This window comes from Coregonus clupeaformis, chromosome 3 (genome assembly GCF_020615455.1).
Source record: "Coregonus clupeaformis isolate EN_2021a chromosome 3, ASM2061545v1, whole genome shotgun sequence".
In the NCBI taxonomy this organism is placed as follows: domain Eukaryota; kingdom Metazoa; phylum Chordata; class Actinopteri; order Salmoniformes; family Salmonidae; genus Coregonus; species Coregonus clupeaformis.
In genome coordinates, this window is record NC_059194.1 from 18,811,707 (window position 1) to 18,883,795 (window position 72,089).

Below are 72,089 nucleotides of genomic sequence, written 5' to 3' on the forward strand. Positions count from 1 at the left end.
GGATAGTACGAGGGCATGTTTAGCAGCATGAGTGAAGGAGGCTTTGTTGAAAAATAGGAAGCCGATTCTAGATTTAACTTTGGATTGGAGATGCTTAATGTGAGTCTGGAAGGAGAGTTTACGTTCTAACCAGACACCTAGGTATTTGCAGTTGTCCACATATTCTAAGTCAGACCCGCCGAGAGTAGTGATTCTAGTTGGGCGGGTGGGTGCAAGCAGCGTTCGATTGAAGAGCATGCATTTAGTTTTACTAGCGTTTAAGAGCAGTTGGAGGCCACAGAAGGAGTGTTGTATGGCATTGAAGCTCGTTTGGAGGTTTGTTAACACAGTGTCCAATGAAGGGCCAGATGTATACAAAATGGTGTCGTCTGCATAGAGGTGGATCCGAGAGTCACCAGCAGCAAGAGCGACATCATTGATATACACAGAGAATAGAGTCGGCCCGAGATATGAACCCTGTGGCACCCCCATAGAGACTGCCAGAGGTCCAGACAACAGGCCCTCCGATTTGACACATTGAACTCTATTTGAGAAGTAGTTGGTGAACCAGGCGAGGCAGTCATTTGAGAAACCAAGGCTATTTAGTCTGCCAATAAGAATGCAGTGATTGACAGAGTCAAAAGCCTTGGCCAGGTCGATAAAGACGGCTGCACAGTACTGTCTTTTATCGATCGCGGTTATTATATCGTTTAGGACCATGAGCGTGGCTGTGGTGCACCCATGCAGAGGTAGGGGTAACCAGGTGGAAAGCATGGGCAGCCGTAGCAAAATGCTTATTGAAATTCTGACAGTGGTGACAGTGTTTCCTAGCCTCAGTGCAGTGGGTAACTGGGAGGAGGTGCTCTTATTCTCCATGGACTTTACAGTGTCCCAAAACTTCCTAAGCCAGGATTCAGACACTGCTAGAGCATCAGGGTTGGCAGAGTGTGCTAACGCAGTGAATAACTAAAACTTGGGGAGGAGGCTTCTGATGTTGACATGCAAGAATCCAAGGCTTTTATGGTTACAGAAGTCAACAAATGATAGCGCCTGGGGAGTAGGAGTGATACTGGGGGCTACAGGGCCTGGGTTAACCTCTACATCACCAGAGGAACAGAGGAGGAATAGAATAAGGATACGTCTAAAGGCTTTAAGAACTGGTCTTCTAGTGCGTTGGGTACAGAGAATAAAAGGGGCAGATTTCCGGGTGTTGTAGAATAGATTCAGGGCATTATGTACAGACAAGGATATGGAAGGATATGAGTACAGTGGAGGTACACCTAAGCATTGGGTAACGTTGAAAGAGGTAGCATCACTGGAGGTACCGATTGAGCCGGTCTCCGCGTGTATGGGGGGTGGGACAAAGGAGTTCTCTGAGGCTGGTTGAGCGGGACTGGAGGTTCTATAGTGAAATAGTACAATAAGAACTAGCCAAAACAGCAATATGCTAGGCATATTGACATGGGAGAGAGGCATAACGCAATCACAGGTGTTATTCGTGAGGGCTAAGACAACAACTGGTAATGGCGACAAAAGTTTGGGCTGAGGCTAAACAGATAAACAGGATAGGGTACCGTGTAAAGGAACAGTCCAGCAGGCATCAGCTGTGTAGCTGAGTGATCATAAGGTCCAGTGAACAGCAATAGCTAAGTCCGGGAGCAGTTTGTATGCTGAGGCACGGCTGTTGATTCTGCTTGCTAGCGGGCCGGGGCTAGCAGATGGGTCTTTGTGGTCGTCGCAACGGGAAGCATGTTGAAACCACATCAGACGATTACGTCGGCAGACCAGTCGTGATGGATCGGCGGGGCTCCGTGTCGACACTAGGAGGTCCCATCCGGTTGACAGAGAGGTAGATAGCTGGGCGATGGGCCTGGCTCGAGGCTAGCTCAAGGCTAACTGGTGCATCGGGACAGTGGTGAATTAGCCAATAACAGCCTTTTGGTTGCAGCTAGCAAATCCGATATGCTCTGGGTCGATAGCACGCTGTGCAGACCGATAATTGTCCAGACTAGAGCTGGCTGGTAGGTAGTGCAGGCCACAGACAGTGGTGAAGACCGCTAATGGTGGCTAATAGCAAGTAGCTAGTTAGCTGGCTAGCTTGCTAGTTTCAGCCGTAGGTTCTTGATAAAAATAAAGAAATAATAGAATCCGTTCCACATTGGGTGAGGCGGGTTGCAGGAAAGTATATTTGGTTAAAGGATGGGAAGTGAGATAGCGAAATATATACGAAAAAAAGACAAAAAAACAAAAGGACACAACACAATTCATGACCACACTGCTACGCCATCTTGATATATTAATGAGGAGCTTGTACAGTTATTATTTACTTGTAGTTATTATTGCGTTGAAGTTATCACTTCAGTTTGATATGCTGTTATTTTTTTGCACAATGCTTATTGATTAAGAGCTCGATCCGCACTCCATTCCTTGGCTAAGAGATTTCAACCAGTGCTGGATTTAGGGTTTACTGGGGTTTATTCTTTTCTAAACCTCATATTCATTTAGAGCCAATTGGCTTTCAATTATTTAAATTTTGTCAACAAGGCTTGCTTGTAGAAGGTGCACGGTGCTCTGTTCGCCTGCAACCCATGTAACAAAAATCCAATGGCTGTTTGCCAAGCCTCTGACCTTTCCATGGGTTTGTTTTATTTCCAGTTGTATACTCCAGTCCCCAGGATCCCCCCTACTACCTATTTCCAGTGGTATACTCCAGTCCTCAGGATTCCCCCTACTACCTGTTTCCAGTTGTATACTCCAGTCCCCAGAATTCCCCCTACTATCTTTTTCCAGTGGTATACTTCAGTCCCCAGGATTCCCCCTACTACCTATTTCCAGTGGTATACTCCAGTCCTCAGGATTCCCCCTACTACCTATTTCCAGTGGTATACTCCAGTCCCCAGGATTCCCCCTACTATCTATTTCCAGTGGTATACTTCATCCCCAGGATTCCCCCTACTACCTATTTCCAGTGGTATACTCCAGTCCTCAGGATTCCCCCTACTACCTGTTTTCAGTTGTATACTCCAGTCCCCAGGATTCCCCCTACTATCTATTTCCAGTGGTATACTTCAGTCCCCAGGATTCCCCCTACTACCTATTTCCAGTGGTATACTCCAGTCCTCAGGATTCCCCCTACTACCTATTTCCAGTGGTATACTCCAGTCCCCAGGATTCCCCTACTACCTATTTCCAGTGGTATACTCCAGTCCTCAGGATTCCCCCTACTACACCTCGGAGATTGGCAAGGCCCAGGGCCTCAAGGCACTGACAGGAGTCTTGATTTATAGGGAGTTGGGGGGACATTGGTGTCAGCGCTGGGATTCTGCCATAAACTGCCAATGGAGGTGGACAGCGGCCTGTGAGACCTGATGCTCTGTTTGTGATCGAGGCGTCCAAGCTAGCATTAGCAGGTTGTCAATCAGCTGCCTATAGCCTCGTAAATCAAGTTCTCCAATGACCTAAAAGGTGCTGCATAGTTGCTTGGCATGTGATCATCAATGAAGGAAGGAATGAGATCAGCATGATGCTTTAAGAGATATGATTAAGGGCGTTTAATTTTGGGCTGTGTTTGGATGTGATACAACGTGCTATATAGCACTGTACATTTGTTTTTCCATTCCATTTCGAGGGTCTCCCAAATAATCTATAAATGGCATCCTAAATGTGGATGACAAAGAACAAACACTAATGATAGATATGGTGTAGTGGTGTGATGGCTATTTAAACAAATGAAAAATGAAAGTGACCGGCACAATGAGAGGAGAGGTCATGGGGAGTAGACCTCTGGTGGCTTCTCACTACCAGCTGTTATAAAATAAAAATGTGTCAGATAATCCTCCCAAAGCCCCAGCAGTCAAACTGAAGCATTCTGGGTCTCGGCTGCGCTCATAAATGAAATACCACCTGCAACCAAAGCCACGCCGGAGAAAAAGTTATATTTAGGTAAGAACATGAAAGCGCATGATCCCTTGACAAAATAAAAGCTCCATGCGCTAATCTCGCCTGCAGAAGTCAATATTGTTGAAGTCTTGTGATGGCAATGTACGATGGGGGGCTGTGACAAGCGCGCCGGCTAAGACGAGCCGCTGTCAGTCTTATTTTTCTAACAGCGGAGATCCGCCCGTGTCAGGTTTTGACAAGCAATCTTGACAGGGGTACCATTTCAGCCTGTTTGTCTCACCATCTCACTTGTATTTTATGAATGATGGAGATAGGCCTACGGAAGTATTTCAGAGGCAGGCTATGTCCATGTTGAGACCACAAGGCTTGTGTCGAACGCCGTCCATTTCAATTGACAGGATTCATTGCTGAATTATGACATGGGTGAACTCCCCTTTATTGACTATGCTGCACGTTCAATTCCAACAACAATGGCTGTTACGTTATGGATAGTGGGCAGATCTCATTCACATTGGCTGTGGCCTTGGGAAACCAAAGCAATTGACTCTTTCTGAAATGGCCCTCTCTGGAATATTGTAATGCGCTAGTATTACCGACGGCTCTAAAGATATGTCACAAGTGAGCCTACCGGGACACGGCATCTCCTCTATTTTCATCTGCTGCTTACGGTCAAGTACAGTCAACTCACTTAGCACTTCATCTTCCTGCAGTCCACACGGTGCCGGGCTCCCAAACATATGGCTGTGTGTGTGTGAGTGTGTGTGTGTGTCTGTGTGTGAATCTACCACACTACATCACCGGCCGCCTCCCCTGCTGACCGAAGCGAAGGAGAGAAAAAAAAAACTGCACACACTCACACACTCCTCCATGCTCTGCAGTTCCTCAAATATGACCTCCGTGATGACTTTGACCAGATTCCTCCATACTTTAAACAAGACTCCCATTACGCCTCTTGAGTACAGTAACAGGTTTGCTTGGGGGATGAGGCGGATGTGTGTGTGCGTGCGTGCATGCGTGTGTATGTGATAAAGTAGTGTGCCTACCCCACTGTATAAATCACTTGACCCAGTCCGACTGTTGACCATGGATTTATGCCAGTGCGAGAGGTTCCCGATGACAATGTATCTGCCCTCACTGTAATGGATGGTACACAGAGCACACTGTCATCCAGCAAATATGCTCTCTGAATGGGTCTGGAGTGGTGGGGTGGTGGAGCTGGGTTCATCAGCGACGCTACATAGGCAGCAGGGTAATGGATGGTGCTCTCCCCAGGGTGGAGCCGACAGCTTCTGGGCCTCTCCCCACCGCCTTTTTAAAACCCACCCGATGCTTGAATTCGATCTGGCGTCAGCATTGCCACAGTGGGTAGAGAATCAGGCAGTAGACTGTAGACGCCCACTGTGTTAGAGTATGAGTTGAAGTAGCTTTGAAAAATACACTTAAACAAAAATATAAACGCAACATGTAAAGTGTTAGTCCCATGTTTCATGAGCTGAAATAAAAGATCCCCAAAATGTCCCATTCGCACAAAAAGCTTATTTCGCTCAAATTCTGTGCACACATTTATTTACATCCCTGTTAGTGAGCATTTCACCTTTGCCAAGATAATCCATCCACCTGACTGGTGTGGCATATCAATAAGCTGATTAAACAGCATGATCATTACAGGTGCACCTTGTGCTGGGGACAATAAAAGGCCACTCAGTGTTGTTGTAGTGAAAATGAAATGTCGACAGGTGTTTCATGTGTATGGAGAGGGACTATTGGCATACAACATTTCAACACATATACGCTTTTGAAGTAACTAATGATAAACCAATCTAACTTCTGAAGACTAATAAAGGCTGATTTAAGGTAAACAGTCTACATAGCCAAATATGATTGAATATTATTGAAATACGCTATATTTCATCAACAATAGCTACTACTTCTTTGACAACATCCAGCCATTATCTTTTCTTTACTAATGCGTGAGATGATTGCATTATAAAGACATTAAACAAGGGAAAACAACAGAGCTAAGTTACAAAAGGGATCCAATAGAACCTGATACACTGTAAGGGGTTCCAACAGAATATACCCTGCTCAAAAAAATTAAGGGACCACTTAAACAACACAATGTAACTCCAAGTCAATCACACTTCTGTGAAATCAAACTGTCCACTTAGGAAGCAACACTGATTGACAATAAATTTCACATGCTGTTGTGCAAATGGAATAGACAACAGGTGGAAATTATAGGCAATTAGCAAGACACCCCCAATAAAGAAGTGGTTCTGCAGGTGGTGACCACAGACCACTTCTCAGTTCCTATGCTTCCTGGCTGATGTTTTGGTCACTTTTGAATGCTGGCGGGGCTTTCACTCTAGTGGTAGCATGAGACGGAGTCTACAACCCACACAAGTGGCTCAGGTAGTGCAGCTCATCCAGGATGGCACATCAATGCGAGCTGTGGCAAGAAGGTTTGCTGTGTCTGTCAGCGTTGTGTCCAGAGCATGGAAGCGCTACCAGGAGACAGGCCAGTACATCAGGAGACGTGGAGGAGGCCGTAGGAGGGCAACAACCCAGCAGCCGGACCGCTACCTCCGCCTTGTGCAAGGAGGAGCAGGAGGAACACTGCCAGAGCCCTGCAAAATGACCTCCAGCAGGCCACAAATGTGCATGTGTCTGTTCAAACGGTCAGAAACAGAATCCATGAGGGTGGTATGAGGGCCCGACGTCCACAGGTGGGGGTTGTGCTTACAGCCCAACACCGTGCAGGACGTTTGGCATTTGCCAGAGAACACCAAGATTGGCAAATTCGCCACTGGCGCCCTGTGCTCTTCACAGATGAAAGCAGGTTCACACTGAGCACATGTGACAGACGTGACAGAGTCTGGAGACGCCATGGAGAACGTTCTGCTGCCTGCAACATCCTCCAGCATGACCGGTTTGGCGGTGGGTCAGTCATGGTGTGGGGTGGCATTTCTTTGGGGGCCGCACAGCCCTCCATTTGCTCGCCAGAGGTAGCCTGACTGCCATTAGGTACCGAGATGAGATCCTCAGACCCCTTGTGAGACCATATGCTGGTGCGGTTGGCCCTGGGTTCCTCCTAATGCAAGACAATGCTAGACCTCATGTGGCTGGAGTGTGTCAGCAGTTCCTGCAAGAGGAAGGCATTGATGCTATGGACTGGCCCGCCCATTCCCCAGACCTGAATCCAATTGAGCACATCTGGGACATCATGTCTCGCTCCATCCACCAACGCCACGTTGCACCACAGACTGTCCAGGAGTTGGCGGATGCTTTAGTCCAGGTCTGGGAGGAGATCCCTCAGGAGACCATCCGCCACCTCATCAGGAGCATGCCCAGGCGTTGTAGGGAGGTCATACAGGCACGTGGAGGCCACACACACTACTGAGCCTCATTTTGACTTGTTTTAAGGACATTACATCAAAGTTGGATCAGCCTGTAGTGTGGTTTTCCACTTTAATTTTGAGAGTGACTCCAAATCCAGACGTCCATGGGTTGATAAATTTGATTTCCATTGATAATTTGTGTGTGATTTTGTTGTCAGCACATTCAACTATGTAAAGAAAAAAGTATTTAATAAGATTATTTCATTCATTCAGATCTAGGATGTGTTGTTTAAGTGTTCCCTTTATTTTTTTGAGCAGTGTATATATATATATATATATATATATATATATATATATATATATATATATATATATATATATATATATTTCAGCCAGACTCAGAGTATCACAAAGCATAACATCTTCCAGACTACCTGGGATGCATCCCAAATTTGCACACTATTCCCTACATAGTGCACTACTTTTGACCATAACCCTATATGCCCTGGTTGAAATTAGGGCACTACATAGGGAATAGGGGACTATTTGAGATGCAAGCTGGGACTATTAGAGGGGGAGATAGCTGAGGCCTTCACAAACCGTGGTGATGAAGTGTCCTATTTCCAAGTTGTCTCCCAAATCTGGGGCCCCCACTCTCCACTTCACTTACTAGACAGCCCAGAAACACAGCAGACAAGGCATTTTATCTGTGTGTGTGTTCATGTGTGTGTGTTCTTGTGTGTGTTTTTTTTTTTTGAGTTGAGAGGGAGACTATCTTCTGTGTGTATATGGGTAATATCATTATTACTTAAATGTCTCTATTAATGTAATGTCAAAGCATAACTGATTTAATTGCATACTTTTGACTTTGACTCCTCTGTAGCTCAATTGGTAGAGCATGGCGCTTGTAACGGCAGGGTAGTGGGTTTGATCCCCGGGACCACCCATACATAAACATTTATGCACACATGACTGTAAGTCGCTTTGGATAAAAGCGTCTGCGAAATGGCATATTATTATTATTACATCAGTGATAAAATAAAGCTCCCACTGAATAGGCTCCAATATTAGACAGATTTACAGTTGAATGGTTAGTTTTAAAATCGTTATTAGTACAAACCTTCCTGAGCTTTTGCATTTTAGTGTCACTTGTTGACTAATCACATTTAGTTTGTGCTTCTTGTTGCATCTAAACAAGTCAAATCTCTGTCTCAAAGTTTCATCATTAGCTCAGAGAAAACATGTGGACGTGAGCTAGCTGCTAGCTGTAACAGGAGTGACTGGGGAGCAAGACAAAGTGGTCCAAATTCTTTATTCTTAAACTAACAACAGGAATTCACCGCACCAATGAATCTCTGAGGGAATGACATGACAGACCCAGATGGTTTTTTAAATGGGAGCGTAGATAATGCAGATGGTGCACTGTCTCTGTACACCCAACATAAAAGACATGCTCTTTTTCTCCTCTTTTAGAGGAAAGTGTTTATCTCACAATGCAGGCAGGAAAGGGGCATTAATCACCACTGTGCCTTGGGAGCCCAGCCAATCATAACAGGTATAGTAGATGGTCATTTACACAGGGGTTCCTGGTGTGTATCTGTCTGGGTAGTGGATAATGGACTCCATGCTGTGGAGATGGGGAGGGATGTTAGTTTTACCACTGGAGTGATAGGTTGGGGTTTGTAGGTGTGTTATACCTTCAAGAACAAATTGCACCTTGCCTTGACAATCACAATATTCCTTTTTTTTACTTTAATTCTATTCAATGGACATGTGTTTCTTCTGAAATGCCCAATTAGTAAATGTTTGAATGTATACCAAGTTGCATTATTGTTTTGTTAAATGGAATGCTTTAAAAACACGTTCAAAGGTGCTCTATTATGTAGGATGATTTAGTTAAAGGTGGTCTATTCTGTAGGATGTGTGTATTTAGTTATTTAGTGAAGGAGTTATGGACTATTCATTATCGGTAGACAGACACAGAGCAGACAATTCATATATTCACATGGAAAATGTTGGTGTCTGGGACCTTTGTCTACTGGACCCTCATCAAGCTGACTGCTTACTCTCGACATGTACCATTCTTAAGGGAAAGGCAACATCATTTTGTGGTACGCTGGCACCATGGGGCCAACCAGGGCTGTTGGGTAGCTACCGAGCCTTGGCACCATGGGGCCAACCAGGGCTGTTGGGTAGCTACCGAGGCTTGGCACCATGGGGCCAACCAGGGCTGTTGGGTAGCTAGCAAGCCTTGAGCGATGAGCTGTGTATATGTGTGTGTGTGCACCCAGTCAGGCTTGGCGGCAGCAGCCAGGACCTCATGTGTGACTGAGTGGGTGCTACAAAAGCCTAGAAGTGACGGGTCATGGTAAAGGTTAACAAAATCAAGGCAGGGAATTTACGAGCGCCGTGCTCCAGCGTCGCCAGCACTGATGGTGTGTGTAGAGGACGGTTGGAGAGGGGGGATTATAAATACAGAGACTGTGTGTTTGTGTGTGTGTGTGTGTGTGTGTGTGTGTGTGTGTGTGTGTGTGTGTGTGTGTGTGTGTGTGTGTGTGTGTGTGTGTGTGTGTGTGTGTTTGTGTGGAATCGATCAGTCTGTGTTTAGGTCTCCTGTCTCTTGAGGTCAACCAGCTGACCATCTGTATTGAGACATGGTGTCTACCCCCTAAATGCCCTGCTCCAGATATCATGCCATCTGACAATGCCTTGTTAGTTGTCTGTTGTCAGCATTGGTCCAGACAGACATAGCACACACTGAACAGTATGGGAAATGAACTTTTCTTAGGAAAACAGCACAATTTCACTTTACTTCAATCATTTCATTTCGTCCACTATCTGTATCATTTTGTGGCACCTTTAAAAGGGCAGTCAGCGTTTGCTACATCCATTTAGGTATTTATAAATTAATGATATGTACCCATTGATTATTGAAGAATATAGCTCATAAATGCCTTATGAGCTTAGTTCAACTGTCGTACCCCATCAGAACCCAAAATATAAGCTTGTTTTACTCCAATGTTTGTAAACAAAGTAAATATAAACAAACATTGTATAGCCTCAACATGGTCAAAACTATCATTTTGATATCATGGATGGTCAGTCCTTGCATCCATAGCTCTGTCGATGAATTTGAGAGTGGTTACATTTCTCCAGCCCATCTTATGGTTTCTACTGCTGATTGCCGTTTCAAGTGCGAATAAATCCTGTTGTGTATTATCGATTATCTATGACGTGGCTAGCACTGTGGCGGTCATGACATTTTGTCAGACGGTTATTGTCATGCAAAAGACTGCCGGTCTCACGGTAATTGACCGTTAATTAACATAAATGGGTTTACCATCTCCAGGCCTCCACACATACAAGCCACTGATGAGCACCTTTGGATCATCTACATTAAAAAAGTATAATAAATCAATTAAATATACACCATCACCATAAATCTATTATTTATTTTAGTCAGGTCTAAAAAAGAAACATTATGCTATGAAGAAAATGTATTTCAGAAGAACAGAATATGAGTTGGCCTACTGTATGCCTATGTTATCTGGCTATGTTCCATGCCATCGGCTGTAGGCTTGTTCATTTAACTGACAAGATATGCTTTTAAGTCCCGTGACATTATTTTAAAGGATTTTATAGTGAGAAGAATATAATTGAACTTAGCTGAATAAAATAGAAAGGATATTTTTCCTATTATGGAGCGAGTGCACATATGAAGTGGCTATCTTGAGTGTAAAATGTATCATTTGAAACAGGTCCTATACGCTAGATTTAGAGTTATTTGGTCACTTTTGTTGTGAATGATACAAACCTTAGAATGTTTTATAAATCAAAATATAAACTCAGCAAAAAAAGAAATGTCCTCTCACTGTCAACTGCGTTTATTTTCAGCAAACATGTAAATATTTGTATGAACATAACAAGATTCAACAACTGAGACATAAACTGAACAAGTTCCACAGACATGTGACTAACAGAAATTGAATAATGTGTCCCTCAACAAAGGGGGGGGGGGTCAAAATAAAAAATAACAGTCAGTATCTGGTGTGGCCACCAGCTGCATTAAGTACTGCAGTGTATCTCCTCCTCATGGACTGCACCAGATTTGCCAGTTCTTGCTGTGAGATGTTACCCCACTCTTCCACCAAGGCACCTGCAAGTTCCCTGACATTTCTGAGGGGAATGGCCCTAGCCCTCACCCTCCGATCCAACAGGTCCCAGATGTGCTCAATGGGATTGAGATCCGGGCTCTTCGCTGGCCATGGCAGAACACTGACATTCCTGTCTTGCAGGAAATCACGCACAGAATGAGTGGTATGACTGGTGGCATTGTCATGCTGGAGGGTCATGTCAGGATGAGCCTGCAGGAAGGGTACCACATGAGGGAGGAGGATGTCTTCCCTGTAACGCACAGCGTTGAGATTGCCTGCAATGACAACAAGCTCAGTCCGATGATGCTGTGACACAACGCCCCAGACCATGACGGACCCTCTACCTCCAAATCGATCCCGCTCCAGAGTACAGGCCTCGGTGTAACACTCATTCCTTTGACGATAAACGCGAATCCGACCATCACCCCTGGTGAGACAAAACCGCGACTCGTCAGTGAAGAGCACTTTTTGCCAGTCCTGTCTGGTCCAGCGACGATGGGTTTGTGCCCATAGGCGACATTGTTGCCTGTGATGTCTGGTGAGGACCTGCCTTACAACAGGCCTACAAGCCCTCAGTCCAGCCTCTCTCAGTCTGAGCACTGATGGAGGGATTGTGCATTCCTGGTGTAACTCGGGCAGTTGTTGTTGCCATCCTGTACCTGTCCCGCAGGTGTGATGTTCGGATGTACCGATCCTGTGCAGATGTTGTTACACGTGATCTGCCACTGCGAGGATGATCAGCTGTTCGTCCTGTCTCCGTGTAGCGCTGTCTTAGATGTCTCACAGTACGGACATTGCAATTTATTGCCCTGGCCACATCTGCAGTCCTCATGCCTCCTTGCAGCATGCCTAAGGCACGTTCACGCAGATGAGCAGGGACCCTGGGCATCTTTCTTTTGGTGTTTTTCAGTAGAAAGTTTTCATAACTGTGACCTTAATTGCCTACCGTCTGTAAGCTGTAAGTGTCTTAACGACCGTTCCACATGTGCATGTTCATTAATTGTTTATGGTTCATTGAACAAGCATGGGAAACAGTGTTTCAACCCTTTACAATTGAGATCTGTGAAGTTATTTGGATTTTTACAAATTATCTTTGAAAGACGGTCCTGAAAAAGGGCTGTTTCTTTTTTTGCTGAGTTTATATGGGTTAGCTGTCATTACATCACAGACATGAACTGCTAGTCCAGCAAGGCCACACAGTGGAAAGTAACCCACACCTGTTTTGTTAGACCTCCCCTGTCATATCATCCGCCCTATCCCATTACAGCTCTGAAGACTTTGAGGAAGTGATCAGAATAAGTCTGCATATAAACCCTGCTCTCTAAGCCCTCTGGCTTTAGCCTGGGTTTGTCCAACACTCTGACGCTCCCGGTGCCATGGTGACGGCCCCACAGGGTCACGGCCACCCCGTCGTGTCACCATGACAAGAGACAAAAGGCAGTGGCGCCATTACTATGCCTTTCCCTCTGATGGCATGTTTTTTAACAGGTTCACACGGAGGTGTTGCTTCCCTTCTTGTGGGGTAACAAACCCTCGCACCCCCTACCGCGTCTGGCCCTGTACATGTTTACTATAGCGCTAATCCACTAGCACTAGCCTCTCACTGAGCAACAAGTCTGCGATTTAGTGACTCGACTTGTTTGGAGGAGGGCTTCCAGCAGCGCCGTGGTAATTGGCTTCCTCTACCACCGCCCGCCCGTCGGGCTTTTCATTGGCCAAGTCGGCTGAGGAGGAGAAAGAGGAAGGAGGAGGAAGGAGGTGCAAAGGATTATAGGATGAGAAACAGCCCGGGAGAGCGAGGCACAAGGGAGAGCCACGACTTCACAGCTGATGGCAAATCCATCAGCTCTCTCTCCCATCTTGATTGCAACAGGCCACACCTCTCAGTGAGCTTCTGAAACAAAGTTTTGCTTTGTTTTCCTGTGACTTAAGAACTCTGCTGGTTCTCTGTGTTAGGCCCAACCCAAAGAAGATTAACTGTACCTAGTGACAAAGGGCTGAAACTAACACCTGCCAAAAACAGCAACATTTAACCCTATTGGGTAACCCTATCAATCAAACAAGCCTGTTTCATTACATACATTTCATTGTGTTTAACATTGTCACTGCACCCAAAGTTATAAATTGTAATGCCGCCGCAGATGATATGAGTTAGTATAGAACTACCCAACACAGCATTCACTGGGACTTGAATGGATTTGGCCGGATAAAAATGAAAGGATAACACATTAAGCCATTGGTTACTACGGTGGGTTAAACTTGGCTGGAGTAGTTATAGCTTCACCATGTACATTTCGAAAGGGAATGTGCATATGATCCATTGAGTACAGTGAATTGACTCGGGGGTGACAGGGGTGCAAGTGTGAATAAAACATTGCGATTTCATGGAAAATAAGGTGTGAGAATCTCTGCGGTGTAATGCAAGCTTAAGACCTAAACATATCCATAATGAAGTGTGTTTTGGAGGTACCGCTTTCAGTTCAGCATTTCTGGACTAGGAGGTGTATAAAGCACAGCTTTAAATCTGCCAAGCAGAGCAGTGCATACCATTGAATACATGAGCAATAGGGAATGCCTGTCTTGCAACAGAAACCTTTCTTTACTTTCACAGAGGCTCTGGCCCCATATACTAATGATAAGAGGGCCGCATTCCTACACGGGCCCCCAAGCCTGAGGCCCCCAGGCCCTACCGGTGACCCCACCTGACACTGTCCAGTCCTTGGGGGGCCTTAGCTCAATTACATGCCCTCCTCTCCCTCCCCCACCTTCCCTCAAACACTCACCCACGCTGGGGGTAGTCAAAGATAAGGGGAAGACAGCACAGGGCCTCTCTGACTGTGGTCAACACAGCTACCACAGAAAACGTTGTTTCGGAGAGATGCCGGAGTAATAGCGAATAGTTTGTGTTGATTTGTTTTTGTGTGAGTAAGGCAAGAGCTGTAAAAATGAAAAAAACAAACATTTGAAAGGTTTCCTTACATGGGTTGGAAATGATAATAATGTCTATCAAGTACTTTAATTTGAAAGTTCTGACATAATATGTGACTGTATGAACTAATATGTATTTTAGGGAGACAGCAAACATCTCCACAGGCCACATGTTGGGACAGAGTACTTCCCATAACTCCGGTACATCCCTCCTAACACAAGTACTGACAGTCACTCAGTCAGTCAGTCAGACAATGTTCGAGATCACCTGTGGTCTGTAAGACTCAGTCGGGGTGCCCTGCGATGCATCAGCATGTGTGGACAGACTGGACAGTAAACTGATAAGCCTACAGATGTCCTGTCTCTCATGTTGTCAAACAGCACAAGACCTCAACCCCTGACTGGCTGCTAACAACAGAGTCAGATCAATGTCAAATTTCGCTTGATATTTGATTGATGTCAATTTAACTTGAAATAAACCAAACGTTGGTTTGAAACCCACATCGCTTGAAATCTGGTTTAAAAAAACAAAACAAAAGGTGGGCAATTGTTGGCTTTTTACCCACCTTTATGTAACATGATCATGTTCTTATTACCTGATTCATGTGAAATAAGCATACAACATTTGCACAGAAACACATAAATATGCACCAAATATACTTCAAGTTACCCCAAGTGTTGATACCCAATGCATTTGGCCATTATGCAACATTTCAGGTTAACAAGGGATAAAATGGGTCTTCTTAGTCACTTCATAAACCCCAGCTTAGTATGGTCTTATATGGTCTTATACATCCTGAATAGGTTTAAATGGACTGAGGCAGTGGGCTAAGAGTGACTTAAGGGAGGCTTACATTACTTTGCGTGATGCTGAAACTGGATGGGAATTGGCTGTCGGGAACCACAACAGCGGGTCCAGGGTTAAGGAGACTGTTTGAGGAAGTTCTGGGATTATATCCATTATTGACATGGAGTAATGGCAATGGACCAGCTGCATAGCTTAAGTTTTGGAGTATGGGAATTGTGGGTAAATACACTGATTAATCATAGCCTGGTCCCATATACTGTATGTTAGTGATGTAAAGCCAATTCCTATGGTCATTATTATTATTAGCAAGACAGCAAAAACATATCGGACGACCAGGCTAGAGTAATGAAGGCTGGTTATTACCAAGCTAGAGTTATGTGTGCTGGTTATTCCCAGGCTAGCATCATGTATCCTGGTTATTACCAGGCCAGAGTCAGGTATGCTGGTTATTACCAGGCTAGAGTCATGTATTCTGGTTATTACCAGGCTAGCGTCATGTATAATGGTTATTACCAGGCTAGAGTCATGTGGGCTGGTTATTACCAGGCTAACGTCACTTATGATGGTTATTACCAGGCTAGAGTCATGTGTGCTCTTTATTACCAGGTTAGCATCATGTATGCTTGTTATTACCAGGCTTGCTTCATGTATGCTGGTTATTGCAAGGCGAGAGTCATGTATTTAATTATTACCAGGTTAAAGTCATATATGCTGGTTATTACCAGAATAGAGTCATGTATGCTGGTTATTACCAGAATAGAGTCATATTTGCTAGTTATTACCAGGCTAGAGTAATGCATACTGGTTATTACCATGCTAGCATCTTGTGTGCTGGTTATTACCAGGCTAAAGTCATGTGTTGGTTATTACCAGGCTAGGGTAATGTGTGTTGGCTATTACCAGGCTTGAGTCATGTATACTGGTTATTAACAAGCTAGAGTGATGTGTACTGGTTATTACTAGGCTAGTGGCATTTATTCTGGTTATTACCAGGCTATAGTCATGTGTGCTGGTTATAACGAGGCTAGAGTCTTTGATGCAGGCTATTACCAGGCTAGAGTCATGTTTGTTGGTTATTAGCAGGCTTGAGTCATGTTTGCTGGTCATTACCAGGCTAGCATCATAATGCTGGTTATTGCCAGGCTAGAGTCATGTGTGCTGGTTATTAGCAGACTAGTGTCATGTATGCTGGTTATTACCAGGCTAGAGTCATGTGTGCTGGTTATTAGCAGACTAGAGTCATGTATGCTGACTATTACCAGGCTAGTGTAATGTATGCTGGTTATTACCAGGCTATAGTCATGTGTGCTGGTTATAACGAGGCTAGAGTCATTGATGCTGGCTATTACCAGGCTAGAGTTTGTTGTTTATTACCAGGCTTGAGTCATGTTTGCTGGTCGTTACCAGGCTAGCATCATAATGCTGGTTATTGCCAGGCTAGAGTAATGTATGATGTTTATTACCAGGCTAGCGTCATGTGTGCTGGTTATTACCAGGCTAGAGTCATGTATGCAGGATATTACCAGGATAGAGTCATGTATGATGGCTATAACCAGGCTTGAGTCCTGTATGCTGGTTATTACCAAGCTAGAGCAATATATGCTGGTTATTACCAGGTTAGATTGATGTATGTTGGTCATTACCAGGCTACTGCCATGTTTGCTGGTTATTACCAGGCTAGAGTCATGTAAGCTGGTTATTACCATGCTTGCATTGTGTGTGCTGGTTATTACCAGGCTAAAGTAATGTGTGTTGGTTACCACCCCATCTTTTTACGCTGCTGCTACTCTGTTAGTTATTTATGCATAGTCACTTTGACTCTACCCACATGTACATATTACTTCAACTACCTCAACTAGCCGGTGCCCCCGCACATTGACTCTGCACCGGTACCCCCCTGTATATATAGCCTCCCTACTGTTATATTATTTTACTTCTGCTCTTTTTTTCTCAACACTTTTTTGTTGTTGTTTTATTTTACTAAATAAATAAATGCACTGTTGGTTAAGGGCTGTAAGTAAGCATTTCACTGTAATGTCTGCACCTGTTGTATTCGGCGCATGTGGCCAATAACATTTGATTTAATTTGATTTGATTTTTATTACGAGGCTAGAGTCATGAGTGCTGGTTATTACCAGGGTAGAGTCATGTATGCTGGTTATTACCAGGGTAGAGTCATTTGTGCTGGTTATTACCAGGCTAGAGTCATGTATGCTGGTTATTACCAGGCTAGAGTTCTTTGTTCTTGTTATTACCAGGCTACTGCCATGTTAGCTGGTTATTACCAGGCTAGAGTCATGTAAGCTGGTTATTACAAGGGTTGCATCATGCTTTCTGGTTATTACCATGCTAGCATCATGTGTGCTGGTTATTACCAGGCTAAAGTCATGTGTTTTGGTTATTACCAGGCTAGGGTAATGTGTGTTGGCTATTACCAGGCTTGAGTCATTAATACTGGTTATTAACAAGCTAGAGTGATGTGTACTAGTTATTACTAGGCTAGTGTCATGTATGCTGGTTATTACCAGGCTAGAGTCATGTGTGCTGGTTGTTACCAGGCTAGAGTCATGTATGCTGGTTATTACCAGGCTAGAGTAACGTGTGCTGGTTATTACCAGTCTAGAGTCATGTATGCTGGTTATTACCAGGCTACAGTTCTGTGTGCTTGTTATTACCAGGCTACTGCCATGTTTGCTGGTTATTACCAGGCTAGGGTAATGTGTGTTGGCTATTACCAGGCTTGAGTCATTAATACTGGTTATTAACAAGCTAGAGTGATGTGTACTGGTTATTACTAGGCTAGTGTCATGTGTGCTGGTTATTACCAGGCTAGAGTCATGTGTGCTGGTTGTTACCAGGCTAGAGTCATGTATGCTGGTTATTACCAGGCTACAGTTCTGTGTGCTTGTTATTACCAGGCTACTGCCATGTTTGCTGGTTATTACCAGGCAAGGGTAATGTGTGTTGGCTTTTACCAGGCTTGCGTCATGTATACTGGTTATTACAAAAGCTAGAGTCATGTATGATGATTATTACCAGGCTAGAGACATGTACTCTGGTTATTACCAGGCTAGCGTCATGTGTGCTGGTTATTACCAGGCCAGAGCCATATGTGCTGGTTATTACCAGGCCAGAGCCATATGTGTTGGTTATTACCAGGGTAGCATCATGTATGCTGGTTATTGCCAGGCTACAGTCATGTGCGTTGGATATTACCAGGCTAGAGTCACGTGTGCTGGTTATTACCAGGCTAGTGTCACGTGTGCTTGTTATTACCAGGCTAGAGTCATGTATGCTGGTTATTACCAGGCTAGCATCATGTATGCTGGTTATTGCCAGGCTACAGTCATGTGCCTTGGATATTACCAGGCTAGAGTCACGTGTGCTGGTTATTACAAGGCTTGCGTAACATACACCGGTTATTACCTGGCTTGAGTGACTTGCGCTGGTTATTACCAGATTAGTGTCATGTTTGTTGGTTAATACCAGGCTTGCATCATATGGTTTTTACCAGGCTAGAGTCATGTGCTCTGGTTATTACCAGACTTGCGTCACGTGTGGTTGTTATTACCAGGCTAGTGTCATGTGCGTTGGTTATTACCAGGCTTGCGTCACGTGTGGTAGTTACTAGAGTCATGTACGCTGGTTATTACCATGCTAGCACCATGTGTTCCATGTGTGCTGCTTATTACCAGCCTAGAGTCATGTGTGCTAGTTATTACTTGGATATAGTAATGTTCACTGGATAATAACAATTTAGAGTCATGTATGTTGGATATCACCTGGCTAGAGTCATGTTTGCTTTTTATTACCAAGCTAGAGTCATTTGTGCTGGTTATTACCAGACTAGAGTCAAGTTTGCGTTTATTACCAGACTTGCGTCTCTCGTGCTGGTTTTTACCAGGCTACAGTCACATGAGCTGGTAACTACCAGGCTTGTATCACGTGTGCTGGTTATTACCAGGCTAGAGTCATGTTTGCTGGTTAATACCAGTTTCGAGTCATGTGTTCTGGTGATTACAAGGCTAGATTGATGTATGCTGGGTATTACCTGGCTAGAGTCATGTACGATGAATATTACCAGGCTAGAGTCATGTATGCTGGTTATTACCAGGCTAGAGTAACGTGTGCTGGTTATTACCATGTATGCTGGTTATTACCAGACTAGAGTCATGTACGCTGGTTCTTACCAGGCTAGCATCATGTATGCTGGTTATTGCCAGGCTACAGTCATGTGCGTTGGATATTACCAGGCTAGAGTCACGTGTGCTGGTTATTACCAGGCTTGCGTCACATACACCGGTTATTACCTGGCTTGAGTGACGTGCGCTGGTTATTACCAGATTAGTGTCATGTTCGTTGGTTATTACCAGGCTAGTGTCATGTATGTTGGTTATTACCAGGCTAGAAGCTTGTGTGCTGGTTATTGCCAGGCTAGAGTCATGTATGCTGGTTATTACCAGGCTGGTGTCATGTATGCTGGTTATTACTAGGCTAGAGTCATGTAGGCTGGTTATTACCAGGCTAGAGTAATGTATGCTGGTTATTCTGAATGCTTGTCATTCCTCAGGAGAATGCCTAGACAGGGGTCAGGGGGTCGCGTCCTTTCCCTGACCCCAGAGTTGTAAATCACATCGCCCGTCGGGGAGTAAAGCGCTGAGGCTCGTGCCAAATAGCCTCGTCACATAAAGGCAATATGGGACCCCAAAAACCTGCCACGGGCAACGGTTGTGTCTGTCATTTGGTTGTTGTTGTCTCGTCCTCCCCTATCTCTAGACTAGCTATCCAGACTCCTTGCTCCGGCCAAACTCTACGCCAGGCCCATCGACGTTAGTTTCTTCTCTGCAATGAGTCTGGATCTGAGTACTTCCCTGATGATTTCTAGAACGGAAAACGATTTTAACCGTTCTGATTGGTCCCAGAAACCAATGGGTTGGGCCAGAGTCACAACATACGTGGGTTAAGCGGCGTTTTGAAAATGTGTAATTGAAACTCTGATTGGTTTGAGATGATCCAATCCCTGATGAATTTGTTTTGTACAACACACCTCAAACAATTTCAACGATGGCAGTCTTAGACTGAATTATGTTGCGTACATAGAGCAGTGGAGGAATTCAGTTTGTTTCATCAGGCAAACCTAATTCATCTTCTCAAGTGTGTATTCACAGACATGGCTAAAGCTAGTGACTGAAATAACCATACAATTACTCAGTCTTCAAAGTTTGTTACACCCAACATGACTCAAGACAGTACCGTGATCAACATGGTCTCATTAGAATATGTCAACATAGTCACATTTTACCATTATAGTTACATAACCTGACATATTAGTATGTCACCTATGCTGACGTATTACTGATGTAGTTATTATGTCACATACTGTAGCAAACGTAGTCTTGGTGGCTTATACATGTTGGCTCAATTCATCAACAAGTGACACAGAGAGAACTGCTAATGATTTAGACATTGCTGTCTACTGACTCCACTCGGTGGGACTGTCTCCCAAATGGCACCCATTCCCTACGTAATGCACTACTTTTGACCAGAGCTTATTTGGAATAGGGTGCCATTTTGGACGGAGCACTGGTCATTTCTAGATCTAAACAGAATGGTTGCAGTGTCTTCCCTCAGAGCTTGGAAAAACATGGCCTCCTCGAGGGATGACTGTACCATGAGGCTGGGAAAAGGGATGACTGTATCATGAGGCTGGGAAAAGGGATGACTGTACCTGGAGAGGCTGGGAAAAGGGATGGCTGTACCAGGAGAGGCTGGGAAAAGGGATGACTGTACCATGAAAGTCTGGGAAAAGGAATGGCTGTACCAGGAGAGGCTGGGAAAAGGGATGACTGTACCTGGAGAGGCTGGGAAAAGGGATGGCTGTACCATGAGGCTGGGAAAAGGGATGACTGTACCATGAGGCTGGGAATAGGGATGACTGTACCATGAGGCTGGGAAAAGGGATGACTGTACCTGGAGAGGCTGGGAAAGGGGATGGCTGTACCAGGAGAGGCTGGGAAAAGGGATGACTGTACCATAAAAGGCTGGGAAAAGGAATGGCTGTACCAGGAGAGACTGGGAAAAGGGATGACTGTACCTGGAGAGGCTGGGAAAAGGGGTGGCTGTACCAGGAGAGGCTGGGTAAAGGGATGGCTGTACCAGGAGAGGCTGGGAAAAGGGATGACTGTACCATGAAAGGCTGGGAAAAGGAATGGCTGTACCATGAGGCTGGGAAAAGGGATGACTGTACCTGGAGAGGCTGGGGAAAGGGATGGCTGTACCATGAAAGGATGGGAAAAGGAATGGCTGTACCAGGAGAGGCTGGGAAAAGGGATGACTGTACCTGGAGAGGCTGGGAAAAGGGGTAGCTGTACCAGGAGAGGCTGGGTAAAGGGATGCCTGTACCATGAAAGGCTGGGAAAAGGGATGGCTGTACCAGGAGAGGCTGGGTAAAGGGATGACTGTCCCATGAGAGGCTGGGAAAAGTCCTATTTATCATCCCTGCTGAATCTGTTATTTCTGTTAATCTGAGCCCTGGAACCAAATCAAATCGGAGCAGGGGCCAAATGGGCTGTCATTAATTCAGGGCCTTGATAAGCAATGGCCGACTTTTTTAGAACATTTCAGTACATTCCTGACAGCCACAGACAGCAACGTACAGACAGACGATACCGCTGGTGGTATCGCATTTTTAGTTCTGTCTGACTAGTTTGGTTAGGGTCCCTAAACTTTTATGGACAGTTATATATTGCGGCCCTGTCAGGCTGGTCGTGATAAGCTATAGAGGCAGCGTGGTGGAACAGGGTGTCAAACAAGCTGTCTTTGACCTTAGATGACCTCTGGCTCAACAATGAGGGATAGCTAAGATTCGAAGAGATGGGTTCTAAAGTTCACGAGATGCTGAATGATGAATATCCCGGCAAGGCAACTATGGTTGCACAGTCCATACAGTAGGCTTATACATGATACTCAGGGTTTATGGTTGAGGCAGTTTATTCCCCCATGGAAATGAATATGCATTCATATTAAAGTAGCTAATAAAGCATGAATGTGAAAATCAGCATATGGTAACTGTATTTGTGACAACTGACAAAATACAATGTGTGTGTGTGTGTGTGTGTGTGTGTGTGTGTGTGTGCATGTGTGCTGATGACCCCTCTTCTCTTTGGTTCCAGCCAAGGGAAGAAAAACAGTACCCAGCAACAGGCCCCAAAATAACATAACATGGTAGACTGCTGTGGGGTCAGGTTAATATACAACATGGTAGACTGATGTGGGGTAACTGATCAAACAATAAGGAGACAACTTCCTAGAAGAACATAGAGTTCCTCAGGGAGGTCACACTCCAGAGAGGACAGAAGGGTTATGTTATTGGACTGCAACACTTTCCATGTCCAGTCTAAAGTGGACTTAGTTCAGTCCCTAGTGGTCTTGCAAACACATCACAACTGACCGCTGGTTAAAGAGTGCTGTCTATCTGGCTTTGATTCAACTGTGAAGAATTATGTTGAACAAAAACGTTTTTTGAAGAACACCTATAAACAATTAAAATAATATGCACTGTAAATAATTGCTGATACATAATATGATTATTTTTACTCAGACTACCATATGTCTTACAAATGCACTGCAGTGACCATGTTTTGGAACCATTGATCTCCACTCACTTGGCTTTCTTTGTGTTGGGTCTTCCCTCTTGTGGTCATTCTGAGTCATTGCAGAAACATGTTTTATTTATTTAATTTTTTCACCTTTATTTAACCAGGTGGGCCAGTTAAGAACAAGTTCTCATTTACAACTGCGACCTGGCCAAGTAGTATCTCATTGAAAGCGCACACGTTCTTCATATTGTATCTACCAGCACCACCAAAGAGCAAGAATGTTTTACAATGACTGTGTATATAACTGCCTTCATAACGCAGAGAATGATAAATAAGCTCTTATGGCCTTTTGAGAGCGACTTAACCCAGGCCTCATTAAGGCCTAAAACATAGACCTGTCACACAGGTGCTCCCTTCACTACCTCCCCAAATCCAAAATGTAGGCCAGACAGAGTGATTTTAGTCCATACCCAGCCGTATATTGTATGCAGCCAAAGGCAGCCTCATCCTCCCACTCCCACCCATTCTGGCAGGCGGCCATTTTGTTCAATAGAGAGTGTTCTATCTGAAGCCAGCTTATCTCCACTGACTTCAAAGTGTGCCAGAGGTAGGAGGTGAGGCCATGGGTGGATCTGATGAACACTGCTTCGTCTTCACTGTGACTTGTTGAAGGACAAGATTTGACTCCCCCCTCTGCCTTTAGTCGGCGCCGCGTTTAGAGCCTGTCGGAACACGGTCTCCCAGCGAGCTTATGGTCCTCTTAATTGATCTCAACACTTTGTTTTGTTTATTTCAATGGGACTCTTAGCCCTTGGGGTGTTTGTTGAGAAAAACTAGAAAATGCCAAATGTCTATTTGTTTTTCCGTCATTTTTCCTTCCTTTCCCCTTTCATCTTTCCTTTTCTTCTTTGGCCCTCAACTATGTGAGCCAGAAAGCCTTGATAAACATCCCAGCCCAGTAGCCTTGTATCAATAAGCAGCGTCTCCCTTCTGTAATGTGTGGTCCAAATGCATTTGGAGTGGTCCTCTTCTCTTCTCCCTTTTGAAGTAGCTACAGCCCTACAAATGTGTTTGCACTGATTTGAGGGGAAACCCCTAGATTATTAAACATACCATTATCAATGGGCTCAAAAATGAAAAAGGATGAAACAGACATACAGGACCAGTCAAAAGTTTGGACACAGCTACTCATTCAAGGGTTTTTCTTTATTTTTACTATTTTCTACATTGTAGAATAATAGTGAAGACATCAAAACTATGAAATAACACATATGGAATCATGTAGTAACCAAAAAAGTGTTGAACAAATCAAAACATATTTTATATTTGAGATTCTTCAAATAGCCACCCTTTGCCTTGATAACAGCTTTTCACACTCTTGGCATACTCTCAACCAGCTTCACCTGGAATGCTTTTCCAACAGTCTTGAAGGAGTTCCCACATATGCTGAGCACTTGTTAGCTGCTTTTCCTTCACTCTGCGGTCCGACTCATCCAAAACCATCTCAATTTGATTGAGGTCGGGGGATTGTGGAGGCCAGGTCATCTGATGCAGCACTCCATCACTTTCCTTGTTGGTAAAGTAGACCTAACACAGCCTGGAGATGTGTTGGGTCATTGCCCTGTTGAAAAACAAATGATAGTCCCACTAAGCCCAAACCAGATGGGATGGTGTATCGCTGCAGAATGCTGTGGTAGCCAGGCTGGTTAAGTGTGCCTTGAATTCTAAATAAATCACAGACTGTGTCGCCAGCAATGTACCCCCACACCCCCACACCATAACACCTCCTCCTCCATGCTTTACGGTGGGAAATACACATGCAGAGATTCCAGTTCCCCCACATCGTGTCTCACAACGACATGGCAGTTGGAACCAAAAATCTCCAATTTGGACACAAGACCAAAGGACACATTTCCACCGGTCTAATGTCCATTGCTTGTGTTGCTTGGCCCAAGCAAGTCTCTTCTTCTTATTGGTGTCCTTTAGTAGTGGTTTATTTGCAGTAATTCGACCATGAACGCCTGATTCACACAGTCTCCTCTGAACAGTTGATGTTGAGATGTGTCTGTTACTTGAACTCTGTGAAGCATTTATATGGACTGCAATTTCTGAGGCTGGTAACTCTAATGAACTTATCCTCTGCAGCAGAGGTAACTCTGGGTCTTCCATTCCTGTGGCGGTCCTCATGAAACCCAGTTTCATCATAGCGCTTGATGTTTTTTGCGACTACACTTGAAAAAACGTTTAAAGTTCTTGAAATGTTCCATATAGACTGACCTTCATGTCTTAAAGTAATGATGGAGTGTCGTTTCTCTTTTTGCATATTTGAGCTGTTCTTGCCTTAATATGGACTTGGTCTTTTACCAAATAGGGCTATTTTGACTACCTCATGAAGCTGGTTGAGAGAATGCCAAGAGTGTGAAAAGCTGTCACCAAGGCAAAGGGTGGCTATTTGAAGAATCTCAAATATAGAATATATTTTTATTTGTTTAACACTTTTTTGGTTAATACATGATTCCATATGTGTTATTTCACAGTTTTGATGTCTTCACTATTATTTTACAATGTAGAAAATAGTCAAAATAAAGAAAATCCTTGAATTAGTAGGTGTTCTAAAACTTTTGACCGGTAGTGTATATATCATTGCTCATTGTGCTAAGTACAATAATGTACAGTCATGGGCATGAGACGAATGTTTAGCATTAGCTAATGCTAGGAGGCTTAGGCTACAGTAGCTTACAAGAGGCTGTGCATAATCAGTGGGAACGCAGGTATTTGGGGTCTACATTCCATAATGCACAGTTATGTACCATATCCACATCAATGTTAGGCCTGGTATGTCTAGCATATGGGCATGTTGGAAGCAACAAGATGAGTCAGTAGAAATATGTATATTCCTCCAAAGTGGGTATTCAACGGACTCCGGGACAGGGAGCATTATTTTCTAAACAGTCTTTCTCGTCATCATAATGTCATAGTTCTTCTCAATAAACATAATGATGCTCTACACCAGTGATGTTCGGTAAGCTAGTGACTGACCCTTGACCATACACAGGAAATAGAAGTCAAGTAGAATATTTCACAGAACATTACAACCAATACAAGGGCTGAAGAAGCTAGGAGACACACTATCAACCATTGGTAAGGACCACATTTCAAAAGCATAATCGAAGCGTTTCCAAAAGTATTTATTTATTTATTTGCCACATGAGTTATAGCACATCTTGGGACCATCGATCAAGCCGAGCTGTGCTCTTTGCTAATGTGAGACAGAGGATTCTGCAGGCTTGGTATGCAGACTTGAACCCTCTATTCATAGTTGCTACACGCCATGTAAATCACCAGGCGAGAGCGCCTTGGACTCAAAGGCTGAAGGGGAAGTATTCTTCACAATGGGGAGCTGAAAGTTCAGTGATAAATTACATAGTATGAGCTCCTCAATGCTCTTGCTGTTTCGCTGTGATGGGAACGTCGGCCTTTAGCGTGCATTGGTAACTTGTAAATTCAGTAACATCGCTCGAAAAAGGGGCTGTTACCCATTCGTTGTCACATTGTGTCACAGGTGCTGGAGTGCTGTGACTCAGTGAGTGAATTCACACATGGAGGGAAAAAGAGTCTTGTCTCTCGTGCCAAGAACCAATCCAGCCAGGGGTCATGTCCCTCGTTCCTTCCTTAAAACATTAAATAGACTCAGAGAGAGGAATAATGGAAACTTACAACCTCTGTTATATCAATTCATTTTTATATCAGTATTTATACAAGCAGTGTCAACTAATATCATTAACAAACAGAATCATTACCAGGCCCTGCCGAGGGCAGCACAGGAGGAAATGTGTCATAGGTTCAGCACTCCAATAATTTCTGCACAAAAGGGGCCCCATTTCAAGCCCTAATTTATAAATTACATGTAATTACTACACTCTAAAAAGAAAAGGTTCCTGGAGTATCCTTTAGGGGTTCTTCAAATTGAAACTGTGGGGGAACCCCTATAAGTTCTTCGAAGAACCATTTAAAAAGGTTCTTCAAAGAACGCCTTTTGATGGATCCTCGTGTAATATTTTGAAGAGCCTTTTGGGGTACATTTTTTTACTATCCCCCTCCTCTGTTATTATTAATAATAACAATATCCCTAACAATAACAGCAATAACACAACATTTTAGTTGTCAGTGTTTATTATGATTTTAGTGGCAAAGCAGAATAAAAAGATATCCTCTGGCGTGTTGATGTTAATGTGTTGATGTTCTCCGTATCCATAGCCAGAATGATTCTGCAGTGCATGGTGATCGAACAGGTTTCCTGTTATATTCATCAGAGGTGTAGGGAGGGTGAAGTCTGTGAATCCCAAAAATTTTAATTATACCTTGTCCATAATGTAGAGGCTATGGGATATTCATTGAAGAGGTAAGGGAGGAGGATGGTAAATGTGATCTGCATAACATACCAATACCAATAGACATACCTTTGTATGCCTCCTTGTCTGTATACCTGCAGACACAGACACAAAAGTGAGCAGTTCAGTCATCTGCACCCAATACAGCTAGCCTTCAACATATTCTTATAGCATACATAATCTTACCTCTTTGTTGATTTATATCCATTGAATTGTGTCCATTTTCAGTTTTAGAAAGATTTGTACAAATATGAAAAGATAGATGTATCATCATAAAACAATATTAATTTAGATCATACAAGGGACAAACCTTACCTTAAATTGAGGAGATCTTTACATTTTTCAATTAAGTACCTGCACCTGCCATCCTTTCAAATTCAAATCCAAATGTTTCAGTTTGGCAGTTAGGTTCCTGCAAGAACCCCCACCAACCAAGGAGGTTCCTCGATGAACCCCACCTCCTGTGGGGTTCTTGGAAGAACCTTTTGGGGGCAATTTTCAGTGCCAAGTACCCTAAGGTTCTTCGAAGAACTTTGAGGATCTTAGAAGAACCCTTGTTGAACCCCTAATTGTTAGAGTGTAGCAGGTTTCTCACTGGCTAGACAATCCAACACTTACTCATCCTCTTCCTGTTTAACTATCTGCTTCGGATCGCAAAGCCCTGCTGCTTATTTTACAACGATTAGCTGTACATCAGCATTACCACCTCACATCTAGCCATTTCACATCCAGCATTAAAAGGGATGAATATTGATCTGCTAAAGAGGATTTATTTATTTCATGCTCTATGCAAAGATCAACTGCTACCAGCTTTCTGCAGATCTGTGTAGGCTCTCGCCAAGTAAAGCTACTGCATACATGACTTTGGACTTGACATTTTAGGCCTGGAAGAAAACCAAACAGTAAATTCACTGCAATAATCCCAGATAAATGAGATGATCACTGCGAAAGCTTAGATAGTTAAGTGGCCTACACTTAAGTCCAGAGACGATAAAAACATGGCTCGTCGGAGAGCGTCCATATGGGAGAGTGTCGCGGGCAGACTTTAGAACAGGGAAGGGAAGACTGTTTTTATGTGCTATATCTCTGCCAGTGTCTCACTGAAAGGAAACACAAAGACAATTCAGATGAAAGCGCAGGACAAAATGACAGACATCTAACCAATCCATAATTGTTCATTACAATCGGAAAACCTGACATTGACATATCATATAAATCATTCATTTTGTTTCTATTCCACCCTATACGAATCCTATATTTACCACCTCACACACAGTGCCCAGTCCCATCGCTGCAGTGTGGGCCCTTTGTTAGCAGTAGGGACTGGTGCACTAATACAGGGATAAGCCCCATGCTGTCTGCTCAGTGGCATGAGTTGTCAGAGGAGACAGAGAGAGAGAAATTGCCATCTGGAGATGCAGCCAGCACACCCAGGTCACATGAGCAGGGTGGAGTATAGTGGTTTGAATAGTGGCTGTGCTCAGCTGGCCAGCGGCATAGTCATTGGCCATGGCCATTCTATAAGACTGTGGCTTTAAATATAATACTGGTGTGATCATTATTCAAAATACATGTCTAAGTATAGCCTTATATCCGTTTTTGGAGTCTTCACAGTAGGTTCTAGTCCATGGCAAGATAATACAATGTTATGTGGATTGTCTGATGACATAAATATGGGGAAGGGATTTGGTGTTAACATAATACATTAAATAAATGGCAATAAATAGTGTCGATTGTAAAAAATAAATAATCACAATAATAAGTGCATTTTTTTTACATGTAGTTCAAATGTATTTTATTGTATTTATTGTGTTATTATAACCTAAATGTGATAGCAAGTCCAGTGCAATGTAGGATGAAATGTATATTTGAAATTAAGGTTTCAATTATAAAATAGTGGTCTAAATGATATATAATTTTGTTACTAAATTATTGGAATTAATTAAGATGTATTATGTAATAATTAAACTAATTTTTAAAAAGGCTATAACCAAACAATTAACCATCTGACAGGCTGAGGCAAATTAAGATAGACCAATGAACTGCAAATAAATTGGAAACTTGGATAGTGAGCTTCAATAATTTGTTCGTGAATCTCCGATGCATGGATTAAATGTAACAATTTTCATATGGCGAAATAACAATAATAGGTTTAGGTTAATACATGTGTATGTCATAGGGTTTAGGCTCCATGTTTTCATACTCCGCGAGCCCTCCTCAATTGTATATGATCAGTTACACACGCTTGAGCGTAACGACCCATCACACACAATTCTCACTACTGAACGTTTCTACCTTATATCTCTATCGAGATAACTGTCCAAGCGTAAAATGGGGAACTGCGTTCGCCTACCAGAAGATGGCGTCTGGTACCCTCTCTGCATGAGAACTGTGGTGGCCCTATAGGTCCTACCTACTTCGATGATTTCCTGCACTCTCCTCTCATTCTGTAGGCTATTTAGAGCAGCCTACCACAAAGCACATTTATTGCATACTTCACTGTATGTATGCATATTATTACAGTCTATAATAGGCCTATGTACGGTCTTTAAAACATCTGTAGCCTTAATTTTTTAGTGAAACTGAATTTAGGTCTTAATTCCATACAAGACAAGCTTCTATAAAATACATCTAAATACGATATCAATTGTGTAGGCATCCTATCCTATTTTTAACTATATTGTTCATCCATGTGCTTTTTCAAAAATAGGCATCTGAACCAATTGCCTATTTGATAATTGAGGCCTGGGTATAGCAGGTTGTCTAATTGATGTAGAATGCAGAGAAACGCGAAAACAATAACCTTGACTTTACTCAATAAACAAGACATCTTTATTTACACATTTCAATGTTGATTATATTATTCATCCTATTTATAATTGTGCAATAGGACATCTCTATTTTGAACTGTAAAATGTACATTTGTCTATAAAAAATGGTGTGTTAGATTTGAATCTAAAATTGATAGGCTAGAGAGCACATTCGGTATGAGAAAACGAACATTTCCTTCACGGGCTACAGCAATAATGGGTCTAATTATTATGTGGTTATTTTGTTATTTTTGGTTGTCTTGGAGTCATGCCCATCACCATATACCATTATGTTGTCAAAGTAGACCTAGGCTAATCGACTTCATAATCGACAACTATTTAATAATGCCGACAACATTATTCTCTCTCCAAAACATATGGGTCACCACTTAACGTCCAGCAATACATTTTAAACACCGCGGCGCAGGACATTGTCTTTGCGCCCTATGATAGCCTACACTTTTCCAATGTGCCAGATATATGTCAGGGCCTCTTTTGAGTGCTATGAAAACGTGCTTTGGCAGTGAGCAGTCAGCTGGCAAATAGCAGGGATGTGCAGCTCGCGCCCGGAACGTATTGGTTGTCTTGGTCGGCAGATGTCAGGTCTTAAAACGCAAAACTCTTCCTATGTATTTTCTATGAATATCAAAAACTGTGGTAGTGGTAGCCTATATGAATGTCTACTATATAATTTGTGTTACACATTTCGGATAGGGAATCTAACTGATGAGTTTGACAAAAAACGAAGACCACACAAGAAGGAACTTGTTACCCCCAACAATCAGCTTAGCAAAAGGACAACAAAAGAGCCACCACACCTTGGTGCTTAACCTCATAGCTCACTAAATGCCCCTTGATCCATTACAGGTAAAAATAGTGAATGAGTGGAAATTGTTTGTAACAAGATTATATTTAGAAATCCATTGCCATCCAAGCAGGCATGTTAAATATGTTACTTAATTAGTGTTGGTGGGGTCATCACAGGTGACAGCATGCCTAAAAGCAAGTTACTATTTTGTAAATGTATATGTCCTTCAAGGATACACAGAATTTCAGTCACAGCCATAACATTGCTTTGAATCATTCTGGCAGCACACTTTTAACGCAGGCCTCATTCTAAAGACCTAAATGTTTTGCCATTTCATTGTAAATTCATCAGCTTTGGGATAAGCATAGGCAGATAACTGATGCAAGAGTAGCAGTGCAGTTCAGCCTTTGGCAGAGAGACCCTTTTAAAAGGAAGTCATATTTTCCACTGAAATCCCAACTCGAAACGATATGCTTGCCATACCAAAAAGAGGATTGCCCCGAAGCACTCACGCTGGACCCACTGGATGAATGACAGCGGTGCCTATCCAGCCAATCAGGGAAGAGATTTAAATCATGCAGGTACATTGTTGTCACTTCAGTAATTGCAGGTAAAGGTGGCTGTGCTGCCTAAACGTGCTCTTTTGACATTTGTAATGGGCTGAGAAGGAAAATACTTAACAAAACCCACAGCATTGACATGGCTGAATGGAACATGAATGATTGCTTGACTAATATTATATAACGCAGCTCGACTGAACCACTTTGAGGAATCAATACCAGGCCATGGAGCTGGAGAGATGGATATCTGATGATACATTAATATGTTATACCCCTTGACACTGCCTCGGCTCACCTAGCAAGAGAGAAAGAGCACTGTTAGGTGAAGCAGCAAACAAGGAAGGCAATTCTAAATGATGAGAGGCAATGTTGTCAGAGAGACTGTTCAAATTTAGTCTGTTATAATGTTTAGTGTTTTCCCTGGTTAGAATGTCCTTATGTTTGGTGTAGGTATTTATACTTGATTATTTTATTGTGTGATTTTATTGCTTTTTTAACTTGCTGATTATCTTGTATGTACTGTGACTTAGGGTGTCTTGAAAAGCACTTCAAATAAAATGTATTATTATTAGATTATTAGGATACCTTGCTACTTTGTTCTGTTTGTTCTGTCTATCTATCTATCTATCTATCTATCTATCTATCTATCTATCTATCTATCTATCTATCTATCTATCTATCTATCTATCTATCTATCTATCTATCTATCTATCTATCTATCTATCTATCTATCTATCTATCTATCTATCTATCTATCTATCTATCTATCTATCTATCTATCTATCTATCTATCTATCTATCTATCTATCTATCTATCTATCTATCTATCTATCTATCTATCTATCTATCTATCTATATTTTTATAAGTTGTAATATCTTTATAACTCTACATTGGAGACTCCATAAGGGTATAAGATGTTAATTAATATTGAAAATATTTCAACCATTGTGGGGTTTTTTGAGATCAGTGTAGCCTAATGAGTGAAACAACGCTTTTTCCATCCAGAATGTCTTTGCAGTCAGGCGTTTTATTTCAGATTTCCACCATAGGGAAAAGTACAACACTGTACTCACAGACAGACTAAATGATAGTTGATGATAGACTAATGAAAAGGTTTCAGTCTTGTATCATTGTTTTGCAAATGCATCAGGAAAAAAACACTGATGTCAGAGTAGCTTCAAAGACTCCTCAGTGGTCCGTGCACACACACACACACACACACACACACACACACACACACACACACACACACACACACACACACACACACACACACACACACACACACACACACACACACACACACACACAACACACACACACACACACACACACACACAAACCTACAGAGGCAATATAATTTTTATCACACATTTATCTGTTTTATTGAAAGGCAATTCACAAACATGGCTACATTCAGTTCACTTTGGAACCAGTGATATGTACAGTCGTGGTCAAAAGTTTTGAGAATGACACAAATACAAATGTTCACAAAGTCTGCTGCCTCAGTTTTGATGATGGCAATTTGCATATACTCCAGAATGTCATGAAGAGTGATCAGATGAATTGCAATTAATTGCAAAGTCCCTCTTTGCCATGAAAATGAACTTAATCCCCAAAAAACATTTCCACTGCATTTCAGCCCTGCCACAAAAGGACCAGCTGCCATTATGTCAGTGATTCTCTCGTTAACAAAGGTGAGAGTGTTGACGAGGACAAGGCTGGAGATCACTATGTCATGCTGACTGAGTTAGAATAACAGACTGGAAGCTTTAAAAGGAGGGTGGTGCTTGAAATCATTGTTCTTCCTCTGTTAACCATGGTTACCTGCAAGGAAACACGTGCCGTCATCATTGCTTTGCACAAAAAGGGCTTCACAGGCAAGGATATTGCTGCTAATAAGATTGCACCTAAATCAACCATTTATCGGATCATCAAGAACTTCAAGGAGAGAGGTTCAATTATTGTGAAGAAGGCGTCAGGGCGCCCAAGAAAGTCCAGCAAGTACCAGGACCATCTCCTAAAGTTGATTCAGCTGCGGGATTGGGGCACCACCAGTGCAGAGCTTGCTCAGGAATGGCAGCAGGCAGGTGTGAGTGCATCTGCACGCACAGTGAGGCGAAGACTTTTGGAGGATGGCCTGGTGTCAAGAAGGGCAGCAAAGAAGCCACTTCTCTCCAGGAAAAACATCAGGGACAGACTGATATTCTGCAAAAGGTACAGGGATTGGACTGCTGAGGACTGGGGTAAAGTCATTTTCTCTGATGAATCCCCTTTCCGATTGTTTGGGGCATCCGGAAAACACCTTGTCCGGAGAAGACAAGGTGAACGCTACCATCAGTCCTGTGTCATGCCAACAGTGAAGCATCCTGAGACCATTCATATGTGGGGTTGCTTCTCAGCCAAGGGAGTGGGCTCACTCACAATTGTGCATAAGAACACAGCCATGAATAAAGAATGGTACCAACACATCCTCCGAGAGCAACTTCTCCCAACCATCCAAGAACAGTTTGGTGACGACCAATGCCTTTTACAGCATGATGGAGCACCTTGCCATAAGGCAAAAGTAATAACTAAGTGGCTCGGGGAACAAAACATTGACATTTTGGGTCCATGGCCAGGAAACTCCCCAGACCTTAATCCCATTGAGAACTTGTGGTCGATCCTCAAGAGGAGGGTGGACAAACAAAAACCCACAACTTCTGACAAACTTCAAGCATTGATTATGCAAGAATGGGCTGCCATCAGTCAGGATGTGGCCCAGAAGTTAATTGACAGCATGCCAGGGCGGATTGCAGAGGTCTTGAAAAAGAAGGGTCAACACTGCAAATATTGACTCTTTGCATAAAGTTAATGTAATTGTCAATAAAAGCCTTTGACACTTATGGAATGCTTGTAATTATACTTCAGTATACCATAGTAACATCTGACAAAACTATATCATAACACTGAAGCAGCGAACTTTGTGAAGACCAATACTTGTGTCATTCTCAAAACTTTTGACAAGACTGTGTAGTAACAGATTACAAACACTATCTGAATGTGTAAACCATGCATTTCACTATCATGAAGAAAACAATCAATCAAGCAGAGAAAGAAGAGCTTTGACATATTGAACCTTAATGTCCTAAAATCACTTTACAGTAAGTGGCCATCCTGGAACGTATTCACATGCACTTTCAGGTTAGCTATGATGACTCTCAAATAATCCTACTGTAGCTTTAGCTAAAATCAACAATAGACAATAGTATTGCCATTGGATTTGTGTGTTTAAACAGTGGCAATGCCCCTACCCCCCTAGTTCTTACACACAATCTATAATGACAGTGCAACACACATACAAACCTATGTTTAATGGCACGGAGAGGGTTAATTAACCATGGTAGATATGCGAAACCTTGGAAACAATAGGCCTCCCATGCGATTTAAGAGTATATCCTCAGATTAAAACTCAGGCTCTTTATACGTGTATGTGAAAGCTCCTTAAAGCTCACCAACCCCAAGAGAGGAGAGGTGTTTTCTTTATAGTTTCTCATTGACTTCCATGGACTCCCAATCATGAGTCACCCCATGTGCGCTGCCATTACCCTTCCCACCTGCTACCCCAGCCTCCCCCAAACTGAGCTCTGCTCTTGCTTTATATTTTAATGGGCAAATGGCCCAGAGCTAACCACTAACTCCAAATATCCCACAGCTAACCACTAACTCCAAATGGCCCACAGCTAACCACTAACTCCAAATGGCCTACAGCTAACCACTAACTCCAAATGGCCCACAGTTAACCACTAACTCCAAATGGCCCACAGCTAACCACTAACTCCAATTGGCCCACAGCTAACTCCAATTTATAGGGCAGAATATAAAGTCAATACTAACACAATTGCAATTAAATGACAGTCGTATTGCCGCCGCGTCCAGTGTTAATTTATTCCTTTTTAATTACAATGTTGAGAGGTGGACAGACAGCTACTCTCTTACTGAGTTTATTTTTATTTTTTTTATTTCACCTTTATTTAACCAGGTAAGCCAGTTGAGAACAAGTTCTCATTTACAACTGCGACCTAGCCAAGATAAAGCAAAGCAGTGTGATAAAAACAACAACACAGAGTTACATATGGGGTAAACAAAACATAAAGTCAAAAATACAAACAGAAAATATATATACAGTGTGTGCGAATGTAGTAAGTTATGGAGGTAAGGCAATACATTGGCCATTGTGCAAAATAGTTACAATTTCGTATTAACACTGGAATGATAGATGTGTAAAAGATGATGTGCAAATAGAGATACTGGGGTGCAAATTAGCAAATTAAATAACAATATGGAGATGGGTGGGCTAATTTCAGAATGGCTGTGTACAGGTGCAGTGATCGGTAAGCTGCTCTGACAATGTCACGCCCTGGCTCTGGGGACTCTTATATGTTGAGCCAGGGTGTTAGTTTATATGTGTAGTGTCTATGTTTTGTTTTCTATGTGTTCTTTTCTAGATCGTGTGTTTCTGTGTTGGCCGGGGTGGTTCCCAATCGGAGGCAGCTGTGTCTTGTTGTCTCTGATTGGGAACCATACTTAGGCAGCCTGTTGTGCACTTGTCATTTGTGGGATCTTGTTCCGTAAGGTTTGTGTTGGTGTATTAGCCTAGGACTTCACGTATCGTTTTGTTGTTTTGTTCATATTTGTGAAGTACTCATTAAAAGATGTACGCATATCACGCTGTGCCTTGGTCCACTTATTCCGACGATCGTGACAGACAACTGACGCTTAAAGTTAGTGAGGGAGATAAGAGTCTCCAGCTTCAGAGATTTTTGCAGTTCTTTCCAGTCATTGGCAGCAGAGAACTGGAAGGAATGGCTGTCACGAGTTACAAAGCCAGAACCCAGAAGCAGACCAGGACAAGGTAAGTTGAAACGAAGGTGAGTGTTTATTTACAAATTCAAGAGTGATGCTGAATAATCCAGGGAACAGAGCGGGCGGCGTTGGTTAGTTGTTGGGGGTGCAGTGGTTGATCCAATCATGGCTCGGCAGCCGCCGACCACCAGGCAGAGGTTGGATGAAGGTTCCGGACGAGTGATGTTCATGGCTAACGATCCGGCATGGAATGGATGTTAGGCCAGAGCCTAAGAAGGGTGATGATCAGGACCAGGTGTGCAGATTGCTGATGGGATGCAGGTGCGGAAATCAAGAGAACTCCCCGGAGCGTTCCAGAACCCTCGGGAAACTGGAGATCACGAGCAGAAAAACTAGTCCACAGACAGGACCCGACTCAGACTGCCGGGATCGTTACAGTACCCCCCCTCCGACGAACGCCACCGGGCGGACTCCCCGGAGCGCCAGGATGGAGGCGGTAGAAGTCACGGATGAGGTCAGCATCTAGGATCTGTCGCCGGAATCCAACTCCTCTCTTCAGGACCATACCCCTCCCAGTCCACGAGATACTGGAAACCCCGGCCCCGCCGTCTGGAATCCATGATGCGTCGCACCGTGTAGGCAGGGACCACCTCCGATCATCCGAGGAGGAGGAGGAGGAGGCGGAGGAGGCAACAGAGGACTGAGGAAAACAGGCTTGAGGCAGGAGACATGAAAGGTGGGATGGACTCTGAGCGTCCTCGGGAGTTTGAGTCGAACTGCCACCGGATTGATCACCTTCTCCACCACAAACGGACCAATGAACTTCGGTAACAACTTCCTAGACTCAGTCCGTAAAGGAAGATCCCGTGTGGCCAACCAGACCCTATCTCCGATGGTGTAGGTGGGAGCGGGGATCCGGCGACGATTCGCCTGGAGCTGATACCGGTCCGAAACTCTAAGGAGTGCCTTTCTGGCCCGATGCCAGGTCCGGTGGCAACGACGAATATGGGCCTGAACAGAAGGCACTGAGAGCTCCTTCTCCTGAGAAGGGAACAAGGGAGGTTGGTAGCCATACAGGCACTGGAAGGGAGACATCCCAGTGGCAGATGTAGGGAGAGTATTGTGGGCATACTCAACCCAAGGCAACTGAGAGACCCAGGAGGTGGGGTTGGAAGAGGCCAGGCAGCGTAGCGTGGATTCCATCTTCTGGTTGGCTCTCTCCGCCTGACCATTAGATTGGGGGTGAAACCCAGATGTGAGACTGACTGTAGCTCCAATGGCCAAACAGAAGGACTTCCAGACAGCAGAGGTAAACTGAGGGCCACGGTCGGAAACGATATCACTGGGCAACCCGTGGACCCTGAAAACCTCCCTAACCAGGATCTCGGACGTCTCCGAGGCAGAGGGAAGCTTGGCAATTGGCACAAAGTGGGCGAACTTGCTGAATCTGTCCACGATAGTCAGAACGACCGTGTTCCCCTCAGAAGCGGGCAACCCAGAGACAAAGTCCAGGGCCAGATGCGACCATGGTCGCCGGGGAATAGGAAGGGGGTGAAGTAGCCCAGAGCTGGGCCGATTGGTACTCTTATTCTGCGCACACACTGGACAGGCAGCAACATAACCCCGAGTATCCTCGGCCATGGCAGGCCACCAAAAACGTCTGCGAAGAAACGCCATCGTCCGAGCCACGCCAGGGTGACAAGCCATCTTGCTGGCGTGGGACCATTTGAGGACCGCAGGACGAACCGACTCAGGCACAAACAACCGACCGGGTGGACCGTTACCGGGACCGGGCTGCGTCCGAAGAGCCGCCATCACCTCCTCCTCAATCTTCCACCTAACAGCTCCCACGACGCAGTTCCGGGGAGAATTGTCTCGGTCTTGGACCCACTCTCCTCCGTCTTGGAGAACATCCGAGACAAGGCGTCCGCCTTGCCGTTCTTAGATCCAGGTCGGAACGTCAGGGAAAAATTGAATCGTCCGAAAAACAACGACCACCTGGCCTGACGGGAGTTGAGACGTCTAGCCGATTGCACGTAAGCAAGATTCTTGTGGTCAGTCCAGACAATAAACGGCTGCTCCGCCCCCTCCAACCAGTGGCGCCACTCCTCCAAGGCAAGTTTCACCGCGAGAAGCTCCCGGTTACCCACATTGTAATTCCTCTCCGCAGGCGAAAGGCGACGAGAGTAGTAGGCGCAGGGATGGAGTTTACTGTCCGTGGAGCATCGCTGCGACAGGATGGCGCCAACTCCCCACATCAGACGCGTCTACTTCAACGACGAACTGACGGGCCGTGTCCGGTTGAGAGAGAATCGGTGCGTTGGTGAATCGCCTCTTCAAATCCAGAAACGCTCGATCCGCCTCCGGATTCCACTTGAAGCTCCTGATACTGGAAGTCAAGGCCGTTAACGGAGCGGCCACACGGCTGTAATCCCGGATGAATCTGCGGTAGAAATTCGCAAACCCCAAAAATCTCTGGAGCTGCAATCTCGTACCGGGCTGGACCCATTCCAGAACCGCTCTAACCTTCTCCTGGTCCATCCTAATCTCTCCCCTGGAGATGATGTACCCGAGAAAGGATGTCGTGTGGGCGTGAAACTCGCACTTCTCGGCCTTCACGAACAGGCGATTCTCCAACAATCGCTGCAGAACCTGCCGGACATGCTGGACGTGGTCGGAAGGTTCCTTCGAGAAGATCAGAATGTCATCCAGGTAAACAAACACAAAGAGACCGATCATATCTCTCAGGGACGTCGTTCACCATACTCTGGAATACCGCTGGAGCATTGGTCAGTCCAAACGGCATCACCTGATACTCGAAGTGACCCATCGGTGTATTGAAACCCGTCAACCACTCGTCTCCCTCTCTGATCCGGACCATGTGATACGACATTGCGTAGGGTCTAGCTTGGTGAACACCGTAGCACCCTGTAAGGAGTCGAAGGCAGAACTCATCAAGGGCAGGGGATACTTGTTCTTGACCGTGATGTCATTCAACCCCCGATAATCAATACACGGTCGAAGAGAGCCATCCTTCTTACCCACAAAGAAGAATCCTGCCCCCAGGGGGTGATGACGAGGACGAACGAGACCAGCAGCTAGGGACTCCTTGATGTAGGTCTCCAAAGCCTCACGTTCAGGGCGGGAGATACTGTATAACCTTCCCTTGGGGTAGACAGCTCCAGGGAACAGGTTGATGGCACAATCATATGGTCGGTGGGGAGGGAGTGACAGAGCCTTCTGCTTACTGAACACTTCCCCCAAATCGTGATATGTCTCGGGAACCAGGGACAAATCTGGGGGTTTAGCCTCAATCACCTGACTGGGAACCGAATGGGGACAGGCAGTCTTGAGACAGTTAGCATGACAATCAAGGCTCCAACTCGTTACCTTGCCCGTCACCCAATCGAACGTGGGATTGTGTTCCTTCAGCCAGGGGTATCCAAGGACCAGAGGAACATGGGAAGACGGCAGAATGAAGAATGAAATCATCTCCGAATGATTCCCCGACAACAGCATCTTAACCGGTTCAGTCCTCATCGTGATACGTGCCAGACTACTGCCGTTCAGAGTGGTCGCTTCAATGGCTTCCGGCAATTGCTCCTTGGAAAGCCCCAGCTGTTCCACCAACTCGGCATCAAGAAAGCTTCCATCGGCACCTGAATCGATAAAAGCGTTAATCGCTAAGCTCTGATTCCTGTTCACAAGGGTAGCCGGAAACGGGGTCTGACAGAGGTACTGAGAGGTTGAAACTGGCTCGCTAAAAGTCCTCCCAACTTTAGCGAGCCGGGCAGTTTGACGACCGCCGGGAACAAGTGGAGATGTAATGTCCCGAGCTACCACAGTAGAGGCAGCAGTTGGTCTTACGTCTATGTTGACGCTCCTCCTTGGTTAACCCGTGCCGCCCCACTTGCATGGGTTCAGAATCGGGAGAGAGGACCTCTCCACTAATCCTTTGTGGTGGAGAATGATCGACGTGTTCTGGTCCACCACCCGACCCGACTGGGAACTGAGAAGCTGATCGATTGGACGGACCCCATTGCTTCTCCCTCCTTCGCTCTCGGACTCGATTATCCACCCGAATAGACAAGGCTACCAAGCTGTCCAGGTCACTAGGCTCCGGATAGGAGATCAACTCATCCTTGAGCTGCTCCGACAGACCCTGGTAAAAGGCCGCTTGCAGAGACTCCTCATTCCACCCACTCTCCACAGCCAACGTCTTGAACTCGATCACGAAGTCGGCCACGCTGCGAGTTCCTTGGTGAAGCGAAAACAGGCGCCTAGCTGCGTCCCCTCCTCGGACGGAATGGTCGAAGAGCTTCCTCATCTCGGCCGTGAACCCCTGGTATGAAGCCATGCAGGGGTCTTGTCGTCTCCCAAACGGCTGAAGCCCACTCCAGCGCTCGACCACGCAGCAACTCAATCACAAAGGCTATCCTAGCCTTGTCTGTGGCATAAGAGTAGGGCTGTAGATCGAACACTAACCCACACTGCATAAGGAAAGAACGGCATCTTCCCAGCTCCCCCTCATATTTATCCGGCGTCGGAACCTTGGGCTCACGGAAGGACACAGCTCCAGACGCGGCAGGCGAGATGGGTGAAACCGGTAGTGAATCCTCCACCGGAAACTTGCGCTGGTTCTGGACCTCCGTCAGACCGGTAGAAAGGTTCCGAACTGACAACGCTATCTCCTGTAGTGCCGTGCTATGTTGTCCCAACATCCTCTCCTGATGGGAAATGGCATGGCGAACAGAGTCCAGGTCCGCTGGGTTCATTACTGGCCGGATCGTTCTGTCACGAGTTACAAAGCCAGAACCCAGAAGCAGACCAGGACAAGGTAAGTTGAAACGAAGGTGAGTGTTTATTTACAAATTCAAGAGTGATGCTGAATAATCCAGGGAACAGAGCGGGCGGCGTTGGTTAGTTGTTGGGGGTGCAGTGGTTGATCCAATCATGGCTCGGCAGCCGCCGACCACCAGGCAGAGGTTGGATGAAGGTTCCGGACGAGTGATGTTCATGGCTAACGATCCGGCAGGGAATGGATGTTAGGCCAGAGCCTAAGAAGGGTGATGATCAGGACCAGGTGTGCAGATTGCTGATGGGATGCAGGTGCGGAAATCAAGAGAACTCCCCGGAGCGTTCCAGAACCCTCGGGAAACTGGAGATCACGAGCAGAAAAACTAGTCCACAGACAGGACCCGACTCAGACTGCCGGGATCGTTACAATGGCGGCCAAAGGAGGTGTTGGCTTTGGGGATGACCAGTGAGATATACCTGCTGGAGCGCAGACTACGGGTGGGTGTTGCTTTGGTGACCAGTGAGTACTGAGTCACTAGGTTATGTCTCTCTTTAACTGTGCATTTAATGCTCCTACCACTGCAATCAGGCTGTTATTATTTTAAAAAATCTGTAAAGGTAAAAAAATAACAATTCTACAATATTTATATATATACAAAGCTGTCATCAAGGCAAAGGGTGGCTATTTGAATAATGTCAGATATAAAATATATTTTGATTTGTTTAACACTTTGTTGGTTACTACATTATTCCATTTGTGTTATTTCATAGTTTTGATATCTTCACTATTATTCTATAATGTAAAAAATAGTACAAATAAAGAAAAACCCTTGAATGAGTAGGTGTGTCCAAACTTTTGACTAGTATTTTATATATTAAATGACCAAAAGTATGTCGACACCTGCTCATCGAACATTTCATTCCAAAATCATGGGCATTACAGTTTTTCTCCATTGGTTTGGCTCATTTCTTGAAACAGAAATTACATTCTCAAAACTACATGGACAAACCTCCAAACCACTTGGCAATTGTTCACAACAGAATTGAATTTCTCATTCATTTCATCAAATTGCAAATGTCTAAGTACATGTCTCAATGTCTCAGTACATCTTTGCAAATGATTAAGTACAGGTAGCCTACATTTAGCACAATTTCCAAGTGAATAGATCTTGTTGATCTAAACTGATTGTTGATTCTCAGTCTAATGGTTGTTCGCTCCAAAACGTGTCAGCGTCATTTCATTGTATAAGTCATCACATGCACAATAGTCTGTTCAATTGTCAAAATTAGTCAAGAACATAATACCATGAATACCATATATGAATCCCTTGGAACATTTGATAAATTTATTACAGCAATTGACAGTCAGGTGAAACTAGAACTTGACTAACGAAGGAGGAGTTTCACACATCTCAGATGACCAATCAAACAGTATGTTTAGTTACCTGACAGGTGCTGTCCATGACTGTGAATGCTGCCAAACATGTATGTAAAGAGCTTGACCATGCAGGACCAGTACAATTTCTGAACATGGAGGCACCTGGCCAAGTAAATGAACAAGGGCAACTGCCTGCTCGAGGAAGAGGAAGAAGAAGAAGAGGAGGAGGAGGAGTAAGGGTGCGTGGTGGTGGAATAGGGGGAAGAGGCCGAGGAGCACGAAGACACCATGCTGTCCCGGATGAAATTCGGGCCACAATTATAGACCATGTCATCAACCATGGCCTCACAATGGCGGAGGCAGGTCGCCGAGTGCAGCCTAATGTGCCTCGCTCAACAGTCTCCTCCATCATCCAAACCTTTCGCAGGGAAAACAGGTATGTAGTCAGTCAATGATGGAATTATATGTTGTATAGGACAGGACACTGTGCATAGAGCAAGAAATATATTTATTTACATATTTACCTATTCATTTAGTGTGTGTGTGTGATAGGCCTACAGTAATATCTTACCTCAATGGGATGTTATGATACTAAAAATGACAAGAAAAACATTGGAGAAAATAAACTATGGAATAGTTTATTTTCTACAGTATTGATGATACAGTTTACAGTAGTATTCCAGTCACTGTGCAGTGATGCATTAGAATTGTGGTAAAGTTACTGTAAGTAAAACAACAATACAATTACATAGGTAACTCATTCTGTAAGGAATACATAAGGTATACATTACGAATGGAGTGTTGTCCTTTGACTTCTATATCTAGGATTGGACGACAACCTTGCACAGGTGGCAGAGGAAAACTTCTCAATGAACAACAAGAACAAGAGATCTGTAACATGGTGATGGCAAATAATGCTATCACATTGAGACAGATCCGCGCTGCAATCCTACAAGACAATGCCATATTCCAAAATGTCAACTCTATAAGCATCTCCACAATAGACCGGATATTGAAGAAGCATCAGATGACAATGAAGCAAATTTACAGGGTACCATTTGAGAGGAACTCTGATAGAGTGAAAGAGCTGCGGTACCAGTATGTACATGTAAGTCAGTTACTGGTTGTCCATCATTATAACATTTTTACAATTAAGCAGTGGTTCCCAAACTTTTTTGGCTTCAGTACCCACTTTACCTGATTTGTGTATCCAGGTAATCCAGGTATGGAAGTATTTGATTTATCTGACTTCAACATTTCGCCTAAAAACTGCAGCTTACTGTATGATGCAATTATCATTATAATCCTTATTTTGAAGAATATAACATACAAAAAGAAAAGGGGTCAAAGAGCTGCAATTAGTGCCTCCCATGTAAATCTATCTAATACTGTGGGTTTTACTGTAACATTTCAGTAAGTCTAGTCATTGATGATTTCCCCCTCCCCTTTCTGTCAAATACCCCCTGTAGTACCTCTGCATAGGGGTACATGTACCCCAGGTTTGGAACCACTGGAGTAGTGGCCAGTAGTATATTGAACTTGTGGAGAACATAGAACATTCCTATGTAATTGTCTGTAACTGTAGTGTATGACTCTTCTGTATGACTGATTTGATGTTTTCTTTTTTTACGCTATTGTAGAGAATAATGGCATTGGAAGGAAACGAGACCCATCACATCCTCGTGTTTGTGGATGAAGCTGGCTTCAACCTGGCCAAGGGCCGAAGACGTGGCCGTAATATTATTGGCCACCGGGCCATGGTGGATGTCCCAGGCCAGCGAGGGGGCAATATAACTATGTGTGCTGCCATATCGGAGAATGGTGTGGCCACTCACATCCCCAGTCTTGGCCCATACAATACACAGAAGCTCCTCATCTTCTTGGACCGCCTTCATGTTGATTTGATCCCTGAAAATGAGAGCGGTCTCGTAGGGCCTCACCTACCACAATATGTCATTGTATGGGACAATGTGAATTTCCACCGTGGCCCGCTCATCAGGGCCTGGTTCACTACTCATCCAAGGATGGTCATGGTGTTCCTACCACCTTACTCTCCTTTCCTCAATCCTATTGAGGAGTATTTCTCCGCTTGGAGGTGGAGAGTGTATGAGCATCGGGCTCAAGATCAGAGGTCCCTGCTCCATGCAATGGACGCTGCGTGTGAGGATATTACAGGAGATCAGTGTAGGGGATGGTTGCGACATGCACGCCGTTTCTTCCCTCGTTGCATCGCAAGGGAGAATATACGCTGTGATGTGGACGAGAATCTGTGGCCAGACAGACAGCAGCGTGTGGATGGCCAGGAGGGTGAGGACAGCGACCAGTGAAGAACTGTTAGTTGTGAAACTCCAGCTTTATTTACAGCACTGTAGGCTGCATATAATTTTCATTGTTTTTTGTTTGTGTGTTTATATTACAGTATATTATGCTGTATACATTTTCTTTTACTCTGATGTATGGAAGTTACTTTATGTGTGTGAATGATAATGGTTACAATTTCCTTGGCAGTATGAGTGCAATGTGTGATGTCAAACCTTGGAGGCTACTCTTACCCTAAAATCCTATTTATTTTTTTCAGTTTTATACACAATTGTATTCTGTTAGCTAGACAAAAAACAGTACAGTAACCATTGTCAATGAAGGACTGGGCTAAGACTGAAAGGTGGACATGAGGGATATTTCAATGGTCCTCTGCCATAGTGACAAAACATCTAAACATTTTGACTTGCAGTGCTTACACAATGCCAAAGGGACGAAGCATTTTGGGGGGCACTGACTGTTTAAATGAGAAGGAAATTTAGTTTTGACACATGCGTGAACTGTTTTGGGAGAGGTATGAGCTTTTGCAGGTGAACCATGGTGTTGTGCCGAACCATCCACGTTATTTTGGCTAAAGCACCAAGAGTGTTGAGAACGTCCGGTCTGTTTCAAGAAATGAGCCAAAGCAATTGAGAAGGATCTTTGCCATTTTCGTGGCACTGACTCCTTATATGGGAAAGGAATTTAGTTTTGAAGCATGAGTGAACAGTTTTAGGAGAGATATGAGCTTTTGCAAGTGAGCTATAGTGTTGTGCTGAACTGTAAGACTGTTTTGCCAAATGATCTTAGAGTTTTGAGAATGTAATTTCTGTTTCAAGAAATGAGCCAAACCAATGGAGAAAAACTGTAATATGGAGTTGGCTTTCCACTAAATGCTGGAACATTGCTGCGGGGACTTGGTTCCATTCAGCCACAAGAGCATTAGTGAGGTCGGGCACTGAAGTTGGGCGATTAGGCTTGGCTCGCAGTCGCCGTTCCAATTCATCCCATAGGTGTTCAATGGGGTTGAGGTCAGGGCTCTGTGCAGGCCAGTCAAGTTCTTCCACACCGATCTCGACAAACCATTTCTATATGGACCTCACTTTGTGCACGGGGGCATTGTCATGCTGAAACAGTAAACGGCCTTCCCCAAACTGTTGCCACAAAGTCGGAAGCACAGAATTGTCTAGAACGTCATTTTATGCTGTAGCGTTAAGATTTCCCTTCACTGGAAGTAAAGGGCCTAGCCTGAACCATGAAAAACAGCACCAGACCATTATTCGTCCTCCACCAAACTTTAGAGTTGGCCCTATACATTGGGCAGGTAGCGTTCTCCTGGCATCCGCCAAACCCAGATTCGACCGTCGGACTGCCAGATGGTGAAGCGTGATTCATCACTCCAGAGAACGTGTTTCCACTGCTCCAGAGTCCAATGGCGATGAGCTTTACACCACTCCAGATGGCACTTGGCATTGCGCATGGTGAACTTAGGCTTGTGTGCGGCTGCTCGGCCATGGAAATCCATTTCATGAAGCTCCCGACGAACTGTTATTGTGCTGACGTTGCTTCCAGAGGCAGTTTGGAACTCGGTAGTGAGTGTTGCAACCGAAGACAGACGATTTTTACTCGCTACGTACTACAGCACTCGGCGGTCCTGTTCTGTGAGCTTGTGTGGCCTACCACTTTGTGGCTGAGCCGTTTGTTGCTCCTAGACGTTTCCACTTTACAATAACAGCGCCTACAGTTGACCGGGGCAGCTCTAGCAGGGCAGAAATTTGACAAACTGACTTGTTGGAAAGGTGGCATCCTGTGACAGTGCCACGTTGAAAGTCACTGAGCCCTTCAGTAAGGCAATTCTACTGCCAATGTTTGTCTATGGAGATTGCATGTCTGTGTAATCGATTTTATACACCTGTCAGCAATGGGTGTGGCTGAAATAGCCGAATCCACTAATTTGAAGGGGTGTCCACATACTTTTGTGTATGTATGTATATGTATCAAATGGTGGGTGTTGGTGAGGGTGTCCGTGTCCGTGTACGTGTTTGTGTTAGATGATAAAAAATGAGCAGTATTTGTATTTGCATTTATTATGGATCCCCATTAGTTCCTGCCAAGGCAGCAGCTACTCTTCCTGGGGTCCAGCAACATTAAGGCAGTTATACATTTTAAAATCATCAGGCCTCTACTTTACTACCACTTATCTATAACACAAAATCCATGTGTGCATGTGTGTATAGTGTCTATGTTATCGTGTGTTTGTATGCATGTGTCTATGTTTGTGTTGCTTCACAGTCTCCGCTGTTCCATAAGGTGTATTTTTATCCGTTTTTATTATCTAATTTTACTGCTGGCATGAGTTACTCGATGTGGAATAGAGTTCCATGTAGCCATGGCTCTATGTATTGGCATCTCAAGATCAACACTTTAAGAAGACTGCCTGAAATTACGCCTTATGACAAGATGACATAGCATCTCTTCACAGACCATCCAAATCATCACATCTCTTTCTAGCAGTGTGTCAAATGTTCTGGTTTGAAGGTTTTGTAGAACTAGTGCTGCTGGCATATGATGCTTTGGCCATAGGCCTGCATGTCTTCTATAATCATATTATGTATCCAGACAGTCAATGTGTCTGAACTACAGTATAAGTCTGTCTATTCTTTTACATAGATCCTCTGCCACAGGGATTTGGGGTTCCATGCTATTTCTGACAAATAACGTCTTCATACTGCAATAGTACACATTGAGCAACCACATAATCCAACCAATCCCAAAACCATAACATGTAATATTATCGGTTGTTTTTTGGACACTGCAAGTGTGGGATTTGATGATTGTGGCTCAATATAGCCAGAATGGAACGTCCTGATTAATAATTTGATATCATAACCTTTTACAAAGGACTGTACATGTAGGCTACTACTGTGTGTCAATTTTTATTGTATTCTACTGATTCCAATATCGAATTCTTCTGCCAAATAATACAGTGTACTTTCCATATAAGCTGCTGAACCCTAATATCAGCTTTGGATCCACCCCCTATCCACAGAACTGTATCCCTCTTGGATCCAGTGTAAGGTGCCCTTGTGGAACATAGGCTGCATAGCCCAAAGCTAGCCTCTAGCCCCAGATGGGGAGCCAGGCCATGAACTGCTGTTTGCTGACCAAATGTTTGTCGCCCGGTTTGATCGAGGGCCCACTCTCTGCTGTGTCTGCTACTGTTGTCACATGGATCAGAAGCCACCAGTCTTCACTGCTGCTCTCGCAGTCTCTCTACATTTTCCTCAGACCCTTTTCCCCTCACACTGCCTCAGTCCTCCCCCTCATCCTTACAACCAGCCACTCTCCAACCCCCACCCCCACCCTAACCACCACCCACCCTCACCTTCTCAATCCACTCTCGGTTCATTTCAATTTGCATCCTGACTGGCCCGGATTCACCCAGCCCAGTTAAAAGGCAGGCTATTTGTTGTGCTCTTGGTTAATGCTGTGCAGAGCTTTAAATACCCATATCAAATCTTGGAGGCTCAACAGATTCAGTTTTGCAAACCTGTAACGAACAGGGGTTCAATCCGTCAGCTTAGAAATGTACACTTCTCAAATTCTGTGATAAGGTAAAACCAATCACTGGATTAGGCTCTCTCTCTTCCAGACAGTGATGGTGGTTTTCTGTATAGTTCATCTCTTGTTAGGAACATAGTATGTGATTATAGGCTGGTGGGATAACATTGTGCTGTTTTGATTTTTCTCATTTTTAAGAGATCTTACCATTGATAAATGTTTTGTTCTGTTCCAGTTTCTTAATGATCAATATACAGTATAGGTCCAGCAGCATTACCGTTGGTGTGTGGGATGTCATCAAAGCAATTGAGAAAGAGATTTGATTGAATAAGCTATCAGGTTTCCAAAGGTGAGCAAAAAAGTATTAAATTCATCAAACATAACAAGGCCACTGTCATAATTCATAGCAGGGTCATTGCAAACTCAACATCACATGCCCGTGTGAGGCATTCAACAACAAACCACAGTTGTATTGTTTCGTGAGGATAACTTTATTTTCCATATGGTGAATTCATAACTTAAAAAGAGTAGGATCTCAAGAGTCCGGTGCTAGAATGTTGTTGTGGTTATGCATCCATGTTCCTGCTGATTTTGGGGAGAAGTGAGAGGTTTTGTGAAAAGAGTGAGGTTGAGTCAAAACCCATGGCAGGTACATAAATTACTTTCAACACTAAAATATACAACTTCTGGCTCTGCTGTTTCTGTTCCAAGTGTGTACACTATACTATACTACTATCACAACACAACACTATACTACTATCCTGGACCACACTGAATTGAATTGAATGAGGGAGCCATCTACTCACTGCAAGCTACAGACCAAATGATCAGTCTCTTTTCCCTGACTTTAATTTGAGTTTCCACTTGGGGTTGCCAAAAAGCATTGTCTGGATCTCTGGATACTCCTACTCGGTCTAACTCACACTTAAAGCCTCAAGGCATCGTTTGTGGACAGCCCTAGATCCAACTGTCATATTTTTTGGGGGGTTGGTTTTGCTCGAATGCAAAAAGATCAGTGTGATGATTGGTGATGAAAACTAATCTCACAGTTTTGATGACTTAAGTGTGAAAAGTGGAGAGGCTGTTTATTTTAGTGGTGCACACTTTTGAGTCCCAATTCACCACAGTTATTGGCCAATTTACATGACGTTGCTCTTATATGCCATGTCGTTACTCAGTAACTACATTGATAACAATAATGTAATTAAGCTATTGTACATGGCAAGTACAGATAATAGTACATAAAACAATGATTGCATTGTAAAATTAGTTTATTCACATAGATGTAGTATTTTAAGTACTGCAGACCGATTTTGTGGTATTGTTTGAACACTAAAACATGCTGCCACATGGCATGTGAGCTATATAATCCATGCTATTAAATCAGCTTGGACTGATATGCTAGTTGAGCTCTCATAGGAAGATCAAAAGACAGTATGGCTGCAGATATTGCACTACCCACAACCCCTTTTGTCAGCTCCAGCTCCTCCATGACACACAGCTTTGACATCTTGCTGTACGCCTTCATAGTCAGTGTTATAACGCATTCTAAACGTATCATAAGGCATTACAATTGATGTTATAAGGCACTATATACATGTACCTCATAGAAAGTGTTACCGAAATGTCTTTTGTTTTGGTCATTCTATCGTCACTCACATTCATAATCTTCCAATCCATCCACTCTGATTTGAGCGGTCTTAATTGGACTCATTGATCTGTTAAAACACTCAGTGTAAGCCTCCATTTTCTCAACAAGCTCTCGGTATAATCCCTCTATTTGGCAGGAGAATGTAATTATTCATGTGATCTAAATGGATACTACATACGTAGGAGAAGAAGTTGACATTGAAACAGTGTAAAGTGGTTTGTATTTGCTGTATGTACAGGGTTATTCCACTTTTTGAGAAGTGTAACTTGGTAAAAAAAATAAAAATAAGAACTTAATAAAAAACTAGTTTTCCCATCTCAAGAGGTAAAGAAAAGACTATAGTAAGTGCCTATTAAGTGCCAAATAAAGTAAGAGGGTTGACCGTTACATGGTTGACCGTAACAAGTTTGACCGTAACAGGATTGACGATTTCATCTTAAATCACCCATGAATCCCCTTGTGACAGGGGGAATGGAAGCTTGTTGTGTGCAACAGGGAGGGGAAGCTGAATGCGAGCTTCACAAAAACAATGAAATTGTTAAAACATTTCTAGCCTGTCTATCTATGGGTAAAGGGGTTTTCCACCACAAAACATCAGACAATTGCCAAAAAGAGTAGAACCAGCTCACCTGCTTTTACACTATGATTTTATTATTTGAAAAAAATATTTTAAAAGGATTAGTTTTACCATATTAAAACGAGAGTTCAGTTCATGTAACAGGGTTGACCTTAAAATGAGGGACAGATGTAAATGATTTACTAATCACATGAAATAAATAATAATCTTCAGAAATTACTTTGTCAAAGCAACAAAAAAACTAGTGCTTTACAATGATGGTGAAAACTTGGAAGTTTGTGGGTAAAAAAAATAATTGAAGTCACAGAGGGACTTATGGAATTCTCCATGTAGTCTATATTAAAGGGCACTTCATTGAATATAACAGGCAATATTGGTGAACAATTTCTACCTAAAATATCAAATATAAAAAGGTACTATTTTTGTGGAATGACCCTACTATTACAGCAATAGTTTTTTGGTCCTGTTTGAAGCTGCAGGTTTTCCAATGTAACTGGTGCATACTGTACTTGATACTAGTACATACTAGTTGCTTAATATGTTGCATACAAATAGTTTTGATGCCAGCTAACACCATATTGCAAGACTTGAAGATTTTGATCCGCTCAAATGTACTCTCACTGGCAAGACGCGTTTTCAAGATACGTTTTCAAGACGCGTTTTCAAGACGCAAGAGGCCTTTCCACCCAGACTTTGGGCAAACCAGGGCTTCTCCATCCCAAGTGAATATTACGATTGTGTGTGCTTGCCCAGCACACTACTTTTCCCATTTCTCAATGTTACTGTGGCGTCATTACAGTCATGTGTTTCCTATAAAACAAGGGGAGTTTATTCATGAAATGAAATAAAAGTTTTAAAACTGTGGGCCTAACGAGGCTGTATGTACAGCGAGAGGGCAATGACTGATTGCGAACCAAATTAATACCAATTAAATGCAGTCATTGAGTCTAGCCATGAGACGCCATAATAAATTACAATACATTTTAATCACCAATTTGGAGTGGAAATTTGGGAGGTTTTGAACATTGTGAATGAGAATATTTTCAGAAATCGTAAAGTGCGATAAACCGTGGACCTATAAACTTTCATGAGGATGTTTTAAATCATTTACTAGAAGGGTTTTCCCTTTAAAATCATATTATTGCCTGTATTCAGTGTTGGAGCGGCACGTGTCATAATACATGTGTTATGGACACTTTAAATCCAAACAGCCAAATTGGGGGGCCATTTTGGTTTCTAAATGGGGAATCCCTTCGTTAAATTAGACCACACCAAATAGCTGGATTATACATAGGACTATGGACTTTGACATCCAATAATTCACAAAATTATATCTCCATTTGAATCATTCCAAGAGATGGGACCTTTGTACAAGGATGGGCTGGAACATGTCCCTGCTTGACCGCTTGACCACCTTAGGTCACCTGCTTAGCAAAACAAGTTAGCGACTGGTGGTCTGAGTTGTCCTGGGACCTCCCTAAGTCTAAAATCGAAATGGACACAGCCTTTCCATCAACACCAACAGGCTTTGGGAGTACGGTTTATGAAGTAAAATGGACAGCAAAAATCACATAAGGTTTCCCACTCCCAACCATTAGGTGGTTGGCTGCCTAATCCAGGGATTACCTGAGATAGCATCTCCCCCACTCCACGTTTTCCCCAAAAACACTACAAAGTGACCACAGCCCCAGGCCTTATAGGCTATATATCCCACACATGGATCTTTAATAGCAGTAGTACTTTAACACAGTGAAAGAGAAGGAGGTGTATAAACCCCATATGCCTGATGTTCACGGACCATCTGTGGCGCTCTCAGGTGGAGCAGTGCTCTTGGGATAGTACTGCTAGTACAAGGCGCATGGTGGAGTTGTGTGATACCATTGCAGTGAAAGGGCATTTCCACGTCAAGCGTATACAATACAGATGTTTCTTTCCTGAGCGTTCTTATATGTCTTAGATATAGAACAGACACTTCAAAACAAACTTCCTTTTGGTTTATTTTTTGGACTATCTGTCTTTCCATGTATGAATCTGTTAATTCAATGTTTCATCAAATGATTTTTTCTATATATTTTTGAAACCTACAGGGGTCCTAAAATTCTAACTCAAATAGCTATATGATCCTTGGCATGACCATCTTAAAACAATTCCATATGTTAGCTTAGTAAAAACCCAGCCCTGGGCCCTTTTTAAAAATGCCATAATGTTCCAAAGTGGAATCTAACAATGGACCACCCTCAGTACAACCCATTGCTCCATCCCACCCAGAAATCCCCTGAGCCACCTGGTGACAACAAGCGTAGCTCTGGGCAAAATATGGGCTCCACAAGTATACCTAAGAGGTGTCTGCTGTGCTGCAACTTGGGTTGACTACACCCCAAGGGCAATGTGTCTGGAAGCTACCATCAGATTCATTGTTGGGAAGCATCAATACTTAGATGCCTTTCCTCCATTCCTCTGATTCTCACATTCTCGAATTGTTAATGATATACGTTCATGGAATGTCTGTGTACATGAAGGCTGGGGGAGGGATACGAAGAATAATGCAAAATACGAAGAATAACCTGATTAGAAATAATATTGACAAATTACATATATCGATATCTCCACTTTTCGACTAATTTTGGGGCTGGTCTATATGGACCGTGCTCTTGTCAGTGTCCTACCTGAGGGATGGGCCGTAGCTCCCAAGGCCTAAACATTTGCTTTACTGTCGTATAAACACGTAACGGGAGTGCTGCTTGTTTTGCCCAAAAGAGGGCCACAGACCCCAATCAGCAGTGGTCTGGGTGGGATATAAGCCCATTTAGGAGGATGAGGTGTGTATCATTTTGGGAACACCCACACATACAATGCTTCAGTTAATTTCTGAACAAATTCCCTCTGATTGGCTAGGTTGGACATTCGGCGTATTGCATCATTTTTGCCATACTGTTCCTATAGGAGGTAGGGGTTGTTTCTGGACATGACTGTGGTCATTTGAATTCACTGAGTTTGCTTCCCACATAGCTGACAGAAAACATAGTGTGAGACTGCCATACAAACTGATAGACTGTGGTTCCACTGGGAATTTGTTTTTAATGCTGCCATATGAGGTCATTCTCCTTGGTTTTTACTGATTCATGAGATTGTGTGCAGTTATTTGTTCACCAAGTAGCCCTTTCCTGCCTAGTGGCCTCATGGGTGGAATGTCAAACAGTTTTGATATTTTTCAGTCTATCTGACATGGTACAGGTGTCTTCTTCTTTTTAAGCCCATAACCGTGTGTGAGGTGTATACTTTTGTTTCAAAGTAGATTTGTTTAAGACTACCAAGAAACACTCTGTGTGACCCTGATTTAGCCCACTGCAGTAAAAGGTTAATAGGGCTTATTATTAAATCAGAGCGAGAGAGAGAGCGAGAGAGAGAGAGAGAGAGAGAGAGAGAGAGAGAGAGAGAGAGAGAGAGAGAGAGAGAGAGAGAGAGAGAGAGAGAGAGAGAGAGAGAGAGAGAGAGAGAGAGAGAGAGAGAGAGAGAGAGAGCTCACCTCTTGGCAGTAGTACTGTAGATTATGTCCTCACAGACTTTGATCCAGTGTCTTTCAGAGCATTCACAGTCAGCCCACTTACACCACTATCAGACCATAGCAAAATTACAGTGAGGGAAAAAAGTATTTGATCCCCTGCTGATTTTGTACGTTTGCCCACTGACAAAGAAATTATCAGTCTATAATTTTAATGGTAGGTTTATTTGAACAGTGAGAGACAGAATAACAACAAAATAATCCAGAAAAACGCATGTCAAAAATGTTATGAATTGATTTGCATTTTAATGAGGGAAATAATTATTTGACCCCCTCTCAATCACAAAGATTTCTGGCTCCCAGGTGTCTTTTATACAGGTAACGAGCTGAGATTAGGAGCACACTCTTAAAGGGAGTGCTCCTAATCTCAGTTTGTTACCTATATAAAAGACACCTGTCCACAAAAGCAATCAATCAATCAGATTCCAAACTCTCCACCATGGCCAAGACCAAAGAGCTCTCCAAGGATGTCAGGGACAAGATTGTAGACCTACACAAGGCTGGAATGGGCTACAAGACCATCGCCAAGCAGCTTGGTGAGAAGGTGACAACAGTTAGTGCGATTATTCGCAAATGGAAGAAACACAAAATAACTGTCAATCTCCCTCGACCTGGGGCTCCATGCAAGATCTCACCTCGTGGAGTTGCAATGATCATGAGAACGGTGAGGAATCAGCCCAGAACTACACGGGAGGATTTTGTCAATGATCTCAAGGCAGCTGGGACCATAGTGACCAAGAAAACAATTGGTAACACACTACGCCGTGAAGGACTGAAATCCTGCAGCGCCCGCAAGGTCCCCCTGCTCAAGAAAGCACATATACAGGGCCGTCTGAAGTTTGCCAATGAACATCTGAATGATTCAGAGGAGAACTGGGTGAAAGTGTTGTGGTCAGATGAGACCAAAATCGAGCTCTTTGGCATCAACTCTACTCGCCGTGTTTGGAGGAGGAGGAATGCTGCCTATGATCCCAAGAACACCATCCCCACCGTCAAACATGGAGGTGGAAACATTATGCTTTGGGGGTGTTTATCTGCTACGGGGACAGGACAACTTCACCGCATCAAAGGGACGATGGACGGCCATGGGCATTGAAAATGGGTCGTGGATGGGTATTCCAGCATGACAATGACCCAAAACACACGGCCAAGGCAACAAAGGAGTGGCTCAAGAAGAAGCACATTAAGGTCCTGGAGTGGCCTAGCTAGTCTCCAGACCTTAATCCCATAGAAAACCTTAATGACTTGGAGAAGATCTGCAAAGAGGAGTGGGACAAAATCCCTCCTGAGATGTGTGCAAACCTGGTAGCCAACTACAAGAAACGTCTGACCTCTGTGATTGCCAACAAGGGTTTTGCCACCAAGTACTAAGTCATGTTTTGCAGAGGGGTCAAATACTTATTTCCCTCATTAAAATGCAAATCAATTTGTAACATTTTTTACATGCATTTTTCTGGATTTTTGTTGTTGTTATTCTGTCTCTCACTGTTCAAATAAACCTACCATAAAAATTATAGACTGATCATGTCTTTGTCAGTGGTCAAACATACAAAATCAGCAGGGGATCAAATACTTTTTTCCCACACTGTATCTAAAAAGGGCAGAAACAAACCACAAGGGAGAAGAGACCAGTAAATTACACAAGACCAATCAGTCCTATAGATGGACTAAGAATAGCATGGAAAACTACCAGAAAGCAAGTGGCAATCCAAAATGTAAATCCCTCCTAGACAACTTTCTGGCCCACACATATCATTGACAAATTGGCATCCTTATCCAAAAAAACCACATAAAAACAATCCAAAAAAGACAATGATGAAAAATTGTTTGATAATGACTGCAAATCTGCATGAAAAAAATGTAGGAATCTATCCAACCAAAAACATAGAGAACCAGACAACCAGGATCTGCGCCTTCAGTATTGGACAACCCTAAAATAATCCAAACAGACTCAAACAAACAAAGCACAACACATATGACACCAACTTAATGGCATTGAGGAATCCATTGGTTCAAACAACTTCTGGGAAAACTCCCTAAACAAACCACACCGAGAAGAATTGGCAATCCAAAATGGTGACCTATGGAACACTCACTTTAAAGAACTATATAGAAATATTTAAATGAATTTGGAACAAAAATAAATATGAAAAACTGCTCATTCTTGAATCAGACATTAAAGACAACCAGAACCCTTTGGATTCCCAAAAATACAGGCTCTGCAACCCAGAAAGGCCTGTGGTAGTGATGGAATATTGAACAAAATGATAAAATACACAGGCCACAAATGTAGCCCTGCCATACTCAAACTATTTAACAAAGTTTTGAATGTGGGCTATTTCCCTGACATCTGGAACCAAGGACTAATAACACAAATTGTGTGAATAATTGACAAATTTGACCCAAAAATTTACTGTGGCATTTGTGTCAACAGCAACCTGGGGAAAATATTCTGCGCCATCATGAACAGCAGATTACTGCACTTTCTCAGTGAACACAGTGTGGTTTCCTACCAAATTATCAAACATCAGACCACCTTTATACCCTATACCAGAGGCACAACTTTCACTGGGGACGGGGAGGATATGCCCCCCCCACATTCTGAAATTGCATTTTTGTCCACCCCAGTTTTATCATTAGAATGTGATACAAAACGAGGCAATGGTGTGCTTTAGGATCATGCAGATGGCTCCGAGTGGTCGGGTAGGCTGTTTGGAGTGTTTATATGACTGGATAAAAAAAGAATGTCCCCCCCACTTCAAAAACCAAAGTTGCGCCCCTGCTCTACACACCCTAATTGATAAACGCAAATCAAAACAAAACTATAATTTTTTCCTGCTTTGTGGATTTCCAAAAGCCTTTGATTCAATTTGGCATGAAGGCATTTTTCTCAAATTCATTGAAAGTGGTGAGGGTGGAAAAAACATATGATGTTATCAAATCAATGTATACAAATAATTAATGTGCAGTCAAAATTGGAAATAAACATACACATTTATTTTCTCAAGGGCTGTTGTCCCCAACAAAAGAGGTGTTACAGTAACAATTAGATCATCTGCAACAGTTCTGTCAGACCTGGGCCCTGACAGTCAATCTCAAAAATACAAAAAATACGATATTTCAGAAAAGATCCCGATGTCAGGGAAACCGATATCCATTTTGTTGGGCTCCACTCATATGGAACATACAGACACCTACACATACTGGGGACAAAAAATCTGCTCCACAGAGAACTTCAACCTGGCCGTGAATTAACTGAAAGACAAAGCAAGGGCTTTCTGTCATAAAAATATCTATCCAATTAGACATACCAATTAGGATCTGGCTCAAAATATTCAAATCAATAATAGATCCAATTGTACTATATGGAAGTGTAGTGTGGGGTCCGCTTACAAAACAAGAATTTGCCAAATGGGACAAACATTCAATTGAAACTCCGCATTCGCAATTCTGTAAGAGCATCCTCAGAGTATAGAGAAAAACTCCAAACAACTCATGCAGAGCAGAATTAGGCCAATTCCCCCTTTTGAATAATATCCAAAGAAGAGCCACCAAATGTGATAATCATTTAAAAACAAGTGACCCCCACTCCTACCATTACAAAGCCCTCAAATGCCAAGAGGCTCAGTTCACTAACCACTACCAACCCAACAAAGCCACAGGAAAGCACTCAGAATATCTGTCCCGACCAAATTCTCACAAAGCAAAAATAACAATATACAGTGGGGAAAAAAAGTATTTAGTCAGCCAAAAATTGTGCAAGTTCTCCCACTTAAAAAGATGAGAGAGGCCTGTAATTTTCATCATAGGTACACGTCAACTATGACAGACAAAATGAGAAAAAAATTCCAGAAAATCACATTGTAGGATTTTTAATGAATTTATTTGCAAATTATGGTGGAAAATAAGTATTTGGTCAATAACAAAAGTTTCTCAATACTTTGTTAAATACCCTTTGTTGGCAATGACACAGGTCAAACGTTTTCTGTAAGTCTTCACAAGGTTTTCACACACTGTTGCTGGTATTTTGGCCCATTCCTCCATGCAGATCTCCTCTAGAGCAGTGATGTTTTGGGGCTGTCGCTGGGCAACACGGACTTTCAACTCCCTCCAAAGATTTTCTATGGGGTTGAGATCTGGAGACTGGCTAGGCCACTCCAGGACCTTGAAATGCTTCTTCACGAAGCCACTCCTTCGTTGCCCGGGCGGTGTGTTTGGGATCATTGTCATGCTGAAAGACCCAGCCACGTTTCATCTTCAATGCCCTTGCTGATGGAAGGAGGTTTTCACTCAAAATCTCACGATACATGGCCCCATTCATTCTTTCCTTTACACGGATCAGTCGTCCTGGTCCCTTTGCAGAAAAACAGCCCCAAAGCATGATGTTTCCACCCCCATGCTTCACAGTAGGTATGGTGTTCTTTGGATGCAACTCAGCATTCTTTGTCCTCCAAACACAACGAGTTGAGTTTTTACCAAAAAGTTATATTTTGGTTTCATCTGACCATATGACATTCTCCCAATCCTCTTCTGGATCATCCAAATGAACTCTAGCAAACTTCAGACGGGCCTGGACATGTACTGGCTTAAGCAGGGGGACACGTCTGGCACTGCAGGATTTGAGTCCCTGGCGGCGTAGTGTGTTACTGATGGTAGGCTTTGTTACTTTGGTCCCAGCTCTCCGCAGGTCATTCACTAGGTCCCCCCGTGTGGTTCTGGGATTTTTGCTCACCGTTCTTGTGATCATTTTGACCCCACGGGTGAGATCTTGCGTGGAGCCCCAGATCGAGGGAGATTATCAGTGGTCTTGTATGTCTTCCATTTCCTAATAATTGCTCCCACAGTTGATTTCTTCAAACCAAGCTGCTTACCTATTGCAGATTCAGTCTTCCCAGCCTGGTGCAGGTCTACAATTTTGTTTCTGGTGTCCTTTGACAGCTCTTTGGTCTTGGCCATAGTGGAGTTTGGAGTGTGACTGTTTGAGGTTGTGGACAGGTGTCTTTATACTGATATCAAGTTCAAACAGGTGCCATTAATACAGGTAACGAGTGGAGGACAGAGGAGCCTCCTAAAGAAGAAGTTACAGGTCTGTGAGAGCCAGAAATCTTGCTTGTTTGTAGGTGACCAAATACTTATTTTCCACCATAATTTGCAAATAAATTCATAAAAAATCCTACAATGTGATTTTCTGGAGAAAAAAAATCTCAATTTGTCTGTCATAGTTGACGTGTACCTATGATGAAAATTACAGGCCTCTCTCATCTTTTTAAGTGGGAGAACTTGCACAATTGGTGGCTGACTAAATACTTTTTTTCCCCACTGTATCACCACAAAAAATCTAAGTAAACTTCAATGTTATTTGGTTCTAAACAGACAGTACATGGTGGCAGACTATCTAACCAATGTGACTGATAGAAAACTAGGAAAAACACTGACTAGGTACAAGCTCAGTGAGCACAGTCTGGCTAAAGAGACCGGTCGTCACAGTCAAACCTGGCTGGCCATAGAGACTGGTCGTCACAGTCAAACCTGGCTGGCCATAGAGACCGGTTGTCACAGTCAAACCTGGCTGGCCAGAGAGGACAGGCTGGCCACAGAGACCAGTGGTCACCTGGCTGCCCAGAGAGGACCAGCTGTGCTCATTCTACCCCCATGAAGAGATAGAGAGTGAGCTGTATTTTCTGTCAAACTGTAACAGATATTCTGACAAGAAATACATTCCTCACCAAAATTATAAAACAATACGAAGAATTTGAAAACCTAAATGATGAAGAGAAGCTTAAACACATTCGCACTTCATGATAAACCAAAATGCTGTGTTTTGGCAGCCAACTTTGTGGCCTCCTGCCACAACCTGAGGGACAGCCAGTGAGAAGTATAGTGTGATTATTAATTAACATTAGCCTATTCTTCATTATTATTTGTTGTAATTGCTGTCAATATGATTACCACCATCATTATTATTGCTTAATTACCAGCAGTCTAGTATGTCCCTGTCTAGTCTAGTCAGTCTAGTCTATCCCTGTCTAGTCTATTCAGTCTAGTCTATCCCTGTCCCAAGCGTCTGCTTGGGTTCAGACTGGGATGCTGACGGGAGAGGTTGTGTTTTCTCTAGCAGGAGGTAAGCTTGGCTTCTTATATGGTGTTGAGTAAAGCTTAAACCATGTATTTAGATTGTAGGTAGGTATTGTAGTTAGGTATTATAGGTAGCTTACTCAGGTAGTTATTGAAGGTTATTGTAGGTAATTATTGTAGGTAAGGACTGTATTCGGCGGACTCCGGCGAAGCACGAGGCTAGCCTACCCACTACTTGGACCAACAAAGCTAGCTAGCTAGCGGGTAGCTACTGGTAACTTTTTGCAACTATGGTTAATTGTTTCCAATGTTATTTCATGCTTAAGAGTACCTGTGATTGAGCCAGCTAGCTGCTACCATTCAGCTGTTTTTCTAACCTCATCCGAGGCATTAACGTTAGGTGGTTGGTAGCTGCTGTACTTAATTACAGCTACTGATAACAGTCTGCTGTAGTTTACAACAATTCTAATTTCTAAAGTGGAAGTTGGGAGAGTTTTACTCGGGTGGTTCAGTGACACAATTATAGTTTCTGAGGTGGAAGTTGGGAGAGTTATATATATATATATTTTTTTTTGGTGAGGGAGGCCTGCTCTCTCCTTTACCTGATGTTTAGTTCATTTCATCCCGATCTCCTCTGCATTATTGTAGCCATCTGCTGCAGCCTGTCAACTATGCCTCTGCCTATCCCTGTTCTCTCCTCTCCGCACAGGCTACACAAACGCCTCACACCGCGTGGCTGCTGCCTCTCTAACCTGGTGGTCCCTGCACGCACCACACACCTGGAGTTCCAGGTCTCAGGCAGCCTCTGGAACTGCCGTTCTGCCGCCAACAAGGCTGACTTCATCCCAGCCTATGCCACCCTCCAGTCCCTCGACTTCCTGGCACTGACGGAAACATGGATTACCACTGAAAACACTGCTACTCCTACTGCTCTCTCCTCGTCTGACCATGTGTTCTCGCATACCCCGAGAGCATCTGGTCAGAGGGGTGGTGGCACAGGAATCCTCATCTCTCCCAAGTGGTCATTCTCAATTTTTCCCCTAACCCATCTGTCTATCTCCTCATTTGAATTCCACGCTGTCACAGTCACTAGCCCATTTAAGCTTAATATCCTTGTCATCTATCGCCCTCCAGGTTCCCTTGGAGAGTTCATCAATGAGCTTGACGCCTTGATAAGTTCCTTTCCTGAGGATGGCTCACCCTTCACAGTCTTGGGGGATTTCAACCTCCCCACGTCTACATTTGACTCATTTCTCTCTGCCTCCTTCTTTCCACTCCTCTCCTCTTTAGACCTCACCCTCTCACCCCCCCCCCCACTCACAAGGCAGGCAATACGCTTGACTTCATCTTTACTAGATGTTGCTCTTCTACTAATCTCACTGCAACTCCCCTCCATGTCTCCGACCACTACTTTGTATCCTTTTTCTCTCTCGCTCTCCTCCAACACTACTCACTCTGCCCCTACACAGATGGTAACGCGCCGCCGCAACCTTCGCTCTCTCTCTCCCACTACTCTCTCCTCTTCCATCCTATCATCTCTTCCCTCTGCTCAATCCTTCTCCCTCCAATCTCCTGATTCTGCCTCCTCAACCCTCCTCTCCTCCCTTTCTGCATCCTTTGACTCCCTGTGTCCCCTATCCTCCCGGCCGGCTCGGTCCTCCCCTCCAGCTCTGTGGCTTGATGACTCATTGCGAGCTCACAGAACAGAGCTTCGGGCAGCTGAGCGGAAATGGAAGAAAACTAAACTCCCTGCCGACCTGGCATCTTTTCACTTCCTCCTCTCTACATTTTCTTCATCTGTGCTGCTAAGGCCACTTTCTACCACTCTAAATTCCAAGCATCTGCCTCTAACCCTAGGAAGCTCTTTGCCACATTCTCCTCACTGCTGAATCCCCCCCTCCCTCTCTGTGGATTACTTTGTCAACCACTTTGAAAAGAAGGTTGACGACATCCGATCCTCGTTTGTTAAGTCTAATGACACTGCTGGTCCTGCTCACACTGCCCTACCCTATGCTTTGACTTCTTTCTCCCCTCTCTCTCTAGATAAAATCTTGCGACTAGTGACTGCAGGCCGCCCAACAACCTGCCCGCTTGACCCCATCCCCTCCTCTCTTCTCCAGACCATCTCCGGTGACCTTCTCCCCTACCTCACCTCGCTGATCAACTCATCCTTGACCGCTGGCCATGTCCCTTCCGTCTTCAAGAGAGCGAGAGTTGCACCCCTTCTCAAAAAACCAACACTCGATCCCACTGATGTCAACAACTACAGACCAGTATCCCTTCTTTCTTTTCTTTCCAAAACTATTGAGCGTGCCGTCTTTAGCCAACTCTCTTGCTATCTCTCTCAGAATGACCTTCTTGATCCAAACTAGTCAGGTTTCAGGACTGGTCATTCAACTGAGACTGCTCTTCTCTGTGTCACGGAGGCTCTCCGCACTGCTAAAGCTAACTCTCTCTCCTCTGCTCTTGTCCTTCTAGACCTGTCTGCTGCCTTTGATACAGTGAACCATCAGATCCTCCCTCTCCACCCTCTCCGAGCTGGGCATCTCCGGCGCGGCTCACTCCTGATTGCGTCCTACCTGACCGGTCGCTCCTACCAAGTGGCGTGGCGAAAGCTGTCTCCGCACCACGTGCTCTCACCACTGGTGTCCCCAGGGCTCAGTTCTAGGCCCTCTCCTTTTCTCCCTATACACCAAGTCACTTGGCTCTGTCATATCCTCACATGGCCTCTCCTATCATTGCTACGCTGACGATACACAACTAATCTTCTCCTTTCCCCCTTCTGATAACCAGGTGGCGAATCGCATCTCTGCATGTCTGGCCGACATATCAGTATGGATGACGGATCACCACCTCAAGCTGAACCCTGGCAAGACGGAGCTGCTCTTCCTCCCGGGGAAGGACTGCCCGTTCCATGATCTCGCCATCACGGTTGACAACTCCGTTGTGTCCTCCTCCCAGAGTGCGAAGAGCCTTGGCGTGACCCTGGACAACACCCTGTCGTTCTCCGCCAACATCAAGGCGGTGACCCGATCCTGCAGGTTCATGCTCTACAACATTCGGAGAGTACGACCCTGCCTTACACAGGAAGTGGCACAGGTCCTAATCCAGGCACTTGTCATCTCCCGTCTGGATTACTGCAACTCGCTGTTGGCTGGGCTCCCTGCCTGTGCCATTAAACCCCTACAACTCATCCAGAATGCCGCAGCCCGTCTGGTGTTCAACCTTCCCAAGTTCTCTCCGTCACCCCCCTCCTCCGCACACTCCACTGGCTTCCAGTTGAAGCTCGCATCCGTTACAAGACCATGGTGCTTGCCTATGGAGCAGTGAGGGGAACGGCACCTCCGTACCTTCAGGCTCTGATCAGTCCCTACACCCAGGCGAGGGCATTGCGTTCATCCACCTCTGGCCTGCTGGCTCCCTTCCTCTGCGGAAGCATAGTTCCCGCTCAGCCCAGTCAAAGCTGTTCGCTGCTCTGGCACCCCAATGGTGGAACAAGCTCCCTCACGACGCCAGGACAGCGGAGTCACTCACCACCTTCCGGAGACATTTGAAACCCCCACCTCTTTAAGGAACACCTGGGATAGGATAAAGTAATCCTTCTACCCCCAAAAAAAAAAAAAAGTATAATTGTAAAGTGGTTATCCCACTGGCTATAGGGTGAATGCACCAATTTGTAGTCGCTCTGGATAAGAGCGTCTGCTAAATGACGTAAATGTGCCCTTGAGCAAGGCACTTAACCCTAATTGCTCCTGTAAGTCGCTCTGGATAAGAGCGTCTGCTAAATGACTAAAATGTAAATGTAAATGTAGTCTAGTATATATCCCTGTCTAGTCTAGTCAGTCTAGTATATCTCTGTCTAGTCTAGTATATCCCTGTCTAGTCTAGTCAGTTTAGTCTATCCCTGTCTAGTCTATTCAGTCTAGTCTATCCCTGTCTAGTCTAGTATATATCCCTGTCTAGTCTAGTCAGTCTAGTCTATCCCTGTCTAGTCTAGTCAGTCTAGTCTATCCCTATCTAGTCTAGTCAGTATAGTATATCCATGTCTAGTCTAGTATATATCCCTGTCTAGTCTAGTCAGTCTAGTATATCCCTGTCTAGTCTAGTCAGTCTAGTCTATCCCTGTCTAGTCTAGTATATCGCTGTCTATTCTAGTCAGTCTATCCCTGTCTAGTCTAGTATTTCCCTGTCTAGTCTAGTCAGTCCAATATATCCCTGTCTAGTCTAGTCAGTCTAGTCTATCCCTGTCTAGTCTAATATATCCCTGTCTAGTCTAGTCAGTCTAGTATATCCCTGTCTAGTCTAGTCAGTCCAATATATCCCTGTCTAGTCTAGTCAGTCTAGTATATCCCTGTCTAGTCTAGTCAGTCCAATATATCCCTGTCTAGTCTAGTCAGTCTAGTATATCCCTGTCTAGTCTAGTCAGTCTAGTATATCCCTGTCTAGTCTAGTATATATCCCTGTCTAGTCTAGTCAGTCTAGTATATCCCTGTCTAGTCTAGTCAGTCTATCCCTGTCTAGTCTAGTATATCCCTGTCTAGTCTAGTCAGTCTAGTCTATCCCTGTCTAATCTAGTCAGTCTAGTACATCCCTGTCTAGTCTAGTCAGTCCAATATATATCCCTGTCTAGTCTAGTCAGTCTAGTCTATCCCTGTCTAGTCTAGTATATCCCTGTCTAGTCTAGTCAGCCTAGTCTATCCATGTCTAGTCTAGTATATCCCTGTCTAGTCTAGTCAGCCTAGTCTATCCCTGTCTAGTCTAGTATATCCCTGTCTAGTCTAGTCAGCCTAGTCTATCCCTGTCTAGTCTAGTATATCCCTGTCTAGTCTAGTCAGCCTAGTCTATCCCTGTCTAGTCAGTCTATTTTAGTTTTTTACCATCATTGTTACATGTTTACTTTAACAATGGAAGTGTTTTACTTTCCATGTCAATAATGTACACTAAACGTATTTCTACGCTGCATAGATAAAAAGGGAGCTTTCTTCAGGTCAGACTTAGATTGTATACAATTTAGGCTGTCCTAATATGTACACTGAAAATACTGTATATTGAATTGAGAGAGAGAGAGCTTGCATGCCGGGTATGCTGGTCATGATGTCAACATCATTGTGTCATTGAGGTTCAGAACACTGTACAGTGTATAAGGACAACATTCCTGAGAGCATATTAAACCAATCACATAGAAATCCTAGAGCTGTCATGAGTGGAGACACGGTACGTGTCAGAGGAGAGATTGACATGTACACACACACACACACGGCTGTCCCACGGTCTGTCTATTGAGCCCCTTGATTCTTTAGGTGACAGGTCGCCTGATGGCACACAGCGGCACAATCCCAGAATCCTCTCTGCTCTACACTCTTTGAGGAGAAATGATCAATATGTATTTTTTTAGGGGCTGTAATTATTTCCTTCATTAGCTTGTGAAGGGAGCCCAAAGGCCAACGCAAGACATGCCATGACATTAGTAGGGGAGACACAAAGGGACAAACAGTGTAGTATGCAAAGGAAGGATTGACAATGACAGGAGGAGGGGGATTGGGGAGTCTTTGTGTTCTGTCTAATACACAAGGGGAGAAATGTCAGTGCTGTTGTGCGACAAACGACGCTGTCAGTGAGGGAAATTTTGCGGGTGAGCCTATTTCTGTTGACAGTCTGTTGAAAGAGAGAGGGGTTATGACGCTCACTTCCCATATTAAGCATTGACACGAAGCAATCAGGACAGTTCCATTTTAAAGTAATTGGTAGTCTACTGCCTAAACATGAGCATGCAGTGTACAAAATGTGTGTATGTGCACGTGTGTGTATGTATGTGTGTGTCTGCATGTATATATGTGCGTGCATGTGTGCATGCATGTATATATGTGCGTGTGTGCATGCATGTGTGTGTACATGCGTGTGTGTATATGCGTATGTGTGTGCAGCATGCGGCCAAACCAACGATTATAACATACATGATCTCCTGGTAAAAGACAACATATTGGCATTAAACATCTCAAGAGGGAAGGATGCTGCTGTTTTCTTTTTAAATATCTTAAATAATGTCAGGAAAAACAATGGAGCAACCAGTCAGTGTATAATGCCATATCTCCAACAGTATTGACACAGGGAGCAGGCAAGAAAATGTCAGCCACTATAACATATGAAATAATTAACCTAACCAATTTTCACCTGTCAATCAGAAAGGAGAATAATGACTATGGACCTGAAATCAATACGGCACATTTGAATTTTCAACTCCCAAAGATGTTTCGTTCTGCGCCATAAAAGACTGTCAAATGTCACAGGGCCGAGAGCTGCTGGAGGATTCTAAATATTTATTTTATTTCATCACGCTGAAGTCTATTAGCATTATGGTTACTTCTGCTGATAGGGGAAACGTTTCCTTAGGATTACTGGGTTTGTAGGTAAAACATTGCAACCCAAGGCCATTTTGGCTCTAATCAACTGTTAGAGCCCAGTGTGACGAGCAAGGTTTGAATTGTGTTGCAGTTATTGTCATGAAATGGAATGTCTGCTTATGTTGGCAATTCTCCTCTATGGCCCATGGTTCACTCCTGTACAGGCATTAAACATGAATGTGAAACTTCTAATGGATTGAAATGCAATAGGAATGCACAACAATAGAAGTGCAATATTATTTTGGTCTGTGATTACATCTTTACATAATAAAGACTAATGTAATTATCCTGTATAGTAAAGGTATACTGTAGTATGGACCAAATGGAAAACAAATCGGAACATTTTGTCTGTTGGTGTCACGGTTTCGGCCGAGGCGGCTCCTCCTCCTTGTTCGGGCAGGTTTCGCCGGTCGTCGTCTCCGGAGTTCTAGCTGCCACCGCTCGATGTTTCTTGTTTGGTTGGTTTTGTCTGTTAGTCACACCTGTTTTGTGTTAGGTCTCATTTAGCACCCTATTTAGTTTCCTTGTTGTTAGGTTTGTGTTGTGTGTAATTGTTTGTGTCGTGGTTGCGCTACCCGTGTCGGTACGCTATTTTTCCTGAGCTTCCTCCTTGTTGTGTGAGGAGAGATTTACGCACCTGTGTGTGCGCTTGTAGTTACGCCTGTGTGCGTCTTTTTGCCTCCGGGCTGTTTTGGATTAATTTTCGTGCTCAGTAAAGTCTTGTTGGACTTACCCTCTGCTGCCTGCGCCTGATTCTACACCACACCCATACACAGCACCGTGACAGAATTACACACCTTTAGGGCCTGTACTACGGCTAACAGCTCCCTGTCCCCTACGTCATAATTCCGCTCCGCCGGACTGAGCTTCTTAGAATAAAAAGCACAGGGGCGGAGCTTAGGTGGTGTACCGGATCGTTGAGAAAGAACTGCCCCGATACCGGCCTCAGACGCGTCCACCTCAACTTGGAAGGGTAAAGTGGGATCCGGGTGCGCCAACACCGGGGCCGAGGTAAACAGGTCCTTCAGTCTCCCAAAAGCCCTGTCCGCCTCAGCTGACCACTGCAAGCGCACCGGACCCCCTTCAGAAGAGACGTTATGGGAGCTGCCACCTGTCCAAAACCCCCGGATAAACCTCCGGTAGTAATTCGCAAAACCCAAGAACCGCTGCACCTCTTTAACCGTAGTTGGGGTTTGCCAATTACGCACGGCGGACACTCGGTCCACCTCCATTCTCACCCCTGACGCAGACAACTGGTAACCCAAAAAGGAAACTGACTCCTGGAAGAACAGACATTTCTCAGCTTTGACATACAGGTCATGCTCCAACAGTCTCCTCAATACCCTGCGCACCAGGGCTACATGCTCGGCCCGAGTAGCACTGTACACAAGAATATCATCTATGTACACCACTACTCCCTGCGCCTGCATGTCCCGGAAAAGTTCGTCTACAAACGATTGGAAGACTGATGGAGCATTCATTAACCCATATGGCATGACGAGATACTCGTAATGGCCGGATGTAGTACTAAATGCTGTCTTCCACTCATCGCCTCCCCTAATGCGCACCAAGTTATATGCGCTCCTGAGATCCAATTTTGTGAAGAACCTTGCCCCGTGTAAGGACTCCGTCATGGTCCCAATCAGAGGAAGTGGATAGCTGTACTTCACCGTCACCTGATTGAGACCGCGGTAATCAATACACGGACGCAAACCTCCATCCTTTTTCTTCACAAAAAGAAGCTCGAGGACGCGGGAGAAGTGGAGGCCCGTATGTATCCCTGTCTCAGAGACTCGGCAATGTAAGTCTCCATTGCCCTTTTCTCCTCCTGTGACAAAGGATACACATGGCTCCGCTGAAGCGCTGCTCCTGCCTGGAGGTCTATCGCACAATCCCCTTGTCTATGAGGTGGCAACTGTGCCGCTCTGGTCTTACTGAACACGAGCGCCAAATCCTCATACTCAGGAGGAATGTGCAGTGCTGGCATCTGGTTCGGACTCTCCACCGAGGTCACCCCTACGGAAACACCCAGACATAACCCCTCACACTGAGCAGACCACCCTTTAAGAGCTTTCTCCGCTACGAAATAGTAGGATCATGGGTCATCAACCAGGGAAGCCCCAGTACCACCGGATACGCAGGAGAGTCGATAAGATAGAGTTGAATCGTCTCCTCATGACCCCCCTGCGTCATCATCCTAAGTGGCGCTGTGACCTCCCCAATCAACCCAGATCCTAACGGACGACTATCTAGGGCATGTACAGGAAAGGGTTTTTCGACTGGAAGGAGGGGAATCCCTAACTTAACACAGAATCTCCGGGTCTACAAAATTCCCAGCTGCGCCTGAATCGACTAGCGCCTTATGCTGGGACCGAGGTGCAACCTGTGGGAAACAAACAGGTAAGGTAATGTGAACGACAGAAAGCTCTGGGTAAGTAGGGCGCCTACTCACCTGGGTGGACTCCCCACTGTATGACCTGCTCTCTCCCTCACCAGGGGACCCTCCCCAGCACCTAGCCGCGGTGTGCCCTCCGCGCCCACACTTGGTGCAGGAGACTGCCCCCCTCGGGCTCCTACCTCTTCTCCCTCTAGCGCCAGCACCTCCAAGCTCCATCGGACACTGCTCGGAGGCGCTGGAGGGTGGAATGGGGGGCCCCCCACCTGGGACGTCCGCGGGTCGCCAGCAGGTTGTCCAGTCGAATGGCCATGTCCACCAGCTGGTCAAATGTTAGTGTAGTGTCCCTGCAGGCTAACTCCCCTGCGGACGTCCTCCCGAAGGCTACATCTGAAGTGGTCTATGAGGGCCCTCTCATTCCACCCCCGCATCAGCCGCTAGGAGTCCGGAACTCCAGCGCAAACGCCTGAGCGCTCCTCATCCCCTGTCGGAGGTGGAATAGACGTTCCCCCGCCGCTCTCCCCTCTGGTGGATGGTCGAAGACCGCACGGAAGCGACGGGAGAACTCCGCATAGGTGACTGTGGCGGCGTCTATTCCCCTCCACTCGGCGTTGGCCCACTCCAACGCCTTGCCGGTGAGACAGGAGATGAGGGCGGAAACGCTCGGGAGCGAGAGCCGAATCCCACTGGGTTCCGGTCGATGGACGGGCTGGTTGTCCGGTGGTGAAGGTGAACGTCCCGCTCGAGGTCCGGGATCGGCTGATTTATTTGGGCTCACACGTCCCCCTCCTCTGGACATCCGGGTATTGGCCGGACGGTGCACTGCCTTAGTACGAAGTACTGGTGGCCAACGTTAGCCAGGGATGTGAGGGTTTATGTCTCCTCCTGCTCAGTGTGTGCCCAGTGTAAGGCGCCCAGACACTTGCCCAGGGGTAAATTACAGCCCCTGCCCGTTCCACAACGACCCTGGTCTCACCTCTCGGTGGATTTTGTTACCGATCTTCCCTCCTCACAGGGGAATACCACCATCCTGGTCGTTGTGGATCGGTTCTCGAAGGCCTGTCGTCTCCTTCCCATGCCGGGTCTTCCCTACGGCCCTACAGACCGCTGAGGCTCCTATTTACTCACGTCTTCCGGCATTACGGGGTGCCCGAGGATATAGTGTCCGATCGAGGCCCCCAGTTTACCTCCAGAGTCTGGAGAGCATTTATGGAACGTTTGGGGTCTCGGTGAGCCTTTACCTCGGGTTACCACCCGGAGAGTAATGGGCAGGTTGAACGAGTCAACCAGGATGTGGGTAGGTTTCTGAGGTCATATTGTCAGGGCCGGCCGGAGGAGTGGGCGAGGTATGTGCCCTGGGCCGAGATGGCACAGAACTCTCTCCGCCACTCCTCCACCCAACTAACCCCTTTTCAGTGTGTATTAGGGTACCAGCCGGTTCTGGCACCATGGCATGAGAGCCAGATCGAGGCCCCCGCTGTGGATGAGTGGGTGCGGCGCTCGGAGGAGACGTGGGGACGCTGCACACGTCCATCTGCAGCGTGCCATCGTCGACAGAAGACGAGCGCCGACCTACACCGCAGTGAGGGGCCAGTGTACGCACCTGGAGATCGAGTCTGGCTCTCAACCAGAAACCTGCCCCTCCGCCTGCCCTGCCGGAAGCTGGGTCGGCGGTTTGTGGGGCCTTTTAAAGTCCTGAGGAGATTGAACGAGGTGAGTTACAGGTTAGAACTACCTATTGATTACAAGAATATTAACCCCTCGTTCCATGTGTCTCTCCTCAGGCCGGTGGTAGCTGGTCCACTCCAGGACTTTGAGATTGAGGAGACTCCTCCGGCCCCGTTGGACATCGAGGGGCTCCGCGTACACGGTTCGGACCATCCTGGATTCGAGACGCCGGATGGGGGGTCTCCAATATCTCGTGGAGTGGGAGGGGTACGGTCCGGAGGAGCGGTGCTGGGTGCCAAGGAGGGACATTCTGGATCCGTCCCTGATGACCGAATTCCATCGTGGTCATCCTACGCGCCCTGCTCCGCGTCCCCCTGGTCGTCCCCGAGGCCGGAGGCGGCGCGCGGCTGGAGCCGCGCGTCAAGGGGGGGGTACTGTCACGGTTTCGGCCGAGGCGGCTCGATGTTTCTTGTTTGGTTGGTTTTGTCTGTTAGTCACACCTGTTTTGTGTTAGGTCTCATTTAGCACCCTATTTAGTTTCCTTGTTGTTAGGTTTGTGTTGTGTGTAATTGTTTGTGTCGTGGTTGCGCTACCCGTGTCGGTACGCTATTTTTCCTGAGCTTCCTCCTTGTTGTGTGAGGAGAGATTTACGCACCTGTGTGTGCGCTTGTAGTTACGCCTGTGTGCGTCTTTTTGCCTCCGGGCTGTTTTGGATTAATTTTCGTGCTCAGTAAAGTCTTGTTGGACTTACCCTCTGCTGCCTGCGCCTGATTCTACACCACACCCATACACAGCACCGTGACAGTTGGAATGTCTCCGTGTGCATTCGAATGTCTCCCATGCAAGTGTATGTAGGTTGTGAGAAAATACAAGATGCAATAAACTTTTCAACTCCTCTACAAACAAGAAAATTGATAATTCAGTTGACATAATCAAGTAATATCTGATATATCAGACTTTCCAACAGATAACATGTACAACAGAGGCACCCATTACTGTCCCAGCTGTTTGGAACATCAAATGGAAAGGGATGCTTTTGAAGAGTCGCTTTATCCTTGAAAGTTCTCCCAGAGACTGCATTGTGGTACAACTACGCAGTATAGGTCACTTGTAAGGAATACAAAGTACGGTGACCAAACAGTTTGTGATCGTGTATATTGGGGTAATGTAACAGTCATATATTCACAACAACCCAGAGACAACAAGGTGGCTAACAGTGTGTGTGGCCCATTTGAGAATGGGATCGCAATGTTACTCAACCAAGTCTGTAAAAAAAAAAAAGAGTTCTCAATGAATCACAAGGGAATGTCTTCTCACTCTCTCAATTCAATTCAATTCAATTTAAGTGCTTTATTGGCATGGGAAACGTATGTTAACATTGCCAAAGCAAGTGAAGTAGATAGTAAACAAAAGTGAAATAAACAATAAATATTAACAGTAAACATTACACTCAGAAGTTCCAAAAGAATAAAGACATTTCAAATGTCATATTATGTATATATACAGTGTTGTAACAATGTGCAAATAGTTAAAGTACAAATGGGAAAATAAATAAACATAAATATGGGTCTCTCTCTCTCTATCATCTCTTGCCATCCCCAGATGA